The sequence below is a fragment of the Chenopodium quinoa genome, unplaced genomic scaffold, assembly GCF_001683475.1.
Source record: "Chenopodium quinoa cultivar QQ74 unplaced genomic scaffold, ASM168347v1, whole genome shotgun sequence".
Taxonomy (NCBI): Eukaryota; Viridiplantae; Streptophyta; class Magnoliopsida; order Caryophyllales; family Amaranthaceae; genus Chenopodium; species Chenopodium quinoa.
Window position 1 is genome coordinate 812,490 of NW_018745546.1, and position 72,089 is coordinate 884,578.

Consider the following 72,089-nt stretch of genomic DNA (forward strand, 5'->3'; position numbering starts at 1 on the left):
TATTTTTCTCTTCTTTGATGACTCTTTCCCTCACTTATGAATTTTGAATCTGCTATATCCATTTCTTTTTTCTTTCTCTCTCTTGTATGTACTTCTTTTGAGCAGCAAAAATAAAAATCAGAAACTATTCCATCTATTTTATTTCGCCTTACAGTATTTTTTCTTACACTGAATCCAATAGCTCTTGAATGAGCTTTATACATACGTAAGGAATCCTCACGATTATCACAAGTCTTTCCATCAAAGATAACTTGATATTTTCATCATTATCATATTTATAATAATCCAAATCTGCAATTGAAAACATTAATAATAATTATATCTTGTATGCGATTAATCATATCTACAATTCTATTAATGATCTTCTTAATTTCAGTCACCTTATTTTCAGTTTATGTGAATGATATCCTCTATTATAAGTAGCATATCCTCAATTTATGTGAATGATATCCTCTACTTTAGTAGCATTTCATAATTTATTGTCAACGATATCCTCTATTCAATATATAATCTCTTCTATTATGTATAGGAAATATTTTATTCTATAAATTATATCCTCTATTCAATGCAATATATTTTCTATTGTATCTTTTATATTATTCTATTACATAGTCATTAGGGATAGAGATATATGATATTATTATTATAATTTAAGATATTACATATTGAATTTTGTTTTTTTTTTTGTATGGAAGATATTTTCTAATTTATAAATTAGATGATATGGCTTATAATGTTCGTCTATAATTATCTATTTTTTACTCAGACATTTATCCCAAATTTTTTAACAAATTATATGATCAATAATGCTCTGCTTTTATTGACATTTATTTGTTTTTATATAAATTCAAATGTATAGGAATATTACAATATATTGATTAATAAAATTTTAAGTAATAAATTTAGATTAAACTACCAATTTTTTTTAGATGTTACAGTAGATTCATTAGGAAAACTTGTTGATGTTTTTTCCAGGATCATTCTGTGCTTGTTGATCATTTGATTGAATTTCTGGACCATTTCTTTCATTTTGCTCAATCGAGCTTGTACAATTTTTAGATCTTGATGTAGAAAAATTGTGTGAAATTGATTTATTCTGTTGATATTTGTTTGCATTTTGTGCATCATTTGCTGAATTTTCTACCATCGATGTTGCACTTTTTTGTTGATTTTTTTTTCGAAAATGAGTAATAGCGTGAAAACTAGGTTATTATATATATATATATTGCTTCTTTTGGTTTGGGCTTAAATCACGCGCTTTTTCTTTGTTATATATGTTCTATGTTTGTTAAAAATGATATATGTTTTTTTTATATTATATAAATGTTTAAGAATTGAGTTTTCTTAATTGGAAAAATTGCTCCCATTAATCTGAACTTTGCCTCGTCCGCCCAAATTAATCCATACTTTTGATTATTATCTATCACTCCCAACTTTAGGGGGTATTAATCTTTATTGCGCCCAACATGTCATCCAACCTGATTTAGCAGGTTACCTAGACACGTGTCAGCGTATGGTTGGCTTAAATTTTTAAATAAAAAAACAAAAACAAAAAAAACCCACAAACCACCCATGCCCAGCAGCTGCCACCATACCCCCACCCCCACCCCGTCGGAAAATCAGTCCCATCCCCGAAAACCCCTCCCCTGCTGCCGGGAACCGCCGCCTAGCCCTCCCCTTCCCTCGAAACTCACCCTTTCCCTTCCCCCAACCCCGAAAACCCCTCCCCTACCCCTGAAAACCTCCGTCGCTCCCCTCTGTCCCTTCCCCCACCCCTGAAATACCCTCCCCCACCCCTGTTTCTGACCCCAATCCCCTCCCCCTTCATTTCCGTCGTTTCCCCTTCGACAATCGACAATCGAAACCCTAACTGCGACCACAACCATAAACAGGGTCGTCGAAGCATGCGGGTTGCGATTGATGGTTATGGTGCTCGGTTCCCCCGCCGTTTCTGCCCCCTTTCTGTTCCCCGATTTCCCAGGTTTTGGTACGTGAGAGGAGAGACTGTGGTTGTGGTGGTAGAGAGTGAAGTAACATGGGAGGGTGGGTGGTGGCCATGGGTTTAGGCGGTGGTCGGTGCTCCGGGGAAGGTGTTGGCTGGCTGTGGGTGTGTGGGTGGGTGTTTTTTTTTTTTTAATCTTTAAATTTATTTATTTATTTTTAATCTTTAAATTTATTTATTTATTTATTTGTTTTTTAAAATTTTAACCAATCATGATGCGACACGTGTGCAACTAATCACAAGTCAGCAATGTTTACCTGATTAACCGGTTGCAAGTCATTTGGGTTCAATAGAAATTAATACCCCCTAAAGTTGGGAGTGATAGATAATAATCCAAAGTAGGAATTATTTTTGGCGGACGAGGCAAAGTTCAGATTAATGGGAGCAATTTTTCCTTCTTAATTTTGGAAATATAATATATGTTCAATATTTGTTATAAATGCATTTAAATTGAGTTTTATTTGTTCAAGTTATCAAAGGATTTGTTTAACCCTATTAAAGATATTGAATATTAATTTGAGGATGTTAAATATCCGTTTGAGGATATATACAATATATCATTTGAGGTATGATATATGCGTGTAATGATTTGTTTTTCTTGATTTAGAATATTTTGCACCTATACAAGGATATGATATACATCACTGATTATTTGTCTAACTTTATTGAGGATATATAATTTATTAATATGTGAATTTGTTTTCTCAATTGAGGATATGGTATGTTATTGTTTAACTAAATTTGAGGATTTGTTTTTCTCTATTGAGGATATATTTTATAAATAATAGGAAATGATTTGAATGTGTGATGTTGAGTTTTTCTTTATTTCTAATACATTTACTTTATATTATCTTCCAATGTGTGCTTAATATCCTTCATAAAAAATACATAATAAAATATTAATCTATTAAAGGATTTGTTTAACCTTACTGAGAATATTTGAAATCCGTTTGAGGATATAAGATATCCGTTTGAGGATATACAATATGTTAATTGAGGATATGATATATATGTGTAGTGATTTGTTTTTCCTGATTGAGAATATTTTTTCTCACCTATACAAGGATACGATATACATCTCTGATTATTTGTCTAACATTATTGAGGATATATAATTTATTAATATGTGAATTTGTTATCTGAATTTGAGGATATGTTATTTTATTATTTAACTAAATTCGAGGATTTGTTTTTCTGTATTGAGATATATTTTATGAATAATAGGAAATAATTTGTATGTGTGAGGTTGAGTTTTTGTTAATTAAGTACATGCTTAAAACACTATATTTCAAATTGTTCTACAAACACTAGATGATATCCTCCAATCTTTGCTTAATATCCAGTAAAGAGAGTACATAAAAAAAACAAAAAATAATTACGTTAATTTTTAATACATCTAAAATTACAATTTTCTTAAATCTTTGGAATATAAGAAATTGAAAGTTTTAATCATATTCTTATTCTTACTAGATTTCAAGAACACACTATGACATTGTAACTGCATTTCAAATACTTTTTCTACCCGAAACTACACATTTTTTATGTTTGAGCCTGAATGACAAACCCTACAAAAACCACTCTCTCATTTCCAAAATTCTCTAAAACATACCTACTTTCAAAGATGGGATGTGTTAGAGAATTTGGGAAATGAGAGGGTGGTTTTTGTAGGGTTTGTCCTACAGGCTAAAAAATAAAAGACGTTATGTTTTAGGTAAGAAAAATTAAAGAAATTCAGTCACCCTTTCCCAGTGTGCTCTCAAAACCAGATAAAAAGAAGATATACAATTATGGATCTACTTTGATGATTGTCCAATCACCCTCTTCTTTTTGTGCATGTCCTCTAAAATTTCTTCAAAATCCTCTACAACATCTTCAATATCATTATTCCATGCTTTCTTCTTTTTCTCTTTAAAAAGATTTTCAATCTTGTTCACTTCTTTTGTTAATTCAATACAAAGATTTTCCTCAACATTGCATCGATCTATTGCTCCCTGTAATTTACCCTTGAGAAAACCTAATTGAATTTCCATCGATTTTATATCAATTTCTTCGCCATCTATTGAATTGTATTTCTTGTTATTTCGTGATGATTTTTTGTTTTCCATGTGTCTACATTTTTTTTATTAAAATTAGATTTAGGGTTTTCTGAATAGAAGAAAAATGAAAGAAAATTGAAGGAGAGTTAGATTTGGATAGAAGAAAGAAAATTGTACTATATATAGGTGGGCTTCAAGTTTTAGGTTTATGTTTTTTTTATTTTATATTATTTTTTTTATTAAACAGTGTATCGGTTCGTTTTTTTTTTTTTGAAACCACGTGTCGGTTAGTTTAGGATAAGAATCTTTGAGTAATATTATTATTTTAATAAAGATATTATGAAAAATAATTATATTTTATTTAGATATTTTTAATAATCTGTACTTTGAATAAAAGATGAAAAACATACCCTCTGCTCACATAGTTATATCCTCAGTTCATACATTTGTATTTCTAATAAAACTTATGCTGTTAAATGTATAAATTATAATTTTTACTCTGCTTTTATATGTATATCTTCTAATTAATAAGAGTTTTCCTTTATTGTAAGAATAATATTCTCCAATGTATAGAAGATATCCTTTATAATTATAATACAAATTATATGTATGCTCTATTACGGAAAACATATCCTCTTATAAATAATTTATTTCCTCTCATGAATTTATTGTATTATTAATTGTTATAAAATATATCCTTTTAATAATAGTATATAACAATATACTTTATACTTTATTGTGATAAAATGTAAACATGTATCCTTAATTGACGTCCTCTTCTATTGGCCGGATGATATTCTCTACTGGCCGGATAATATCCTCTACTGGCTATATGATATCCTTTGTAGTTTGGATGATATCCTTTACTAACTGAATGATATCTTATGTTAGCTGAATGATATCCTCTATTGGCTTATAATCCATTAGCTAAATGATATGTTCTACTGGCTAGATTATATCATATACTTACTAGAGGATATATCCAGGAAATAAAGGATATCATAGACACAATCATAAATGATATCATTCAACAAATATATAATATTATCCAGTAAGAAGAGGATATCAACCAGCCAGTAAAAGTTATCATCCAACCAATCAAGGATACACAAATAATTGTATATCATTTAGTTCTTAATTGTGATATATCCTCTAATGAATTTATTATATTTTTAATTGTGATAAAATATATCCTTCAGTATTAGATTCTCTTTTTCTTATTGATTGGAAATCTATCCTTGTATGAATAATTTATATCCTGCAACATTTAAATTATATTCATATACTAATGATATCTTTTTATAAATAATATATACAGTATAAATGAAGAGGTTATTAATGGTGAAATGTATTTGAAAAAGACTTCTCTTATATTAGAGATATTTTGTATCAGGTAAGTACTTTTAATTTTTAACTGTTTTTCATTAATATTTTTTGAAAGAATCACTAAATTTTTTTAATTTTATCATCAAACATTACAACTTTTCCAGTATAATGCACATACTAGAGAGGAATTATCTAAATACTCTGCACTAAATTTTTGAATGTGTGCACATACTACATCATGTCTAGAATATCAATAAATTATCTATATACTCTAATGATATCATTAAGTCTTAAGAGAGTTTTAGAGGATACCATATAATCCTTGGAAGATATCATCCAATCTTTAGAGGATACCATTTAGTTCCACTATGATATCTTTTAATTTTTATAGGAAATAACAAAGGTTTTAAAGGTTATACCCAGTTGTTAGAAGATATCTATATACTCTAAGGATATAATAATTGTATTAAAGGATATCATTAAGTCTTGAAAGAGTTTTTATACTACACTATCTAATCTTTGAAGGATATCATGCAATAGTAATAGGTTATTATCCAATATTTGGAGGATATCATCCAATAGTTAGAGGATTTTGGTATATATCATCTATTGTTTTGAGGATATCATTGAGTTTGACTAGGTTGTCAACTACTTCTTACAGGTAATCAAACTATCTAATCTTTAAAGGATATCATCCCATATTTAAGGATATCACAAAGTCTTTGGAAGATATTACCAAAATTTTGGAAGATAAGCATAGAATTTATCTAAATACTCTCCACTAATTTTTGAATGTGTGCACAAACTACATCATGTACGTTACTAAATTATCTATAAATGATATCGTTCAGAGTAAAAATGATATATTCTAGTCTATAACTGATATCCTATAGATGATTAAGGATATCAATTTAGTAAAAATAATATCTTTGGGTTTTAGAGGATATCATTCATATCAGAGTTGATATATATTAAGTTTTAGAGGATATTGTCTATTTTAGAAAAGATATCATCTAACTTTTTATCAATAGAAATTCATGAAAAATTGAACAAATGTTTAGATAAGTAATGTTTGAAATTTATTAATTTAATACTAAGAAACATAAATAAATAAATAAATATAAATAAAAATAAAAACAACAGTAACAAAAGTTTTAAATTAAATACATATTAGAAAACATTGAAATGATGCAACTGATGTCTTCCTCTTAAAGTCTCATTGTTTTTGGCTCTCTGCCTGGTTGGGTTGCCTCATTTCTTTTTCTCTTCTTTTTTTTCTTATGGCTTCCTCTTCTGCAAAAAGCAATCGTAATCTGCCGAGAAATTCCACCCAGTCTGGCACTAAGGAGTAGTGGAAACCATAACCATTGTGCATCATAATATCATAGCCAGCCCACCATTAATATGAATTATGATTTTTATTCAATACTTCTGGAATCCAAAATTTAAAGTACCATAATTCATTCCAATATTTACATGTACAGTTAATCATTCTCTGAGCTTTGAAGGTGCACTTAGGAAATATGTGCACGCACAATATCTGTTCAATAATTAATACTGGATGGGCATCCCTTAAAGCATCCACTGGGTGTGCATTTTGGTTGGCCATCTAACCAAACAAAATCATCACCAAAAATACAAATTTAGTATTTATATAATTACAAAAAAAAACATATATATAAACACTGAAAAAAACACATAAAACATTACAAAATCAAGTAAAATAAACTAAGAAATGTATGATCATAAAATAATAAATTATACCTTTTGTAGTAGCAGTAGTTATATATATATATATATATATATATATATATATATATATATATATATATATATATATATATATATATATATATATGTGTGTGTGTGTGTGTGTGTGTGTGTATGACGTTCAAATATGTCTTTTCATTTATAATTAACCTCGATTCTGGTAAGTTCATTTCATTTAGTTCAATTAATTTTATGTCTGGTAAATGTTTTTACGTATTTTTTGAGTGTTTAAATTTTTTCATAATATAATATTTTTTTAATGTGTTAAATTTATTAAATAACATGGTTTGTTCATGTTAGAATATTATAGTTTTAAAAAAATATGATTATTTGTTTAATATTGATGATATCTTTTATTATATAAACGATATCCTATTTTTTGTGAGGGGATATCCTTTATTACATAAATGATTTTTGTGTTCTATCGATCCTTTATATAGTAGTTTATTATTTTTCCTTTTATTAATTCAAAATATTATAACTAATGTTAAGGATATGTTTTTTTGTTTTGAAGATATACAATTTGCGTATTTAGAATACAATATATTTAGAAATTTAATGATATGACTTTTTCATAATAGGATACGTTTATTCTTTTTCCTCTACCAATTTAAAATATTATTTATGTCTTTATGTTTTTAGGTTATAGAATGAACCTATTGAGGATACAATATATTTAGAAATTTGATAATATGGTTTTTACATAATAGGTTACGGTTATAGAATATTAAGATATTAATTACTAAAGGATATCATTCAGACAGTAAATGATACCATTAATCCTATAAATGACATATTTTATTGTATAAATTATATCATCAAGCCAATAAATGATATTATTATCTTATCAATATTATCATTTATCCTATAAATAATATCAGTCAGCTCAAAAATGATATTTTGTAGCGTATAAATTATATCATATAGGTAATTGAGTTTACATTTTAGTTAAAAAAAAAACAATATCATAGAATAAATAAAAGATATCAATAAGCTTAAATACTATTAATGAAACTCACATAAAAAAAGATACCGTTTGTACAATGTATTATATCTTTTAACTATTAGAGGATATCTTCTATTTTATAAATGATATCATACACCTTATTATGAATGATGTAATATAGAAAATATAATTTATTTTATTTTTTAAAATTAATGAAAATGTCAACAATGGAGGAATCACCATTGAAAGTCTTGTACTACCTCAACCAAAATAAATTCTCATTTCATATATTCAAAATTTTTTCATATGTTCCAATTTATTTCAGATATTCCCATAGTATACCTAATTAGAACTTTAAATCTAGAACTTATAACAAAAAAATTAAAAAAAAAACCCCTAAGAATCTTAATATTTTTCATTTTCATTTTTTTTTTGGTTTAATCTCGTTCTTCTTCTTCTTCTTCTTCTTCTTCTTCTTCTTCTTCTTCTTCTTTCTTCTTCAGATTTTCTTACATTTGTTCTTCTTCTTCATCTTCATTTTTTCTTCTAGATTTCTTCTTTCTTTTCTCTTTGATCTTTTCTTCTTCTTCTTCTTCTTCTTCTTCTTCTTCTTCTTCTTCTTCTTCTTCTTCTTCTTCTTCTTCTTCTTCTTCCTTTCTTTCTTTCTCTTATTTTTTTCTTCTTCTTCGAGTTCTCTCTTTCTCTTCTTCAGTTCTTCAATTATACTCTTTTCCACTTTCTCATAGAACTCCATCAGCTGGGCTTGCACTCTATCTCTTCTTTTGAATAGATCATTCAGTTTCTTTTCCCAGTTATCAATTGCATTTTCTTCTGGATCATTCGAAGAAGTAGACGTTTGAGAATTGATTTCCATCTTTAGGAGAGAGAATATTTAAAGAGGAAACATTCAAAATGTGTGAGGTATTATATTGTTTTATAGAGTTTTAATCATTTATTTTTTATTATATATATATATATTTAAAAACATGCAAAATTTGTGTGGAATTTATATGTAAAAATAATAATAATAATAATAATAATAATAATAATAAAGAAATTAATGTTGATTAAATTAGGATATTGATTTTTGAGAATATAGGGTATATTTCAGACGATATAAGATATGTTTCAGATGATAAAAGATATGTTTATGAGGATATATGTTATATAATGGAGTATATAACATATTTTTCTGAGGATATAAGATATGTTTGTGAGGATATAAGATATATTTATGAGAATATAAGATTTGTTTGCTGAGTGACAAAAAGCGAATTTTTGATATCCTCATCTCAATTGACGGGATGATATCCTTTATAGGCTGAATGATATCCTCTATTGGCCGGATAATATCCTCTACTGGCTATATGATATCCTTTATTTTTTAGATGATATCTTCTACTAACTGAATGATATCCTATGTTATCTGATGATATCCTTTGTTGGCTTATAATCCATTAGCTAAATGATATGTTCTACTGGCCGGATGATATCATATAGTCACTAGAGGATATCATCCAGGCAATAAATGATATCATAGACACAATCATAAATGATTTCAAAAATTATAGGATATCATTCAGAATGAAGAGATATCAACCAGCCAGTAAAAGTTATCATCCAACCAATAAATGATATTTTATATTAATTTGCTGATGTAATATGTATAATTGAGGATATATATTATCGAATATAGCAATTTATAACAAACAAAACACAACACAATTTATTTATTTTATTAATAATATTAAACATAAACATAATTATTTTGTTAAAACTAAAACAAAATAATAATACAGTAGGAAGCCTTTCATTACCGTTATTATCAAAAATTCTAACATAAAAAGTTTTATTTTTATAATACACATGATGATGTTCCCCAACAGCTAAATTATTTCGATCCACAAAGTCCTGCCACTGTTCATAAATGAAAAATCCTCCACAATTCCCTGTATCTTCTTCCACAGATAGCGCCTTAACATTCCAAACACGTCCATTGTTTCCTCGATATACTCTTGTAGTATCTTTAAATGAAAGTAGTAGTAACTTCAATTTAAAAGAAAGAGGCTGAAAACATACATTAATAAAACATTATATTTTTAATTAACACATAAACAGAATTATAAAACATATAATGGAATATAATCTTACAAGGGAAATTCTGGAAGAGATTCTGTATTTCACAATGCAGTGTTCCATATTTTCATAAAATTTTTTGTTCTCTGATATGTCCAATTTATATAGTGTTTTACCCCCGTCCCGTAGTCATTATTAGTAGTGTTTTTGGCTCTTTAGAGCCACTTTTATTACTAATTTGTGTTTTCTAGTGTTTTTGTAGTTTAAGTTAAGTTTTACAGGAAATTGCACTTTTGGAGTATTTTCCCGGGTTTTCATGGTACAACTACGGAAGTTAGAAGGACACGACCACTCTTGAAGCCCAGGATCGGTGAGAGCCGGTGATTAAGGGCTCGGTATGTGATACCGGGGCTATTGGATCGATTAATCAAGATCCGATGAGGAAATCCTGATTGAGCCGAGGAATCGAGCCCAATCGAAATCCAAGCCTCGAAGAAGAAGCCGGGCCTGATCGGGCGGCTGCGCGCAAAGGCACCCTCAAGAAAGAGGCGCGGCCGATCGTGTGAGCGTAGGCTCGATCGGGCGCGGCATAACAAGCAAGGGCATTGTAAAAAGGCGGGCCCGATCGGGCGGCCCCTCGCCCGATCGGGCGCGTGTTTTTCTTAGCAGATGATTAGTTTTGTTTTCATTTTTGTTTTGAGGAATGTTTAAGTACGAATTATGTACGTAAATTCTGATTTCCTTCTTCTTTAGATTTTCTCTCTCTACTTAAGATATTTTCTCTCTCTTAAATTCTCTCTCAACTTTTGTTCTTAATTACTTTCATTAATCTAGATTTCTTTTCGTAACAATTTCTTCTTTTTTAATTTCAGTTATTTTATTTACTTCTTTGATTATGGCTTGCTTTATTTATTTGATTAGTTTAGTTATGATGATGCTTGAGTAGTTTTATTTCTAGGGTTTATGGGGATCTAATAAATATTATGAAGGGGTAAATTTGTGATTGTTGATTATCAATGCTTGGTTAATTTCCTATTGATTGATTTAATGCTATGAAATTAGGTTTGGCCAGATTTAATTGTATGAGTTTAGGAATATTAATTCGAGATTCGACAGATGAGAATTGATGTTTAGGCTTAGTTTCAATAGGCGGACTAATTTATAAATGGTTAAGTCGAGATTCGACAGATGAGATTTAATATCGGTAAATTAACTCTGAGATTATAATACGTAGCGAAAGGCCTTTATAATCTGAATAATCAATGCTTGATGATTGCTTACTATGATTTGCCCTAGATTATTGTTTATTAGTGAACCTATGCCCTATGTCTTTTAATATTTAATTTCTCTCTATTTTATTTCCCCCGAACTTATTCTTCGTTGTATAGACTTTATTTACAATAATATTGGTTACCCCGATAATTTGGATTATAATAATTAATTAGGAGTAGAAAGACTTGTTTCCCTGAGGATTCGACCCTACTTCCCTATCTACTTTAGTTAGAGGACTTAGGTAATACTTTTGATTACGGGATACGACTTTACCCTGTCAAAATTTGGCGCCGTTGCCGGGGAAACAATTTTATTTTTATTTTCTGATTTTTTTTGTAGTCTAGATTATCCCCTTTTGTCTCTGAGAACGTTAGTTCTTTGAGGTAATTATCATATTTGTATTTTAGTTCCTTGTTTATGCCCAGGTGTCCCAGATCAGGTTTTATCCCATTCGATCCTGAGATCGAGCGCTCTTTTCATAGGCAAAGGAAAATCTATAGACAAATTTTGGCGGGTTCCGAGGAGGACAACAGTCGAAGAGATCCTCCCTTTAATTCTAGTGACACAGAAATTTCTTCAGATTCAGAATCAGAGATGACGGCCCAGAAGAAACTCTGTGATTACTCGCAGCCGAAGCTCACAGATTTCCCGCACCTTACTCCTACTCCGGCGCTAGATGGAGTTCAGTTTGAAATCAAGCCCCAATTTATCACTATGATAGAGAGGAAGCAATTTAGTGGAGCTAAGGGTGAAGATCCTAATCTTCACATCGCATATTTCTGCCAATATTGTAACACCATTAGACAAGCCGGGGTCACGCAGGACTAAATCAGGGAGATTCTTTTTCCCTTTTCATTATGTGGCAAAGCTAAATTATGGTTTAATGGTTTGAATAGAACTGCACTTGGTATTACTGACTGGGAAACTCTTGCCTTGAATTTCTATAATAAATATTATCCTATAGAGAGAACAGCGGTACTAAGGAGTGATATTCAAAACTTCGCTCAAGAGGCCGACGAAACGCTATATGAGGCTTGGGAGAGGTTCAAGGACCTATAGAGAGAATGCCCCCACCACAATCTAGCACAATGGCAATTGATCCAAGCATTCTACAATGGACTTGGGAATTCTTCTAGATCAGTTCTAGATTCTGCAGCCAGTGGGAGGTTCATGAGTTTAAATGTGGACGATGCAGGACAGGTTATCGAAGACATGGAAATACACAATTCCCAATACGGGAATCCGAGAGGGTTTGCAAATAAAGGAAAACATAATGTCGATTCTGTATCCTTTTTGCAAGCTCAATTTACGTCTATTTGTCAAAAATTAGATAATCTTATTGTTACTCCTAACTCTGTAGCTAATGTTTCTGCTGTTGCTAACAATGAAGATTTTTGTGAAAATTGTGGAATTGTAGGGCATTGGGAGCAAGATTGTAGGAGCTCTATGGAACAAGTTAATGCCTTCAAAACCTATAGGCGGAATAACCATAATCCAATTCTTACAATGCCGGTTATCGAAACCATCCATATCTTTCGTACCGGAGCACCAATGTACAAAACCCTCCACCTCCACAACAACCACAACACCAAACCCCACCACAGCAAAAATATTACCACCCTAACTCCGGCCAGAAAAGCCAACCATCACCCTCATCAACTTCCGACCCTGCCATGACAGAAATTAGAGCAATTCTTGCCAAAATAAAAAAGCATATGGAGAGTAGGGATGGGAAAATTGATTCCATTTTAGCCCATAATAAAATCATGGATAATCAAATTGCGCAACTTTCATCTACCCTACAATCCCGTCACCAAGGAGCTCTACCATCACAACCTATCCATCCTGCAGATCATGCCAATGCAATCACTCTAAGGAGTGGTTCACATTATGATGGACCTCCTATGCCAAAGGAAGATAGACCAGTTCCTGATCTAGATTCCTCTATACCAAACGCTAATCCTACTAACCCTGCAGGGCTACAAATAGATACTAACTCTACTAATGTTTCTGTGCAGGGTAAATCTCAGGATAAGGGAGGAGATGTGCAAAGCCCGGTTATCAAACTTCCATTCCCTAATAGACAACTGAAGAGTAAGTTTGATAAACAATTTGGTAAGTTCTTAGAGGTTGTGAAAAACCTGCAGGTAACAATTCCTTTCACTGATTTAATCACTCAAGTTCCTGCTTATGCTAAATTTATGAAAGACATTCTGACTAGGAAAAGGGCCTTTAATGAAGTAGAAACTGTAGCTTTCACATAGGAGTGTAGCGCTTTATTGCATCCCCTCCTAAATTAAAGGATCCCGGTAGTTTTTATATCCCTTGTCATATAGGGAATGTTTTTATTGATAAAGCTTTGTGTGATTTGGGTGCTAGTGTCAGTGTCATACCATTGTCTGTCTGTGCTAAACTTAATATGGGAGAATTAAAAGTTACTAATATAACTTTGCAAATGGCAGACCGTTCGGTAAAATACCCCTTAGGTATTTTAGAGGACGTCTTTGTCAGAGTTGGTAAATTTTTTATTCCTGTTGATTTTGTTATGTTAGACATGGCAGAGGATACGAAAATACCCATTATATTAGGTAGGTCTTTTCTCCATACTGCAGGAGCAATTATTGATGTTAAAAATGGCAAACTAACCCTTTCTGTAGGTGACGATAATGTTACTTTTAATTTAGGGAAGGTTTTGAAAGGGCCTATGCTAGAGGAAAATTGTTATTATATTGATGTAATTGATATAATGAATGATATTTGTGATGATAGCTTGCCACAGGTTCTTGCGAGGGATCCCCTAGAGGAAGTTCTCTGCGGGAATTTATCTAGAGACAATGCAAGCGTTTAGGGTAATGAGGTACAAGATATAGAAAAAGCTCTTTCCTTAAAAGAGTTAAGCCCCAAGGAAACAATGAAGGTAGTAAATTTTGTTCAGGAATCGAAACCTGCAGGGGTCAAGAAACCTGAACTAAAACCTCTCCCTTCTCATTTAAAATATATTTTTCTTGATGAACAGGAACTATACCCCGTGATCATCAGTACTGCACTTAATGACCTACAAAGTACAAAATTCTCAACTTCTAGGGGTTCTTCAAACCCATAAGAAAGCTATTGGGTACAATATTGATGATCTCAAGGGTATTATCCCCTGATTTTTGTATGCACAGGATACATCTAAAGGACAACTATAAGCCCTACATTCAACCCCAACGAAGATTAAATCCCAACATGCAGGAGGTAGTCAAGAAGGAGGTTATGAAACTACTTGATGCAGGTATTATCTATCCTATTTCTGACTCCAAATGGGTAAGTTCTATGAAGGTAGTGCCTAAAAAAGGTAGGATGACCGTAATTACTAATGAAAAAATGAATTAATTCCCACTAGAACTGTAACAGGGTGGCGTATGTGCATTGATTATCGTAGATTAAATATCGCCACTAAAAAGGACCACTTCCCTCTCCCCTTTATAGATCAAATGTTTGAGAGGTTAGCTAACCATAAATTCTTTTCTATTTGGATGGGTATTCAGGATTTTTCCAAATTCCGATTCACCTGAAGATAAGGAAAAGACAACTTTTACATGCCCTTATGGCACTTTTGCATATCGTAGAATGCCCTTTGGTTTATGTATGCACCCGCTACCTTTCAACGTTGTATGATGAGAATCTTTTCTGATTTTATAGAGTCTATTATAGAAGTCTTTATGGATGATTTTAGCGTGTATGGTTCTTCATTTGATTCATGTCTAATTAATCTCGCTAAAATTTTGAAACGATGTGAAGAGTGCAATTTAGTTCTAAATTGGGAAAAATGTCACTTTATGGTGACAGAGGGAGTAGTTCTAGGTCACATTGTATTTGATAAGGGCATACAAGTAGACAAATCTAAGATATCAGTGATTGAGCAATTACCTCCCCCAGTTAATGTTAAGGGAGTTAGAAGTTTCTTGGGTCATGCGGGGTTTTATCGCCGCTTTATTAAAGATTTTTCTAAAACTGCTAAACCACTGACTCGACTTTTGCTCAAGGATGCTCCTTTTATTTTTACTGACGAGTGTCTTGAGGCTTTCAACAGGATTAAGCAGGCTTTGATATCGGCACCCATCATATGTTCTCCCGATTGGACTCTTCCTTTTGAGATCATGTGTGATGCAAGTGACTTTTCCCTAGGAGCGTCGGACAAAGAAAGAACAAGGTTTTGCATGCTATTTATTATGAAAGCAAAACTTTGGATGAAGACCAAGTCAACTATGCCACCACGGAGAAAGAGTTTCTTGCTGTTATTTATGCTTTAGAAAAATTTAGATCATATATTGTTGGTTCTAAAGTCATTGTTTTTACTGACCATGCAACATTAAAGTACTTGATAGCTAAGGCGGAATCAAAGCCATGGCTACTCCGATGGGTTCTCTTGCTCCAAGATTTCAACATCAAAATAAAAGATAAAAAGGGAGCAGAGAACGTAGTGGCAGGCCACTTGTCATGTATCAGGTATGATGAGGGTAAGGATTCTCTTCCTATAGATGATTCTTTCCCTGATGACAACCTATATGCAGTTGTAGAGCAACACCCATGGTATGCAGATTTTGCTAATTATTTAGTGGGTGGTACTCTACCTCCTGACTTGTCCTTCCAACAAAAAAAGAAATTCCTTTCTGATGTTAAACATTATTTTTGGGATGATCCTTTTTTGTTTTGTGAGTGTGCAGATGGATTGTTTCGCAGGAGTGTTCCCGAATGGGAAGTCCACGGTGTGCTTACTAGTTGCCACACCTCACCATATGGAGGACATCATGGCCCCACTAAAATGGTGGCCAAGATCAATGAGTTTGGATTCTATTGGCCTACAATGTTTAAGGATGCTAACATTTTTGTGCAGACTTGTGACTCTTGCCAGAGGATTGGCAACATCTCTCGGAGGCATGAGATTCCCCAAACCGGAATTTTAGAAGTTGAAATTTTTGACGTTTGGGGTGTTGATTACATGGGACCGTTCCCTTCTTCAAAAGGGAACCGTTATATTCTTGTCGCCGTCGACTATGTATCCAAGAGGGTTGAGGCCATCGCCACTCCTACCAATGATGCCAAGGTGGTCCACAGACTTTTCAAGAACACTATCTTTCCAAGATTTGGCGTGCCTAGAGCAATAATAAGTGACGGAGGATCTCACTTTCATGAACGAAAGTTAGACACCCTCCTCAAAAGTATGGTGTCTACCATAGGACAGGTTTAGCCTACCACCCCCAAACTAGTGGCCAAGTTGAAGTTTCTAACCGTGAGATCACGGCCATTCTAGAGAAGGTGGTGTCAAAGTCAAGGAAAGATTGGAGCGACAAGTTGGATGACACCCTTTGGGCGTACAAAACTGCATTCAAGACCCCTATAGGTACTACTCCGTATAGACTCGTATACAGTAAAGCATGTCATCTCCCGGTCGAATTGATAAGGCATATTAGGCTATTAAGGAGCTCAATTTAGATGCCAAACTAGCGGGAGAAAAGAGGTTACTTCAACTTAACCAACTCGATGAATTTAGTTTGACGACCTATGATAGTGCTCGAGTCTACAAGGAGAAGACGAAGAGGTGGTACGACAAGATGATCCTTCCGAGAGAATTCAAGGAGGGTGATAAAGTGTTACTATTCAACTCTCGACTTAAACTTTTCCTAGAAAATTTAAGGTCAAGGTGGTCGGGTCCTTCCATTGTAAAAAGGGCCAATAAATTTGGTTCTGTGGAGGTTTTCGACGAACATGGTAACGGGTTAGATGATCCTTCCGAGAGAATTCAAGGAGGGTTATAAAGTGTTACTATTCAACTCTCGACTTAAACTTTTCCCAGGAAAGTTAAGGTCAAGGTGGTCGGGTCCTTTTATTGTAAAAAGGGCCAATAAATTCAGTTTTGTGGAGGTTTTCGATGAACATGGTAACGAGTTTAAGGTTAATGGCCAAAGACTCAAGCTATATCATGAAGGGGCTACGATTGGTGCAGTTGAATTACTTCACCTAAGCGGTTCCGATTCACTTTGAGTTTCACTGTGGTAAGAGGGTCGTGCGAGACCTAGATAAACCAGCGCTTTGCGGGAGGCAACCCGTATTTCTTGCTTTCTAGACTAATATTTTTCTTTATTTTTATTTTTACTTTTTCTTAGAGAGGTGAGGAGAGTGAAATTTTACCTTTCATGAGTGTTTTGTACAGGTTTTAGATCACAAAGTATGAAGGTTTCAAGAGAAAATGGCGAAGAAAGAGAAGCTCCAGGATTGGGTACGGGCCCGATCGGGCGCGCACCTAAGGTTCGGGATTGTAGTTTATTTCGCCCGATCGGGCGAGGAGTCCCGATAGGGCGCGCACCTGAGGGTCCAAATTGAAGAATATTTCGCCCGATCGGGCAAGGAGTCCCGATCGGGCGCAAAATATTGATTTTTTCGGAGCTTAATTTCGCCCGATCGGGCAAGGAGTCCTGATTGCCCGATCGGGCGCGCAAGTGAAGAAAGAATTCAAGAGAAACTTTGCCCGATCGGGCGAGGCCGTCCGATCAGGCGGAATTTCGGAGAAATAGAGTGCCAAAAAAGAAATATCGAGCGAAGCTCGCCCGATCGGGCGGGCGAAATGGCGATTTCCAAGTTCGTGTTTTAAACATCCTTCCCCCTTTCTCTTTTCTTTTTCTTTCTTACTTCTTCTTTCCCTTTCACACTTTCTCTCTCTAAAACTTCCATTTTCAAACCTTCAACTTCACTTTTAATTCAAGATCTCCACAAATTCACCCATCAAAACCTCAAAATTTTTACATATTCTTAATCCTCACACCTTCCTCTACATTTTCCACCCACTTTCTCCCACTTTCTTTCATAATTCCTTCTAACCCTTAGAGAGAGAAAGCTCCAAATACCCAATTTTCCACATACACATGGCTTCAAAGCGTTATATGCAACAAAGGGGCGAAAGTTTGAGGCAACAACAACCAATAGTCAACTCGGAGCTTCAAGTACCGGGATGGGAGGAGGTTGTTATCACCTCGGAGGAACAACGGGCTAGGATGCTAAATCTCATCGATAGACAGGTAATCTCAACCCGCTTTGTTCATCATCCCACATTATCTAGATTAGGTCTTGATAAATATGTGGAAAAATTGTTTAAGGGTATAGACATGAGTGGTTTCTTTCAAATGTGCCATGATACATATGATTATTTAACATTAGAATTTATCTCTAGTTTTACTGTTATTAAAATGAATGCTATAATCACTCATGTGAAATTTCGATTATTGAACAACGATGTGCGATTAACTCTTAAAGAATTTGGGAAGTTGTTTGAATTGAAATTGGATAAACCTATCGAACCCTCCCATGACCACATTGTCGTGGTCTACAAGAGGCTCACTGGGGAGGGTTTGGCTAACCTCCAACACGCCAAAGGGACGTAGATTCAACATCCCATCCCAAAGTTTTGGCAAAGATTTTCCGGCCTCATTATTTTTGGGAGGCATGAACCGGCAAATGTGAGGAGGGATGAGTTAGAATTGTTGGCGTCCTATGTAATCTCTAATGCTGAGAAATTAAACATACCCCATAGGATTGCCAATCACTTTCAAAGGGCGGCCAATGCGGCCGAAGCGGGTAGGTCTAGGGCACTATCTATTTTGGGGGGTTAGTGACCCATATTGCCATACAACACCTAGGTTGGAACCCGGATGGGCATAGGAAAGTAGCGGGCTCAAACCTCATGGACCTAGCCTATTTAGGGAGCCTAAACTGGATGCAACCCGTGGGAGGTGACACTTGGTAGATAGTCCACCGACAATCGGGTAGGAGAGACCAAGCCTTTACCTTGCCCAACCCCGCCTTGACCAAATTCGAGAAGGGGAAGCCTTCCTATACATTTGAGATCAACGGTCAAGGCGAGGTTCAAGCACCTCACCCTTCACCACAACCCCACCAATCTCCCCAAGACCATTCCCCGAAACACCATTTACCACACTACCCACCACCTCCACCCTTCACCTATGGCATACCCACTTCCTCGGTCGACTATAACGTCGACCCCAATGCCCCTTATGACTTTTCGGCTTTTAGGAGCCAATTGGACCGTATAGAGATGGGGCAAGGGAGAGTAGAGGGCATGGTGCAAAACCTAGATTCTAGGTTAAGCACCTTGGATAGTCGGGTAGGGCAAATAGAGAGGAACCTTGGGAGGGGTCTATACCCCATGTACGCCCTCGGAGCATTTGGTACTTATGTGGACTACTCTTCAGTCCATGGATATGGGGGTGACGCTCCTTTTGGGGGTATGGGGGGAAATGTGAACCATAACTACTTTGCAGGTGGTTCAGGTTATGGTGGTGCTGGAACATGCCAGGGTGGTGCCGGCTTGAGCTATGGAGGAGGGTACGAGAGGATGGATGATGATGAGGAGTAGCTTCTCCTAGCTACCTTCCCAAGTCAATGAGGGCATTGCTTGATTTGGCTTGGGGGGAGATTTCTTGTATATATGGTAAATCTCTTTCTCCCTTCTCTATTTATTACTTTCCTAGTGTAGTTTTTATTGCTTTCCTTTATTTAAAAAAATACAAAACAATTTGAAAAACAAAAAAATCTAAAAATACGTTCCAATGAATTGTAAATCATACTTCCATGTGTCTCATACTTAGAAAATATTGTTTTGATTCTTGGTATATGATAATGAGATTTGTGAATTTGTTGATCATGATTTGAAGTTTAATTGTTTGGATTCCTAAACATGCGTCAATTTTGCCAACTATTTGTGAATATAGTGCGTGACTAGTTGATTTGGTTAGGAATGTGTGTTAGTTCCTGGTATGTCAATGAATTTGAGTACTGGTTTGCAACTATTAGTAATGTTTATATAGCTCAATATTATGCACATTGAGGAGGATGGAGGCATTTGTTCTTTTAGGAAGCCTTCAGACGATATTAGATACATTTGTTCCCTTCTTGTAACCCATGTTGTTGCTTGTGCCCTTTTATTGTTTATTTAGCCACATTATAAGCCTATATGAGCCCCATTGGTTACTAGTCCCAAGCTTGGCTTGGGGGAGCTATTAGTTGGTGAGGTGAGGGAGTTGTGGTGTGCACATTATTTGCACAATGTGGGAATAAAAGAAGAGTGATTGTTCTTTGTTATTATGATTGGAAAATATTGATGTTTTGTGTTACAAAGTTGAAAATTTCCAATATGAGGTAAAAAGAAAAAAAAGAAGAGCAAAGAAAAAAAAAAAGTTGTTTCATATGTTCAAATGTTCTATTTGAAGGTTGTTCAAGAAGAAAAAAAAAGAAAAAAATTCAAAAGAAAAAAAAAGAGTTCATGTTTGAAAAAAAAAAAAAGAAAAAGAATAAGTGTTTCAAAGTTTGTTTTAATTCACTCTAATCCATATTATCATACTTTGTGAGTGAATATGTAAGTGTTGGGATTGTGATGTATATATGATTGTTTGGTGAACTTTTGTGGAGGTGAGTTGTTATTGGAGATGTTTTGGTCATCACTTGTTGTGACCTTGGGTTTTATTAGGATATGGCTCCCTTAAGCATGGCTTTACTCTCACATTTTCCCAGATTTATCCTACCCTTTACCCTAGCCTTACATTACAAGCTTTAAATACCTTCCGACCTTTGTGCATAGAGTTGTATGAATGTGAAAGTGTTGTTTATCAATGCAAGTTATGACTTGACATATTTCGAGTCGACTAGTAGGTTGAGCGTTCATTGTTTTAAACACACGAGAGTGTGAGATGGGAGGGCATTGTTCACAAATAAAGGGGTTGGTTGGAGAGCGATCGAGTACATCTTTTACTCGCCACATAAATGAGAGTTGAGTGTGTGAGAACTAGTCTTGAATTCTATATGCTCATGTGGTTTGCTTTACTTGACAATTGTTGGGGATAAAGGATAATTAGATGAATGAGATTGATTGACATTGAAGCATGTTCATTAGATATATCTTGAATCGTTTGTGCTTGATTTTGTTTATTGGGATAAGGCATATTTTATATGTTCATTGATGAGCTCTTCGCTTAGGGACAAGAAAAGGTTTGGCTTGGGGGAGTTTGATATGTCCAATTTATATAGTGTTTTACCCCCGTCCCGTGGTCATTATTAGTAGTGTTTTTGGCTCTTTAGAGCCACTTTTATTACTAATTTGTATTTTCTAGTGTTTTCGTAGTTTTAGTTGATTTTTACAGGAAATTGCACTTTTGGAGTATTTTCCCGGTTTTTCATGGTTCAACTACGGAAGTTAGAAGGACATGACCACTCTTGAAGCCCAGGATCGGTGAGAGCCGGTGATTAAGGGCTCGGTATGTGATACCGGGGCTATTGGATCGATTAATCAAGACCCGATGAGGAAATCCATATTGGGCCGAGGAATCGAGCCCAATCGAAATCCAAGCCTCGAAGAAGAAGTCGGGCACGATCGGGCGGCTGCGCGCAAAGGCACCCTCAAGAAAGAGGTGGCCCGATCAGGTGAGCGTAAGCTCGATCGGGCGCGGCATAACAAGCAAGGGCGATGTAAAAAGGCGGGTCCGATCGGGCGGCCCCTCGCCCGATCGGGCGCGTGTTTTTCTTAGCAGATGATTAGTTTTGTTTTCATTTTTGTTTTGAGGAATGTTTAAGTACGAATTATGTACGTAAATTTAGATTACCTTCTTCTTTAGATTTTCTCTCTCTACTTAGGATATTTTCTCTCTCTTAAATTCTCTCTCAACTTTTGTTCTTAATTACTTTCATTAATCTAGATTTCTTTTGGTAACAATTTCTTCTTTTTCAATTTCAGTTATTTTATTTACTTCTTTGATTATGGCTTGCTTTATTTATTTGATTAGTTTATTTATGATGATGCTTGAGTAGTTTTATTTCTAGGGTTTATGGGGATCTAATAAATATTATGAAGGGGTAAATTTGTGATTGTTGATTATCAATGCTTGGTTAATTTCCTATTGATTGATTTAATGCAATGCAATTAGGTTTGGCCAGATTGAATTGTATGAGTTTAGCAATATTTATTCGAGATTCGACAGATGAGAATTGATGTTTAGGCTTAGTTTCAATAGGCGGAATAATTTATAAATGGTTAAGTCGAGATTCGGCAGATGAGATATAATACCGGTAAATTAACTCTGTGATTATAATACGTAGCGAAAGCCCTTTATAATCTGATTAATCAATGCTTGATGATTGCTTATTATGATTTGCCCTGGATTATTGTTTATTAGTGAACCAATGCCCTAGGTCTTTTAATATTTAATTTCTCCCTATTTTATTTCCCCCGACCTTATTCTTCGTAGTATAGAATTTATTTACAATAATATTGGTTACCCCGATAATTTAGATTATAATAAATAATTAGGAGTAGAAAGACTTGTTTCCCTTAGGATTCGACCCTACTTCCCTATTTACTTTAGTTAGAGGACTTAGGTAATACTTTTGATTAGGGGATACGACTTTACCCTGTCATTCTCCATTTCCATTCTAATAGGAAAGAGTTTTTTTATCAGAAGAAGAAAAATATGAATAATAAGAAATAAAGTATGATATACAAAGGTTTACATAGAGTTAGGTTGTATATAGGCAAATAAATTTTGACTTTTTCATACAAATTAACATGATTTTTAGCCTTTACATTTGAAAATATAATACTTTAGTTGACTTAATATATATAGGAAATAGGATAAATTTATAATTTCCTAAAAGAGTTACCAAAAATTATGTTGTGAAAGAAAGACTATACACTGCAAAATGGTTGAAAAGGCTAGACATTGTTAAAATTTCAGTTCCGTTTCATAAAGTGATTTGAATAATTGTGGATAAAAATTTATAGTGTTTATACTAGAAAAGACTAAACACTGTAAAAGTTTCAGATGGTTTATATAAAATGGTGTGAATAATATATTATTCAAACATTAAATGATATCATTCGAACATTAAATGTTAAAGGTGGTTTGTATAAAGTGGTTTGTATTGTGTAATATAACGTGGATTATACTTGATCTTTGGAGGATATCATTCAATTGTAAGGGGATATCATCCAGTATTTATAAACTAGGTTTAAAGGTATAATATCTTTTAAGGACATAAACTAGTGCATGTTATTTAGCTGATATCATTCAGATTATAGAGGATATGTTGTAGTCATTTGAGGATATTGTGCAGTTATTGCAGGATACATTAAATTTTAATGGATATTATATAGATATTACAGGTTATCATCCGTTCTTTAAAGGATATATTCAAAGATAAAATGTAGTCTTAAAGGATATGAACAAGTAGTATTTCTACGATAGGTTACTTTGTTAATTATTTGGAGGATATCTTAAAAACATTGTAGGATATCGTTTAGTCATTCTACGATAGGTTGGAAAATAATATGTAGACTTTTTATAATATTATTAGTCATAGGAGTATATCATCCAGTATTTATAGACTATGTTTTAAGGTATAACATATTTTAAAGATATAAACTAGTGTATGTTATTTAGCTTATATCATTCAGATTATAGAGGATATGTTGTAATCATTTGAGGATATTTTGCATTTACTGCAAGATACATTAAATTTTTTTTAAAAAATATATAAGAATATTATTTAGATATTAAAGGATATCATTTGGTCTTTGTAGGATATATTCAAAGATAAAATACAGTCATTCAAGGATATGAACAAGTATTTCTACGATAGATTACATTGTTAATTATTTGGAGGATATCTTCAAAACATTGCAGGATATCTTCTAGTCTTTTTATGATAGGTTATAAATAATATGTAGACTTGTTATAATATTATTCAATATTTATAAGACATCTAAATGTAATTTTATAATATCATTGACAAAATATAAATTGTAATTAAGACTAAACACTGCAAAATGATTGAAAAGACTAGACATTGTTAAAATATCAATCACTTTTAATAAAGTGGTTTGAATAAAAAAAAATTTACAGTGTTTATAGTATTCAAAAAGTAAAAATTTCAGTCATTTTTAATAATGTTGTTTGAATAAAATATCATTCACTATTTACAAAATATTATCCATTTGTTTCAAGATAAGATCCTATTTTTAGATGATATCATTCAAATTTTGAAGGATATCATTGATTTTTTTTAGATGTAATTTTTTTTTAGCATATTATTTGATTAATGATTATAGTATTTTTATAAGGATATCATCAAAACAACGAATATGTAACTAAAATTAATGTACTTCAACAATTATTTAGTAAACTAAAATTAGAAATTTATTAATTTAAATACATTATTTACAAAAAAAAAATCCTCATCAATTAAAAAAAAATTACAAAGCATCGTAATATCATAACAATTTAATTGTAAATAAACATAAAAAAAAAAAAAAAAATTGAATTCCCCTGCAAAAGCTCAAGTACAACAGCTTCATTAGGTTGAACTTCATAATCTTCAATCAATTTATCAACACCATTCTTAATAAGACATTGAATGATTTTATTTTCAGAAGTTTTAATATTCAATTGCGCTTCAAATTCAGTATCATAAAGTCGCAACTTAACATCAGTTGATTTCCCAAGCGTGCTGAAATGTTTTTTAGCAAAATCCAAGGGAACATTCTGCATCAATAAAACAAAAGTTTTCAATATAATACATAGAAAAGTAAAATTCCAATGAATAATAAAACTCACAAAAAAATGAACCATAATTCCTTACTATAATTCCTTCTAAATCATATGACTTAGAAAAAATGAAATTAAAACAATTCCCTTCACAATCAGCTTGTATGCTCTCTGCCCAAGCTTTTGCCTCTATCATATTTGATGAAGATCCTTGTATTGAAGGCTTTCTTCCACGCTTTTTTCTGGAATTGCTACTTTTATTTGCCATTCTTATGATATATCTCCTTAAGAAGTTACTCAAAGTATTGATTTTTTTTTTTCCGATTAAAAAGCAATTAGAGTAACTCACAAAATTGTTGATTATATATATAACAGTTATTAAATCTAAGTCAAACATAAAATTAATAGTCATAAACCATTTACATAAATGCTTTGACTTGAATATTATTAAAACAATTTGATTGGTAAATGAAAACATGAAAAACGGAAGTTTGTTTAAGAATTTGTGGATTAACATGAAATTTAATGTAAAATTGTTTTTATGATATTTACTAGTTTTTGAAGATATTATCTACTCAATATTGAAATGTAAAATTGTTTTTATAATATTTAGTCTTTACGGGATATCATTCAGATGTTATAGGATATAGTCTAGTTTTTGGTTAAGTTAATTTAGAAGGGTAAAAAGAATTATTTAAAGTTTTAAGAATTGAAGATTAATAGTAATATGTTGAATGATAAAAAATTTCCTTTGAAGATATCATTCAGATGTTATAGGATATAGTCTAGTTTTTTTTGTTAAGCATATCATATAAAAATTATTATTTAGAGGATAATATCAAATCATTTGAAGATATCAGCTTACATTTAGTCTTTAGAGGATATTTCTTTGGATTATATAAACAACATGTTATATGACTAAATGTAGTATTTAGAATATTTTTTATCATCGAGTTTTTATTATATTAGTAACAGGTTAGTTGATAAAATATAGCCATTTAAGGAATTGATTTTTCGTTATGAGTATATCATCTAGTCGTTATAGGATATAGCCATTTAAGAAAATGATTTTTCGTTATGAGGATATTTTGTGGTATTTAATTTTTAGAGGATATCATCTAGTCGTTATAGGATATAGTCCAGTATTTAGAAAATTTCTTATATATTTATTAGAAATAACTAGTATTTTATGTTAATAGGATATTATGTAGTCTTTGGAGGATATCATTCTGTATTAGGAATAGCAAGTATTTTTATTATATTAGTAACATGAGGTTGATAAAATATACCAATTTAAGAAAATGATTTTTTTTTATGAGGATATCACGTAGTATTTAGTCTTTACAGGATATCAACCAATCGTTATAGGATATATAGTTCAGTGTTTGGTCAAGTTAATTTAGCAGTGTAAAAAGAAATATTTAAAGTTTTAAGGATATCATACAGTTAATGAAGGATAGGTTTCTGTGATTTAAAGTTATAACTAAATGTTTAATGATATAATATTTCGTTTTAAGGATATCATATGAAGAATATTGTTTTGAGGATACCATTATATCATTTGACGATATCAGTCTACAATGGGCCTTAAAAAACGTGCGTTTTTAAATCGAGCTGGGCTTTTTTAATCTCCGCTTTTTTTTAATCAACTGACGAAGCCCGATTTTAACGGGTTTTAACCCGAGCCTTTTTGATAAAGTGGGTTTATGCTTTGATGTACGAAGTGTTTCGTGCGTCAAGCCGCACGTAATACGCGCTCTTCAATATATGTACATGCATAGGCTAACTCATACCACTGTAGGAGTTTATAGGTACGAATTGCGAAAACATGAATCACATTCTTATATCAGAATATCACCTAATCCCAAGATCATGCATAACACATAAAGAATAAGAATTAATATCTTTGTAGCGTGATTCCACGTATGATCGAGCAAGAACAATAAAGAGAATAAGAACCCCACGTGTGATTCCTCTACTAAGTCCATGAGCATGGATCAAACCTCCACTAATGCTAGTTAGTTATGATCAAACACTTCAATCAACCTTTGACGGAGATGTGAATCACGAGCACACCACAAACCACCTAAACAACCTCCACACACGCCACCCAAGTGGGCCGACCGTACGGATAGGGAGGAGAGAGAGAGAGGGACGAGTGGAGAGAGAAAGAATTAGGGTTTTGGGAGTTTGTTGCTTGGTTCAGAATTAACTGTTAATTGTTATATCATACAACCCTAGGTATGGATTATATTTAAAGATCACATCTCTAAATAAATCCATGTCAAGCCCAAAACATTCTAAGCTCACCAAACTATCCTAGCCCAACAATCAATGTGGCATGTCATAAACTCATGAGGCCCAATAATGGGCCTCTAACTTATTTGACCCAATACTCTTGTGTGTGACCTCATATGATCCATTCTATAAGGCTTTGGACTATTTAACTAGCCCAAAGATCAATTGTCATTTCTAGCACCAAACACTAACGACCCTATAGAATGAACTAATTATCTCCATAATAGTGATCCTTAATATATCTAGTAATTGTACTTATCAAAGACATAACTCCTTCATTAAGGTGGTTAGGCTTCTTTTTCTCCTTCTCCCAATCGTGGATCGACCCCCCTACTGGTATTGTCAAACTTAACGGTTATGCTTTCCTTGTTGATGATGGCTGGGTTGGTAAGAGAGCAGTGGCGCGGGACTATAAGGGCGTGGTTATTTTTGCTGTTGTTAGACGTGTCAGAGCTTATTAGGATCCCCTTGTTGCAGAATGCAGAGCTGCACTTTTTGGCCTTAAAGAAAGCAAAAGAATTTGGCCTGGGAGAGGTACTTCTTGATTCAGATTGGCTCACAATGGTGACTAAGTTGCGTAAGAGCTCCCTGAGTCTTTCCCTTGTTAATGTTGTTATGCATGATATTCTGTGTCTTAGTAGTTGGTTTAATTTCATTAGTTGGTCTCATGTCAAGAGAGATGGTAATTTTGTCGCCCATCATCTCACAAAGTTAGTGTCGTTTGATGTTAAACAATGTTGGGAACGTCATGCTTCGGATGATGTTTCCCTATACACGTTTGGACAATATTTCTTCTTAGTTAATAAATGCACTAGCTTCCTTGAAAAAAAAAACATAATTACAGCAACAGTTAATATTAAGATCAAATAAAAACTAAGGTACTACTAAAGTCCTAATCAACTTACAAATTTGATAACATACCCATAACAATATCATCATCAAAATATTGCTCCCATGTGGCCTCTCCTCTCCTCTCCTCTTCTCTTCTAGGGTTTCTCCAATATCTTGGCCATTTAGGCTGGAAATAGTCTAATTTCTAAATTAGCCATTTTCCCTAAATTTTCTTTAGTTTTGCAATTTAGGTTTCAATAAATCTACACAAGTGTAGATACGTCTGTCTCCCTATGTTGGAGTCGTTATTTTTTGTTGGTGTAGTAGTTTGTTTATGTTTAAGGTTTTTTTGTGTGTTATGGTTTATCAAAAAGGTAATCATCTTTTGTCCTATTGTCAGTTCTTTGGTAAAGATTTATTCGAAATCGCAACGGTTGTCAAGTTTTCTAATGCGTTCAAGCTAATCAAATGAAAATCATCCTTACGGCTACAAAAAATCGTTAGATGCTCTCTCCAAAAAGGTTGTATATTCCAGCGATGTGTGCGACAGATGTAGCATAGTACAAGATTTTTTACACGATCGTAGCTTTGATGAAGAAAAACCTAATTTGATTCTATTTTATGTATTTGTTAAGGTAAATTTCATTTGTAGATGCCGGATGCCTTTTTATTAATGAATTGATTTGTTTAAAAAAAATTTACATATTTGATCAATCATGGCCCTTGAGTTTACTGGTGTCGTGGCAGTGATTGGTAGCACGACAAATAATATGCAAACAGGGGGAAAAGAAAATCCCCCTTTATACAGAAAATTCACCATGCATGGTCAGATTATGAATTCCATTCATTTACAAAGAAGATGCAAAGGTAAATTTACAATGGCAGATCAAATTTGTACAAATTCTCAAAATCATATAACTTAAATGCGTTCAATAGATAAAAAATTACTTATTATTTAAGAATAAGATGCTCTTAATTGCACCAAAAATAACAATTTTGAAACAAAAATATAGAAGAATTAGAAGAACGCTTTAATGCACATTACGATTCAGCAAACCTTCGAAAACTGTATACAGGTCTTTATTGTCAGGACCAAAAATATCATCAGCTTTCCGAAGTGTTTCCTACAATAACATAATACCCACGAGATAGGTTAAATATGCAAATTATAACATAGACCAAATCACACATATACATACAACCACAGTTGTTTTGATATTTTTCTTGTAATAAAAGCACATATGTGACAACAAAATCACATAACATTATACGGAATAATAAAAGCACAAGCAAAGTGTTACCTATGACAACATAATACCCACTAGATATTGTGAAAAGTATACAAATGAAATAAGCTGAGCAAAACTAAACAGAAAATAAATCCAAAAAAAGGGCTTTAAGTAAATTAATAAAGCAAATATTAAACCTAACAAGCATTCAGTTATTCCTGATATACTCAGTTTTCCATACCCAATCTTATTACGCCCTCACCTTCGCCCGACCCTCTTCCACCAACAAACCATCTGTTTGGGCCAAGCCCATTGTCCTAAGCCCATTGACCTGGAATTACGAAAATACCTCTCCATGATCCAACCCATCATTAGTCATTGCAAAGTACAGATTTACCCCTAATCTATCCAAATAAGTACAACTTTTGCTACCTGAAAGTACAACTATAAATAGCACTCAAATCATTAATGAGGGTAACTTTTTCCTAATTCTCTCTCCTACTCTCTCTACTTTCTCTCTCCTTTCTCTCACTAGAAAGTACATTCGCTGACTTAAGCGTCGGAGGGGCTTTCCCAGGCCACACCCCCGGGGCAGTTAACCTTCTCTCTTTTGCATGTCTAGCTCTCGGACAACAAGGCGGAGCCGGAGGACATTTGGACATTCATTGGACTTAGTCTATAGGACATCTTGATATTATTACCCTAACCCCGAGGAGTATTCTGTTTCCAGAAACACCATCATATTCACTTAATCAGTGTCTCTCTTATGAACTGCCTTTTTAGCCTGCGAAGCTAACCTCTTTTCAACTATCTTGCACATTTTCTTCTATGGCTCCTCTCCTTTTCCATCATTGAAGAAACTCAGCTGCTAGCTAGGGATGGTGAGAGTCAAAGAACAAACCTCTACAACCTCACTGGTTCCTGAATTTTCCCTCCCAGTTTGTGTTTCTCCCTCCTCTATACACATACAAAGACATACATATTGAAGGGAAAGAGGAGTAAAGGAGTAAAGGATTTTAGTACTCGTATTCTTCTGTTATTTATAAGGATAAAGCATTCAATAAAGCTGGAAAATAATTGATAAGTATACCAGTTTAAAACAAGCTTCTGCTATTTCTCTACCCAAACATGAAGGCATGAAGAAGCAAATGGGGTAAAGGAGGACTTAATGGTCAATGGAGAATGAGAAGGGAGAAATTGGAACAGCTTAAGCACAGTGAGAATATTGATATCAAACTTGTTAGAAACAATTACAGTATAAGTTATTTCTTACAAAATTTAAAAGAAATCCAGCAGAGAAAGAGTAGAGATAAATCACGTACTTCTTTTGTTTGCTTGTGTGAATTCAGCTCCTTCACATTTGCTAAAAGTGCACCAAATTGTTCATAAGAGAGACGACTCCTGAGAAAAACAAACCAAGGGTCAGATGACAAACTCCGCCTTTTATGTCAGAACTGAGTGGACCAGTTACCAGACCACTGAAACAAAGTTCTTAGAACTTCTAAAGAAATGCATCAGCATAAGATCAAGGTAAAACGATTCACAAATGAAATCTTCATAAAGGGAATGCTAAACAATTGATCCCTGCTTAGCAAGATGAAATTATGAAGTAGCTTATAAAAAGAATAATATAATGTGCTGCATTTGTCAAAACTCTAACTTATCCCTTAGTCACAAAGTCACAGTTTGATTAGGTAAATACAGTTATGAACTTAAGTGTGTTTCTGACAGGAACCCATCAACGCGGTTCAAAGTATTGTGCAACTATAAAAACATGTTCAAAATATCAGAAAAACTAAAACAACTCCAGGGTAAGCGGTTAGACAAACATTTTGAGAAAGATAATGATATATTTCTGTGATGCAGTCTGGCAAGGGAGAAGCTACAATAAATATAGTCAGTATATGAGTATATCAATCCCAAAGCCCCACCCTTTTTTCCTGTAATGTTCTTGTATCCTCACAGAACTGACAATTCAATTGAACTCCAACGCCAGAAAGATGAAAATGAAAATTTTCTAAACACGTCCTTTAAGGGAAAACAAGCTGTATTTTCGATCTTAAAACTAAGTTTCAAGCATTGCAATAAGAATTAATAGCAGCTTTCAAAGTCTCAAGGAATTTTTCATAAAAGGCACTGGAATTCTACATAGGCACTAGAACATAGACCAGGCTGTGATAACACTGATAACAGAATGATGAGAACAAATTAACAAGCTTTGAACGCAGATGCATATATACAACACTTCAAAGACAAAAAAAAAGAGAATTAAATTTATATGGAAAGCTTCACAGAGAGGATACCTGACTTGGCGGAAGAATTCTTTCCCATCAACTCGAGGTCTCCCTGAAACATGAAAGATAATTATAGCAACCAGAGTATAAAAGACGGTAGCTGGTGTACATATATAAAAAAAATAAATGCCGCCATTTAACATAGTGGCATAGTATTTTTGGATGTGTCAAATTAATGTGTCAATATTCTTATGAAATATGTTATACTCTTGACATTATCATTGTTCCTTAAAATGGTTTCCCAAATGTCTAAGACACTTTTAAGTAGATAATGGCTTCCTCAGATCAGTCCTAAACAAATTGTGGCCTCTACTTTATTCAGTTTCCATGAATTTTTTGCACTAATTACTACAAACAAGTAATGAATAAATAGTAGCTAATTCTTTGAACGTCTAAACTCACCGCTTGTCGATTCAGAACCTGAAAAAGAACTATGGGTGCTTGAAGGCAAAGAATCAAGCATGCCTCCGGTTGTTGAAAATGAAACAGAATGTCTCCTTGGTGATGCTGGCTTAGATGTTCTGGATGGTGACACAGATGCAGATATAGGAGGAGAGCCCGGAGGAGTGAGGCGAGGAGTGCTAGTTTGTGATGCTAACAAGAGACCTGGTGATATCCGAGGTCTTGAAACTGCGAATCAAACAATTATTACTATTGTCACAAGCTCCAGCATAGCAATCTTTCTTTAATTATTGCACCTGTTTAATGGAAAGATTACAACCACAATGTCGACAAAGCAGCACATGATGTGCACAAATGCACGTGTAAGCAAACACTAGCAGGAACTCACCTTCTGCAACACGATCCTCCCGATATGAGTATCCACGTTCTAAAGTTTCAGTGTCGGTAGAAGAATATGCTGATGGAGGTACAGGATCATCATCTGAATCAGAACAAAAGCATTTAAACCACATCAGAGACCCTGATTGACATGGATGAGATTATATCTCTCTTGATAGTTATTCTTATTTCAATATAAATCATTTTTATACAATCCATATCAAGATATCATTATAGATAACTTGGACAAGCCATTCCTCCACCATGATCAATAATGAACCAGTCCACAACAATTACACTAATAAGTTATTGTATTCAAAAGGTAGATCTTTGCAAAAAGTTTCAATTAACGAGTTCCAGATAGACTAAGTAACATTAAACCCAAATAAAAAAGCACTCTTCGGCAGAAAAATGCATCCGAGCTTATTTTCAATTTGAACATTCCTCATAGTATAAAAATAAGTTGAGTGAGTATTAAGTGAGAGTCCAACAGTTGGTCATCCTTGTTATTACTTGTTAATCCCAGATTTGGAAAAACTTAAAACTATCAAAAATTTATGATCCGCCATCCCAAATATGGTCCCAGGTCAACTTTGGGTTGCAACTTGCAAGTATGCTCACCATTTAGGTTCCAAGAAACAGCACCATAAGGGCTTACTATGATTTAATATAATGTTAGAAATTTAAATACTTTCTCCGTTCTTTTATTATTGCACCACTTGCCTTTTAAGGAAATTTCACAAATATTGCACCATTTCCATTTAAAGAAACAAAATATGTGTGTTCACACTGTAAATATCCAATATACCCTTACTTTTAACACTTGATTCTTTACTTTATGTTTACATCACATGACCTTATTTGTACTTTTACCCTTCTCTCTCCTCATTTTTCCCACTACCAAAAAATGTGAACCCAACATGTATGGTGCAATAATAAAAAAACGGAGGAAGTAGAAGATGTCAATAATCAGGACATTTCCTATTAATTTTTTTTTTTTTTGGAAGGAGAGCCAGAACATTATGACACCAATCTAAGGTATAGAGAAACGGCAGTGTATACAACCTCCACTTGGTGACTGAGCAGAAATAGTTGTAGACGTAGGAGCTTCCTTAGCGGCTTTCTCTTGCAATTTTGCCTGTCAAAAATGCAGGCGATGGTCATTGGTCGACAAATTTCAAATCATTACTAGTAAATTGCTTAAAGATAATGCACTTACAGTGCTTCCATCATCTTCTTGAAGTGACTGCATGAGTGTCTTCCTGAACACCTCCAACTGTTAACACAAGAAGACATACAAAATTAATGATGAACTAAAAGGTACTGTTAACACTAACTGTGGAAAATTTTCACAAATATTCATATTTTGATCTTACCATGCCTTAGGATACAAAACATTATGTTCCAACTTAAATCCATCTACTACAAATATAATCTTCAGTAAGGAAAGTTGGTGAATTAACATCTTTCCATAATTCATGTGTGAATCCTAAAACTGCATATATAGGTAAATGAACAAACTAGTACAAGCATATTTCCAAAAGGATAAAGCTCACAGAAGACAGGAAAGATTAACCATCACTACACAGCAGCAGAAAGGAATAAGTCAATTACTAACTAAAACAGCAAATATGAACACCCAAATCATTGAACACTATCAGAATTTTATTTGTACCCCATGTAATGTTTATGAAGATCCTTCCCACAACACAAGGACTACACATGCTAGGATGTTAATCCTTCAAAAAACAATGGAAGGATGCCCTGTCAAATAAAGCTAATAACTTTGAACAAATAAGTCCCTTTCCAAACAACGCAAAGCTTGATTTAGTTGGTTGAGGATTCACCTGGTAACCTTAAGGCATGATGACATCAAAATATCAAATCCCCCCAATTGTCCCCCTCACTTCCCAAGTGTCTGGCATACAAAAACTAGACTAAGAAATTGTGAAGGTGTCTTTAATTATTTTAATTTTTTTTTTTTTTTGGCAATTAAAATAATAAGAAATAAAGTCCAAAAACAGAAAAAAAAAAACACCAGTACAACAAAGGCACAGGAAGCAAAGAAAGGTCAGCTCAAACTTTCTAGGCAGGACTAAGCTAGCACCAAAACCAAACAAACCAAGCTAGATACAAATAAGCTGTTTCTGGACAGCATTAGCTCTACAAGCTACTGTATAGGCTATTCTACGAAATAAAGTAGCAGTGTCTTCACAATTGCTGAAAACTCTTCTTGTTTCTTTGCAATAACACTTGATATAACATGTGTTTATCTCCATACTTTTTTACTACTCCTCATAGCCCACTATAGCTCATCTGCAAACCCAGCAGGAACTCATTGTTATCACAACATTTATAAAACCTGGCTTCAAATAGCAGCAGCATAGGGACAAGGAAAGAATAAGTGCTCAGCAGACTTTGAGCCCATACCGCGGAGATCACAACTGTTTCCATAGTCTTAATCTATCTCGGGTTAGCAACCTTTTTTAGATAGCTAACCAGGTTACAAACTTGCTTCTTGGAGAAGCCAAGTTGGAGCATAGAATTCTGCACCAGGGAACTCTAGAAAGGAACCGAGAATACATTTAGAAGCCTTTTTTTTTTTTTTTTTTACAGAAAATTTCTCATTCTTAACCAGGAAAACCCAACCACCAACATCTCTAATTAGCTCCAGGCTCGTTCCAAGCAATCTAAAGGCCCAGGGCAAGATAACAAATTGGTGCCCCTTAGACGCCATTTATAGAGCATGTATTCATAATATTTTTTACACTGGCTAGTTTTAGATATCATTTTCTATAAATATATTAAAATCATAATTAATAAATAGATAGTAAACTAATATATGTAGGGATTGGAAGGGGTCATTACGACATTCGCAATGTCACACACAAGACAATCAACCAACAATTTAATCCAATCAACCAAAATTCTCACACAACCAAATCAGCAACAATGCAGTAGCAAAACAACATTAACACCGACAATACCAGGAACAAATGATATTAATCAACACACAAGAATTATACGTGGAAATTCCCTTCGATGTGAAGGTAAAATCCACAAGACCGTTTGAGGAGTCCACCCTAACTTCTCTTATTGATTAATTGAGGGAAACAGAATTTCAAATCAGTTTACAAAAGATTTACAACCCACCAACAACAAACAATAAGAGATAAAAACTAGAAAATGATAAGAGTAGAATTCACCCAAAAATAGTTTTGAGTGAATTCCGACCAAACCAGAGCTTAAATCAACGATCCAACCATCCAAGTGAAGCCCTTGATGTCGTGAAAAAGATGCCCAAATCTAAGCACAATTTAACAGTGAAATTTCCGACAACAACCAGTTTGTAAATGCTATGCCGAAAAGACTGAAAATGGAAGCTATTGAAACCCTCACTCTTTATCTCTATTTTTTTGCGTGCGCTTCCTCTACTGCCTTCACATTCTCAAACTACCCTTATTAGCTCAAGGGTTAAAGGCACAAGCTTACTCAAGAAGCTACAACTTCAGTCCCAAAATTGGACTTACTCCAAACTAGTGAAATGCCATAAAATGGACCAAATAAATGGACCTAAAAGAAAATACATTTTTCTACCAATTGGTAAGACCCATAACAAACCCCCCCCCCCCTCCCTCCAGCTGAACAAGGGGAAGACAAACATGTTTTAATCATCACTTGAAGCTAAATCCCGCAAGCTTACCACAAACTTCAAGTTTGCTTGTGGGAACCATCTTTGTCAACATATTTGCACCATTGTTATCAGTGTGAACTCTTCAGTTTATTTTGTTCCCATCAATGACATTTTGCAACCTATGATATCGAACATCAATATGCTTGGGCTACACATGATACATAGAATTTTTGCTCAAATTCATAGCACTTTGATTATAGCAAAATACTTCATAATCACTTAAACCCAATTCTTGAAGAAACACCAAAGCATCTCTTTACTTGCTTCGCAACATACTCTGCCTCGACAAGGCAACACACTTTGTAACTTGGATTGTAAGGAAGTGGCTCCCACTCCCCTTGAAAAAGTGAACACATAACCTGCGGTACACTTTCTGTTATCAAGATCATCAGCCATATCTGTATCTATATAGCCTTCTACAATAGGTCTAGCATCATCATAACACTAACAAAGTTTAGAGGTACCAATATCTGAAGATCCACTTCAATGGAACCAGTGAGCCTTACCAAGATTAGATAAGTATATACTTACCAAACCAAAAGAATGCGCAATATCTTGCTTAATACACACCATAGCATACATCTAGAACCAACAGAAGAATAATAAAGAATAAAAGACATACTTGCTTTCTCTTTCTATATTTGAGGACAAACTCTCTTACTTAGCTTAAAGTGAGCTCCTAAAGGTATACTAACCAGCTTGGCATGCTTAATATTGAACCTTTCTAGCACCTGTTTAATATACTTCTCATGTGACAGCCACAATTTTCCAGCTTTCCTATCACGAGCAATCTTCATGCCTAAGATTTGCTTTCCAGCTAAATTGGTAGTAAAATGTATTTCTTTTTGGTCCATTCATTTCGTCAATTTTATGGCATTTACTTATTTAGAGTAAGTCCAATTTTAGGACTTAAGTTGTAGCTTCTTGAGTAAGCTTGAACTTTTAACCCTTAAGGCAATAAGGGTAGTTAGAGTGTGAAGGCAACAAAGAATAGACACACACAAAAGTAGAGAGAAAAAGTGAGGTTTTCTGGCACATCTTTCACTAAACTAGTTGTTGTCAGAAACTCCACTGTTGGACCATACTCAAATTTGCACATCTTATTTCTGACATTAAGAGCTTCATTTGGGATGGTTAGATCATCGTTGAGCTCTGGTTTGGTCAAAATTGTCTCTAGACAAAGTTGTTAATTTTAGGTGAATTCTACTCCTTTCATTCTCTAATTTTGATCTATCGTTGTTTGTTAATGTTGATGGGTTGTGAATCCTTTGAAAACTGATTTGGGATTCATTTTCCCTCAATTAATCAATAATAGAAGTTAGAGTGGACTCCTTCAATGGTCTCTTAGTGTTGTTAATGTTGTTGTTTTGCTACTTCATTGTTGCTAATTTGATTGTGTGTTTTTGGTTGTGCGAGAATTAGGGTTTATTGGATTGAATTGTTGGATTATTGTCTTGTGTAAGACATTATAGGTATCAGAGTCGGAGTTATATTTGTCACATTATGGAGTCGAATATTAGTTCGATAGTTAAATTCACATTAACTAATTATTCAATTTGGAAACCTATGATGAAAGACTTATTATATTGTAAAGACTTACATGAACCAATAAAAACAACCACAAAGACAAATGGTAGCACTATTAAACCAACAAAACCTGAAAAAATGGATTGTAAAGATTGGGTGATGTTAAAAAGGAAGAATTTAGGGACTATTAGACAATGGTGGCATATTCGACCATGTGTCACCCATATGAATTGTGGAAGAAATTGGAAGGTCTTTATGAAAGAAAGACCGCCACATCTTAATGACTTCCATCTTATATTAACACGTTGATTGCATGCTTTGTTCTTGTTGAGTTCTTTGCCAGATAGTGGGGAAACTATGGTTGTGACTATTAGTAACTCTACTCAAAAGGATGTGATATATTTGGATGTGATCAAAGAAAGCATGTTTAATGAAGAAATCGGAAGAACGGATATGGGAGTTGATAATTTACATGAAGGAGCAAGAATAGGGGTCCCATAAGTCGTGATAACTCAAATAGCAGGTCCCAAAGGCTCTAATAACTCATGATAACTCAAGAAGACTAATTATATGAAGAACTATTGTTTCCATTTGAAAAAGGAATAAAGAAAGAAGAATGATTCACAAAAGGAAAGAGATGATAAAAACACTACAACAACAACTTTTAAAAGTGATGATGTCAATTTAGTTTGTGCAACAAGTGAATGTCATTTGACATGAAAGATTTGTTGGGCTCGAGTCACCCATGTTGGGATGAACAACCCTAAATAATTAATTGGGATGATCTTCACTTCCTTAATCTTTCTATGTGGAACTTGGGATGAACAACCCTAAATAATTAATTGGCTTAATAGAGTCAAAACCCTCTTAAGGGGCCAAGACATATTAGTAGGATAAGAGTAATTATACAAATCTTTGCCTCTACCACAATCTTTCCTTCTTGAAAAAAATGGCCCACATAAGCTTTGCAACAACTTTTTTACAAGAAATCAAAGTTTCTGAGATTAATGATGAATAAAAGTACAAAACGAGTGGTCATGTATTTGAATTCCAAATAATAATTTAGGTTGTCATAAGAAAACTACTCTGTAGTTAGGTGTGGTTGTAAAAAATAATGTGCTAGAACACTAAACAGGCAATATAATTAGGGTTTGTTCTGTTTGAATGAACTGAACTTAAATGAACTTATTGGAGTGAACTAAACTGAATATTTATGAGAGAAGGAAATTATGAACTTAATTGAAACTAAAAATGCACCGTGTACATCTGAGGTTTGTAAATAAATGCACCAAATACCCTAATTCTCTAACAAATGCACATATATTGACTTATTAAACTAAAATCATGCCACACTGACTTACTTTTTAGTAATTTATGTTTATACAGTAAAACCGCCTAAAAGCATAAATTATATCAAAATTTAAACTTCGTCGATTATTCTAAATCCTAAACTTTTGGGTGTTAGAATTTGCTTTATTAGTTAAGTTTACTTTATAATTAGTAGGTTTAGCATTATAGTAGCACTAAATTGTAATAATTTAATAGAATTTGAAGCTAAGCGGGTCTCAATTTAACAAAATTGACATTTATTGTAAGTCTAAGGGTATTTTGTGCACGTTTTTACATACCTCAAGGGTACACACTGATTTAATATATTTCAGGGATACACGATGCATTTTTTTAAAACCACAAGGGTTCATGGAACAATTTCCCTAAAAAAATGTCAATAATTCCCAATTATTAAACCATTAATAATCCGGAATGTTCCCAACATTATGCACTTAGCTTAAAATCCAAAGTCAAAAATATCATAAACTCATAATTCAATTGAAATGCTTCTCTAGTAATTCCAAAATACCCTGTTAAACTACTTAGTAACTATTTGGCCTAGTTTCTACAAGGGTTTCTTTATCTAAGAATTAGAAATTGGGCCAAACAAGGGTTTTTTAAAAAACAGAAACACTTTCTCAAGAAGCCCAAAACAGCTTCTAGAGTGGGCAAAATGAGAAGCACCAATTTTGAGCTTCTCTACATCAGTTTCTCGGGGAGCTATTTTCCCATTTAATGAAACTTTTTGTTGGACAAAAATATCCTTAACATTTCACAAAAAGACCTCTTATACCCCATTAAGAAAAAGAAACCCCTCTTCTCTCTTCTCCTCTCTCATAAACATCAACTCTTTCTCTCTCCTGAAACACAAACCCCTGAAGGCCAAAAATCATCACCGACGACATGCAATCTGGTCCTCCGGCGCCACCATTTCGTCCACCCAAGAGGACACAACCAAGCAATAATAAGGTATTAATTTTTTTTACTTATGGAAATTTCTTCTCTTTTGTGGATAGAACCCTAATTTCTTTGCATTGATTTTGAGATAGGAGAAAGATATAAATCTCAGTGGTTCTCCTCATCCAAATCATCCCAATATGTCACAAACAAGAAGTTCTGCCAATGAGGTTAGTGAATTGGTCCAGAATTTAGATCTTGAAATTTTCAATTTTGATTCAATTTAGGCGTTTCATTTCAAATTCTGTATTTTCAATTTTGATTCAATTGAGTTGGATGAACTAGGATTAATATGACAAGTGTTTGGGTAGTGTTGTAGTGAATTTCAAATGACATGGTTTTGTTGGATGATTGATTCAAATCAATTATGGCTAGTTGTTCTTGAAGGGTCCATTTTCTGTGAGGATAAATTAATTAGGAGTATGTTGTTAGTGGGAGGTTAGATAGGGTATGTTTATGCATTCTAATCATGGGATAGTTCCATATTTGTAGGTGTAGTTTGTTATTTTCATTTTCTATAAAGTATTCATTGGGTTGGTTTCGACTTGTATGTTATTCTTCTATGTTAATATATTAGATCAAATTTCTTATCAAGTTCCAGCTTGAATTTGTAGTTTACATTTTTAAGTTAATAAGAAATTAAAGTAAACTAAATAGCTTGTAAAGTAAATAAATTTTTAGATAGTTGAGTCTGTTGTTAAATTAAAAGCTTTGAGAAGGAATTATGTATTAGCAAGAATTTCTTTATGACAATACAGTCTTCCATGGCCCAGATTCTTTGCTAGAGATCAATATTAACCCCATTTTTACTCATTCTCCAACTTAATTTGTGTTGTTGTTGGGTTGTCGTGGATGAAAGAGTATGGGGTTTAAAGGGCAGCTAGGGAGTGTGTCGCGTGCGAGGTAGGTATTATGCAAGTTTTTGTAAATAACTCATCAATTTTACATAATTTAAGCCCTAAAATATGTTAAGTACTTAAGTTTTATTTCTTTAATTTTTATAAGTTTGATACTTCATTTCTCATGGTAGGCACTAGTGTTTTTATGGAGGTTTGAAGTGATCTTATTCCTCACTAATATCCTTAGTTAGCAATTTGTTATTCTGTTTACTTTTTTAGCTTCTTGGAATGGTAGATGTCTTATGTAATGTATCCGTTTATGCAAGTGTGTGGAATATGACCATTTTATTGCGGTTTCTCTAAAACTATTTTCTCTTCTTTATTTCTTTTATTAGCTTCAACAGGTTTGACTGATTATTTCAATTTCTTTGTTTTATGAAGTTTTCTTAATTGTTTTAGAATTTTAAATAAAACTCTTGTATCCAAACAGAGCATTATTCGAATTGGATTCTTTCATTTTCAAATTGCTTGTATTGGTGCCAAATTACTTTGGATGGTGATAGTGGAATGGTTGATATGATGTCTAAGTTAAATTATTGTTTTATGAGAAATGCTTGTATGTTGTAAGGTATGTCAATATAATGCTAGTAGAATTTATAAAGCGTGACATTGGGAGGCAGATTGCATTGTGTTGTTTCGAGGAGGATAAAATCCCTTACATAGGGCGCAAAGGTATCCCTACACAAAATGTGTTAGCAATTTATGACTTTGACATGTTATTTACATATTTTGTTGCTGGATGGCCGGGATCTGTTCATGATAATCGAATCTTAAAGGATGCAATGGAAGACCCCAAGAAATATTTCCCTCATCCACCCGAAGGTATATATTTATGAAACTATTATGTGTAATCGTTACCATTATTATATACTATGGTGTCATTATCTAATATTATACAATGTACAGGAAAATGTTGTTGACGCGGGTTATCCGAATATGAAAGGATTTTTAGCTCCTTTCAAAGGTGAACGATACCATGTTCCTGATTTTCGTCGTTCAACACAACCTCCAAATGGTTTCTATGAAGTCTTTAATTATTCACATTCGTCGTTGAGAAACGTTATAGAGAGAACATTTGGTGTCTGGAAAAAAAGATGGAGGATATTATCAATTATGCCCAGCTTTCCGTTGGAAACTCAAAAGAAACTTGTTGCAGCTACTATGGCTATGCATAACTATATAAGAAGACACGCGCTTGAAGATTTGGAATTTGATAAATGTGATGCAGATCCTTATTATATACCTGAAGTTGAAGGGGATGTGGATATTGGAGGCAACCCGGTAACTACTCTTGAAGAACATGATGGATCAATGGATGATTTTAGTATGGAGTCTATTCGCTACAATATTGCAACTTCTCTAATGAGTCGTTGATTGTAACATTATTGGATCTTTTATTAGGAATAATTATATTAGACATTATGTTTGTAATTATGAACGTATGAAACTTTTGGATATGAATTATTAATATGAAATTTAAAAATCTAAGTATTTAGACTTATGAATTGTTCAAAATTTTATATTAAAATTTTATCTTACAAGCAATTATAAACAATTTGCTAACCAAAATTTTTTTAAAATAAAAATAAAAAAAAAAAAAAAAAAAAAAAAAAAAAACTATTATTAACAACAATGTACAAGAAATTAATACTAGTTTATTCTCCCAAATAAATTTTTTTAAAAAAAAAAAACTGATATGGGCCAAACAAGGTAAAATAGTTTCTCAATCTAAGAATCACTTCTGATTTTTGATGGGCCAAACAAATTTGTTTCTTACAAGTGTTTCCCTAGAAATAGTTTCTGGAAAACTACTTCTGGGAAACAGAAGTTGTTTTTCAGAAGCTTGGCCAAACAAATAATTAATCGCCCAAAATCCACAAAATCAATATAATAAAGAAAAACCCATAAACCCTAATCCGAATCCCTAATCTACACCCTAATTATGTTAATTGCGTTCAATTAAAACTTGTATACAAATACAATAAACAATGAATTAAAAGGAAAGTGTGAAACATTATTTGAATAATTGAGAATTTGTGTTCAATTGATTGAGTATAATCTTTTGGATTATTGAGTAAGAATGGAGGGGAAGTTAATTCAGAAAGAGAGAGAAGGTAATTAGAGGAGTTAATTAAGTGGGAAAATTGAAAAAGTAGGCCCAATAACGTCTTAATTGGACGGAAAATATTAATGGGTAGTGCTCCCCAAACGTGGGTAGTTGTTCACAAATAAAAAAAATTGAATAGTTGTTCACAAATGACCCTATCTTTATAGCAGTTCTACACTAAATTTTCCTAAAATAAAACATTCTGAGTTATTAAAATATAATTTAAAAAATAATAATATTAGCAACGTACCTTGGATACATCTCTTCGAAGCTTAGCAACAGTATTGGACAACGAACTATTCTCCTTCAACAAATTCTCCTAAACAAACAAATATATCAATTACATAACAGACTTGAAAATTCAAAAACAGAATTCAATATCAGAGCGAATAATTGTCCCTTATAAAAAAACCCGAAAATTAATAAATACAAAAAAAACCGAAATACCATTTAGAAAAGGAGGGAGTAACACGAAAAAAAAAAAAAAAAAAAACCTTTTCTTTTTCGGCACGGGAAACACGGTCTATAGTTTCAGAGAGGGAGGCATCAAGAGACTCAATCTGAGATTGAAGATCAGAGATGATGTCGTCTTTTTCGGTGACCTGAGAACAGAGAACAGACGCTTCTGATTCGAGGGCAGAAACACGTGTCGAAAGGGCAATGGAGGTGATCTTACGGGCAACATCAAGCTGAGCAAAAGGATCAGAAGGTAATGCCTGTAAAACTTCATCGGGAAGATCGAAGTCGTTAGTTGTTGATGAAGTTCCCATTTTAGTGGAGGAATCACTTCTTTTTCTTTGTCTCCCCTCTTTTTCCGCGCTTACTCTATCTCATTTTTTATTTTATTTTTTTTGGATATTATTTTTGTTTTTCAATTAGTATTAAAATGTTTTGGGGTATGTCTATTGTCTGGATGAACGTGTGGTTGGTGTTAGAAATATTGGATTAGTCAAACAGATAAGAAAATCCTTTGAAATTTACTAGTTGAACCACCCATACATAACTTGGTTTGTAAATCCTTTTCAAGTGTAAAGATTAAAGTAAATATTGGCAAGATTTATCTCAATATATGTTGACCTCGATTAGTTTTGGTGATGACAAGCAAACTCGATTTGATAAAAGTGTATTAAAGGCATGTTCTCTTCCGTTGAAGTTCAGTTCAGTTCAGTTCAGTTCAGTTCAGTTCAGTTCAGTTCAGCTCTTAATTTATGTCTAATGATATTGCTAATGATATAAAGCCAAATTTCATTCTTTTAAACTCTTATTACAACAACAACAACAACAACAATAATGATAATAATAATAATATTAACAATAATAATAATAATAATAATAATAATCAATAAGTAATAAATAATAATAATAATAAAGAGAGTGGGTTAGGGTGTTGGGCCGTAGCAAATTTTAGCTTTTCTTTTTTTTTTAAATATTTTTTTTAAAATATTTTTTTTAAAAAAATTGTTTAAATGGGTTAGATACATGTAAGTGTTTTGTGTTCTGTTGTCATAATACTATTTTATTTTTAAATTAAATAGTATATGTGTTTAAAATGTTTAGAGGTTTCAAGTATTTAATATATTTTTCATAAATTTTATAATTATATAGTATATTTTTCGTAAATATTTTAATATGTACATTTGTATATACACATATGTATAGTAATAAATAATCAATAAATAATCAAAGATCACTAATCCGTAGTTAAAAATCACTAATTAATAAGTTCAGTTGAGCTTAGTTCAGTTCAGTTCAGCTGAGTTCAATCAATCGGAATAGGCCCTAAGTGTGCAGGTTATTTAGGCAGGTTCTTATTAAGAACAAAGTTCCGGGGTTGGAACTAAGAGAAGTCCTTAATCTACATATGGCATACACAACAATTTGAAGTGAAGAAGGCAAAGAAGGTTTTATGCTTTGATGTTCTATTTGGCAAGATATAGTTATCAAAGGTCCAATTGGAATATCATAAAAGCAACGAGTATTACATGAAGACTAAAAAGTATGAGTTAATATTTTTAGGCTTTATGTAAGTGTTTGATATTTTATGATTGGTTGGAACACAAGGAATACGAGAGTTAATTGGAATTAAAAATGAAACGATCGATCAATTTTATAAATTTGGTTTTTATCTTATTTTTGTTTTTTGTTAAATTTATAAAAAGATATTTCTTTGATATTTTTTTTAACAAAATAAATATCTTCTGTAAAAAGATTTTAAGTGATTCCTTAAATTACTCTCCAAGGAAAAGATTTATTCAAACCTCATCCCACGTTCTATATTGAACGACTTTCCTGACTTCTCTACATTGCTTGAGTTAGTTCCTAAAGTTTAGGAACACCACCTCAAGTAGTGGAGAATGTGGGGAAGGTGGTTGGGTTGATGAAACAGTATAAAAAAGGAGTTGAGTTTCAGTTTTAAGGCATCTTGACAATCGTACAACATTTGAGTAAAAAATATATTTGTTAGTGAGAGTATTCCTATGTTCCAACTATTGTAAGATATCTAAACACATAGAGTTCAAATTACTGAGTTGTAATTTGGGAAAGGGTTGAGTGATCCTTGTAAAGACTTAGATTTAAGTCTTGAGTGTAGGCTTCGGAGTAGAAGCTAGAGTGAGCATTTGGGGTTAGCTTAGGTTCTAATTGGAACTTAAGTTTTGTCGAGTTCCTTATAGGTTGTAATGGAGTAGTTGCCCTATTTAGTGAAGTCGTGTTCGAAAATCCAAGTGGTCGTGGTTTTCTCCTTGTTGGGTGATATGTTCATTTTATATAGTATTTTACCCCCGTCCCTTGGTCATAATTAGTAGTGTTTTTGGCTCTTTAGAGCAACTTTTACTACTAATTGGTGTTTCCTAGTGTTTTCGTAGATTTGGTTGACTTTTGTAGGGATTTGCACTTTTGGAGCATTTTCCCGAGATATTAGGGAGTATCTACGAGCATTGGAGATGCACGACCATCCTTCATAGCCCAGGGCCGGTTAGAGCCATCGAACCCGTGATTAAGGGTTTGGTATATGTGATATCGGGGCATTTGGACTGAGTATTCAAAATTCGAAGAGGAAATCCAGATTGGCCCAAAGAATTAGAGCCCAATCGAAGTCCAAAGAGAGGCCCAAGAGTGCCGCCCGACCATTAGAGGTCCCGCCCGAAGGCGCGCCCGGCCGGGCAGGGGAAGTGAAGTTGGCGCCCAAACTCGCGCCCAACTGGGCGTGGTGAGAGACATACCTGGGAGTAAAAAGGCGGGCCCGATCGGGCAGTGCCTCGCCCGATCGGACGCGTGTTATAATTAGATGGTTTAATCGTCGTTTAAGTTTATTTTAGTTTAGAATTCTTGCTTAATATAAATACTTTTCCGTTAAGCGAGTTGAGTATCTTCTTTTACTCTTTCTTAATTCGTTTCTTAGATTTTCTCTCTCTACTTAGCTTTTAGATTAGTTTCTCTCTCTCATATACTTTTGTTCTTTACTCTACTCTTAATTCCAGATTACTTTGGTAACGATTTGTTCTACTTTAATCTCAGTTATTTATTTTAATTCTTTCATCATGTCTTATTTTATTGCTTTGATTAGTTTAGATTTAATTATGTGTGAGTAGTTTTATTTCTAGGGTTTATGGGGATCCATAAATAATATGAAGGGGTAATTTATTGTTGTTGATTATCAATGCAAGATTAATTTCCTATTGATTGATTTAATGCTCTGTGGCTAGATTAGGCCTGATCTTTTATGCATGAGTTTGACAATATTTATTCGAAATTCGAGAGATGAGAATTGATGTTTAGGTCTAGTTTCAATAGGCAAGTTAATTTATAAATGGTTAAGTCGAGATTCGAGAGATGAGATTTAATACCGGTAAATTAATTGTGTGATTGTAATACGTATCGAAGCCCTTTATGATCTGATTAATTTATGCATTGATGATTGATTATTATGTTTTACCTTGGAATGTTATTTATTGGTGAACCTATGCCCTAGGTCTTTTATTCATTGATTTCCTCTATTGTTATTCTTCCCTACTTTTAATCTCAGTAGTTTAGTTTCCTTTGATTATAATATATTGGTTATTTTATAATTTAGATTACTTGAATTAATTAGGAATAGAAAGACCAGTTTCCCTGTGGATTCGACCCTACTTCTCTATCTATTATTAGTTAGTGGTTTTAGGAATTACTTTGTATTAGGTGATACGACTTTAGCTTGTCAAATTTTGGCACCGTTGCCGGGGAAACGGTTTTATTTTTATTTCTGATTATTTTTGTAGTCTAGGTTATTTCTTTGAGGCAAGTCTCATATTTGCTTTTAGTTCTTTGTTTATGCCCAGGTGTTCCAGATCAGGTTACATCCCATTCGATCCTGAGATCGAACGATCCTTCCATAGACAAAAGAATTTCTACAAGCAAATTATGGCGGGTTCTGGTGATAATAATAATCACCGAGACCCTCCAACTGATTCTAGCGATTCGGAGGTATCTTCAGATCCAGAATCAGAGATGGCGGTACCTAAGAAGCTCAGTGATTATTCACAGCCAAAGCTTACAGATTTTTCGCACCTTACTCCCATTCCAGCTAATAGCCCTGTAGGGCTAAAGAATAGTACTGATATATCTGATTTTACATTGTAGGGTACGACTCCAGGGAAAGTAGCAACTCCAGATAAGAGCGATATTGCTCCAAAGCCAGTTATCAAACTTCCATTCCCCAATCGTCACTTGAAAACAAATTTGGATAAGCAGTTTGGTAAGTTTCTGGAGATGGTAAAAGATTTGCAGGTAACAGTTCCCTTCACTGAATTAATTACACAAATTCCAGCATATGTAAAATTTATGAAGGAAATATTGACAAGAAAAAAGTCTATTAGTGAGGTAGAGACTGTAGCTTTCACTACAGAATGTAGTGTCGTACTTCAAAAAAATCTCCACCTAAACTGAAAGATTCGAGTAGTTTTTCTATCCCTTGTCATATTGGCAATATGATGATTGATAATGCATTATGTGATTTGGGCGCTAGCGTTAGTGTTATGCCATTATCTCTGTGTTCCAAGCTAAATATGGGTAAATTAAAAGCTACTAACATTACTCTACAAACGGCCGGCCGTTCTTTTAAATACCCCTTAAGTGTTTTAGAGGATGTTCCTGTTAGAGTAGGTAAATTTTGTATACCTGTTGATTTTGTTGTTCTTGATATGGCTGAGGATATGCAAACCCCAATTATTTTAGGTAGACCATTCCTTAACACTGCAGAAGAAATTATAGATGTGAGATGTGGCAAATTGACACTATCAGTAGGGGACGATAAAATTATTTTTAATCTTAATAATACCCCAAAAAGCCCCATGACAGAGGAGAAGTATTTTAGTGTTGATGTGGTTAAAAACTATTCTAACAAGCCCCAAGCTCTTGTAAAAGATCCCTTGGAGGCGGTATCTTGTGTTGCATCTTCCACAGATGAAGTAAACAAATGGCATAAGGAAGTTGATGCAATAGAAAGAGCCCTCTACATTGTCGGTCTTGGCTTTGAGGATGAGAAGCTGGAATTAAACAAGAAAGCTATGGAAATTGAGCCTACAATAAGTGTTCCACCAGATCGAGTTGCAAGTGCTAAAAGTAGTGACAATTTGAAGCAACCATCAATCGAAAAGGGATCTTTAGTGCGTAGCATTAAAGAACCCCCAATCCAAGTCAAGGAGGATCCACCAGATAAGTTGAATTAGCGTCCCACAGGGTATGTCAGGAAGCCGCGTCGTGGCCTAAACACCGCTCGACCGGGTGAGAAACCACCCAACCAAGCATTAGGCCAAGGGTCCTAGTTCTTGTACTTGGTAAGAAGGTAATGCGGGACCTAGATAAACCAGCGCTTTGCGGGAGGCAACCCATATTTTAATGCTTTTTAGACTAGTTTTTCTTTTCATTTTCTTGTGAGAGGAGAGAGGAGGAATCTAATGAGTTTTATGAGTTTTTGTACAGGTTTGAAAGAAAAGAGTTAGCAAAAAATTGAAGAAAAGAAGAAAGGAAAAAATAAATTGTCCAATTAGCCTCGGGCCCCACCAGGCGAAGCTCGCCCGATCGGGCGCGAGACTAAGGTTTTGAATTAACAATTTTTTGCCCGATCGGGCAAAAGGCGACCGACTAGGCACAAGATTTGACGAAATACGGAGATTAAGAGCCCGACTGGGCGCAAGAGAAGAGGAATTTTTGGGCAATGGATCGCCCGATCGGGCGCGAGAGCAACAAAGGAGTAACATATCAGATTGCCTGACCGGGCGAAGGTCCACCCGACCGAGCGCGACACCAGTCGTGCCTCTTTTCTTCTTCTTTCTTCTTTCTTTTCTAATTTCTATCTCTTTCCTCCATAACTTTCTCTATCTAAAACCTTAAAACCTCTACCTTCTCTCTAAGATATTCTCTTTATTTCTCACCCAAATCCAATAATTTTTTCATATTCTTAATCCTCTCTTCACCCTCTACAATCCTACTTAAAAATTTTCAAGTTTCAATCAAATAATTTCACACCCATTTTTCTACTATGGCTTCAAAGAGGGCTCGATCAATTTTTGGGAGGAGTTCTAGTTCGAGAGAGGAGTACGATCCAGATTTGCAACTCTCCTATTGGCCAACAATCCGAATTTCTAGCCAGGAGCAAAAGGAACAGCTAGAACACCTTGTCGGGCGGGAGGTAATTCCTTTACGGTGGTTACACAGCCCTACTCTTGAATCTTATGGTTTGTATGATTTTGTTAAACGATTTTTGAATGATATAGGAATGAGAAAATTCGTTGACATGCACTATCCTACATACCGTGAATTAACATGTAAATTTTTGTCATCTTTGAAAGTTGTAAATAGTAGAAATGGACCGAACTTATTTTTTAGGTTGAACAATAGGAATATAAGTTTGACATATGTTGAATTTTGTAAATTATTTGAATTGAATTCTAAACGGAAATTTCATCAAATGCCCCTGAGTTATTTTTTTATTCACCATATACCCATGAAAATTTTCAAATTCACCATATGTCCCTAAGTTTTAAAAAAATGTCACCAATTGCCCAAATGTCTAACGGACGTTAACTCCGTTAATCATTAAGGCTAAATTTGCCACGTGACAACCTATGATTGGTTGTTATTTATATAATTTAAATTTTAAAATAATTATTTATTTAATTATCAAAAAAATTTTAAAAAAATAACTCACCCACCATAACCACAACCACCGCCCAGCCCCAGCCACCACCTGCTAGTTTCCGTAAAAACCCCAGCGTCGGCGCCACCCCAAACCCGACACAAACCAGCCCACGCTGCCACCCCACCCCACCGCCACCCCAAACCCGACGCAAACCACCTACTCCCCAAACTGCCCCTTCATCTCTTCCTTGAAATCCCCTCCCCACCGCGTCGGTGTCCGAATTCCTATCCCCACGCCAGCGAACCCAAGCCGCACCTCCTCCCAGTCGTGTCCATTCCGTGAACCACCATGCCGGACCCAAAAATAAAAAAAACCCAAAATCGAAACCCTAAATTTGATTTTTAAGGTTTCGATTTTGGGGTTTTGGTGTTTAAGGGTGGTGGTTTTTGGCTAAGAGTGTCGGCGAGCCCAAACCCCCCTCCCCCTGCCATCTCCAACCCCATGAAACACCGCGTCGATTAACAAAATCAAAAACCCCAAAAACTGAAACCTAGGGTTTTAGTTTTGGGGGTTTAATGTTTTTAGGTGGTGGTTTTCGGCTTTGGTGAGCAGCAGCAGTGTGGGGGAGGGGATTGAGTTGCCGGCGAGCGAGATTGGTGGAACCGGCGGCGCTAGTGTGTAGTGGGGAGGCTGGTGGGTGGCGGTTGTGGGGAGGTGGCTGGGTTTAGGGTTCGCCGGCAGAAGCAGGTTGGGGTTAAAGGTCTTGTTTTTTTTTTGAAATATATATACATATAATATTTAGTTAAATAATATTTAAAAAATAACCAATTAAATCTAGCCACGTGGCGTACTTAACCCTAATGACTAACGGAGTTTAACATCCGTTAGTCATTTGGGCAATTGGTGACATTTTTTTAAAACTCAGGGACATATGGTGAATTTGAAAATTTTCATGGGTATATGGTGAATAAAAAAATAATTCAGGGGCATTTGATGAAATTTCCGAATTCTAAATTACCTTTTCAATGGCATGCTGATTATAAAATGGGTGATATTTATCATGCTTTAACTGGTTTGCCGACCCCCGACCCCCAACATGCTAGTGCGAAACCTATCCATCACCCTATCCCAAAAATCTGGCAAAGATTGCAGGATTGTGTTTTCTTGGAAGGAACGAGCCTCACAACGCCCAAACCAACGAACTAGCTGTTATAGGACACTATGTGTATGGGTTTGGTAAACTAAACATAGGTAGATACATCATCCACCACCTGAGTAGACATACCACTGCCAGTACCTAGTCTCATACCCCTATTCGTATAAGAGGCTTGATCACTAGGATAGCAATTAAAAAGGCCGGTTTTGTTGAGAGTAGACCTCACCAGATGACTAACTATGGACCTGATACCTATACGACTTCTAGGTATTTTGAGGAGTTGGGTTGGGTACGATTGGATAGTGAGCAGACCCCCCACTAGTGTATTAGGACTAGGATTGAGCAACCATTGCCTATTTTTCCCTTACCTAGTCCTGACTTGACCGCCTTTCCCCCCGGGCAAGCGTCCTACACGTACGGCCTATTAGTTGCCCATGCTAGGGGGCAAGCACCACCAGTACCACCACCAGTTCCACCACCCCAGCCTGAGCCCGATGTAGCGCTTTCACCACCTCGCATGTCTTACTTTGTCCCCCATGTTGACTATGACCCAGTTTGGGACCTTCAGAGTATAGGTCAGGCTTTAGGCCGTATTGAGCATTCCCACACTGACCTTAGGAGGATGGTAGGCTCCATTGACCATAGGTTAGGGTACCTTGCGAGGAACTAGGGTAGAGCTCTCTACCCTATGTATGATGATTATGCTCGTCGGGGCAACATTCCCGACGATGCTATTTACCCTGACTGGTTTCAGCCTCCACCTCAGGGATACGATAGGGATCCCACTGCCCATGGTATTTATACTGACTATTCTTCTTTCCATGGGTACGACTAGGATATTCCTTTCGGGGGACCGGCGGGGGGGGGGGGGGGGAGTTTTCATGCTGATTATTTTGGTGGTAGCTCTTCTGGTGAAGGTGGTGCAGGTGGTAGAGGAGGTGGAGGATTCGACTCCATGGATGAGGATGATGTGGACTAGCCATGCTGGGCTAGTTCCCGAGCCAATGAGGACATTGTCTGATTTTGGCTTGGGGGAGATTTTGGATTTGGTATCTTTCTTTTTCTCTTTTCTTTTTTTTTTGGTGTGTTTTCTTAGATTAGATTTATTGCTTTCTAGGTTAGTTTTATTGCTTTCTTCTATGAAAAATACAAAAAAATTGAAAAATAAAAAAAAATCCAAAAATACGTTCCAATGAATTGTAAATCATGCTTTCCTGTGCCCCATACTTGGAAAATATTGTTTTAATTCTTGGTATATGATGATAAACATTGTGGATTTGTTGATCATGATTTGAGGTTTGATTGCTTAGATGTCCTATCATGCGTCAATTTTGTCCAGCTGCTTGTGAATATAGTGCTTGACTAGTTTATTTGGTTAGGAATGTGTGATAGTTCTTGGTATGTCAATGAATTTGAGTATTGATTTGAAACTATAAGTAATGTTTATATGACTCATTATTATGCACATTGTAGAGGACGAAGGCATTTGTTCTTTTAGGTAGCCTCCAGATGATTGTAGATGCATTTGTTCCTTTCTTGCTACCCGTGTTGTTGCCTTGACTTTTTGTTGTTTATTAGCCACATTACAAGCCTATTTTTCCCCATTGGTTACTAGTCCCAAGCTTGGCTTGGGGGAGCTATTAGTGAGTGAGGTGAGGGAGTTTGTAGTGTGCTTATTATTTGCACAATTTGGGTGGGTTTTGAGAAGTTATTTTATTCTTGATCGTAGTTTATTTTTGTTGAGCTTGAATGTTTAACCCTCTTGAGAAAAAAAAATTATGATGTTATGAAAAAAAAAGAGAAGTTCAAAGAAAAAATAAGTGAAAAAATAAGTGAGTTTCAAAAGAAAAATAAGAGCAAAAGAAAATAATTGTTTGATGTTCAAATGTTCTAGTTGGAGGTTAATCAAAAGAAAGAAAAAATTCTTTGATTTTCAATGAAAATTTTAAGTTTGGAAAATAAAGTTTGTTTATTCACTCAAGTTTTTTATTGTTACATTTTTGTGAGTGAAATTAAAACAAGAAAATACAAGTTAATCTGCCAGATAAACAAATTTTTGTTAATCTGGTGATATTTTTGTAAATATATTGAAAAAGCAAGGTCATTTATTCAGTACTTTTGGTGAGTTGTCGCCTTTTTCTTTTACTGTTTGGTGAGGAAATTACACATGTACCCCTCAACTAGTATATGAAAAGATGCATATACCCCCGCCACTGGTACTTAAAAAGACAATTATATCCCCATATAAACAAAATTTGTTTATCTGGGGAATGGACTGGGTATCCCTCATTTAAAACGGTGTGGTTAGGTTCGGTTTAAATAGTAATATGGTGCGGTGTAGTTTGAAAAATCCCAAAACCAAGTTACAGTCGTTTGGTTTCGGTTTGTGCTATAAACCATTGCACACCGCAAACCGAACTATCACCCCAAAATAAAACATATATGAAAGAAACTCTTAACCGCATGCTTTACTAGTGTATTTTTTTTGTTCGAAACGGATTCGATTAAATCATTACCGTTATCCAATGTTTGGTTAAGAGATTTGGTAACGATTACCTTGACCTAAGGGTAAAGGATTCCACCTATTTGTCACCACTCTAAAACCTAAGGTAACAAATATCCTTACCATTTTTTTTTCTACAAATAACCTTACCCTCCTTAAACACAAATGGATTCATTTCCATAGTTAAACCAAATAAATTAAAAGGTAATAGTTACATGATTTCTATATTCCCTCTTATTTGTTTCCTTTCAACTTCATTTCCGTTGTTTTAACAAAATTCCCCCCATATATATATATATATATATATATATATATATATATATATATATATATATATATATATATATATATATATATATATATATATATATATATATATATACATACATACATATATAATCATTTTACAATGTTTTAAAAAGGATATGATAAGAAAAACAAGGTGTAGGGATGATCGATCACTAGTACAAAACTAACCTCTAATAACACCCAAAAAGTGTTACATAAGGTGGTAAAAGTGTTACTATAGACAATAGGGTAACAATTTATTGGGTGATACATCCACCCATGTTACCTAAGGTCTTATGTAACACTTTGCGTAATGTATGGTAACACTTTCAAAAATGTTATTATAAACCCTTTTGTGTATCACTTTTTACGTAATTAGTATCATTTTTAAAGTGTTACTTTTTATTTCTTATGTATCACTAATTATCTTTAGTAACATTTTTCAATCATATAATATCACTTTATCCGATATTATGTATCACTTTTACGCAATTATGTAACACTTTATTGATTATTAGGTAACATTTTTCAATCATGTTTTGACATATAGTAGCACTTCATTTGAAATTATGTATCACTTTTTGCAAAGTAATGTAACACTTTATAGATTAATACGTAACATTTATTATTATTGTTGTTGTTGTTGTTGTTGTGTTGCTGTTGTTGCTGTTGCTGTTGCTGTTGTTGTTGTTGTTGTTGTTGTTGTTGTTGTTGTTGTTGTTGTTGTTGTTGTTGCTGCTGCTGCTATTGCTGTTGCTGTTGCTGCTGTTGATGCTGTTGTTGCTACTGATGTTGCTGTTGTTCTTACTATTGTTGTTGTTGCTGTTGCTACTGCTGTTCCTGCTACTGTTCCCGTTGTTGTTGCTGCTGTTGTTGTTGGTGATGTTGCTGTTGTTGTTGTTGTTACTGCTGTTGTAGTAGTTGTTGCTGCTGCTATTGTTGTTGTTGTTGCTGTTGTTGTTGTTCTTATCGTTGTTGTTGCTGTTACTACTGTTGTGGTTGCTGTTGTTGGCCGTTGTTGCTATTGTTGGCTGTTGTTGATGTAGTTGTTGCTGTTGTTGTTTCTATTGTTGCTGTTGCTAATGCTGCTGCTATTGTTGTTGCTGTTGCTGATGTTGTTGCTGTTGCTGTTGTTGTTGTTGCTGTTGTTGTTGTTGTTGCTGCTGCTGCTGTTGCTGCTGGTGCGGCTGCTGTTGTTGGTGCTGTTGCTTTTGTTGTTGCTGCTGCTAGTGTTGCTGTTGCTCCTGCTGCCGTTGTTGCTGGTGTTGTTGCGGCTGTTGTTGCTGTTGTTGTTATTATTATTATTAATTTTATTATTATTTTTTAGAATCAATATTATTATTATTATTATTATTATTATTATTATTATTATTATTATTATTATTATTTTTATTATTATTATTATTATTATTATAACTTTTACTATATATTTTTTTATTATACGAAAAAAAATTATATGTACAACAACTATATGAATAAGAAATCAACACATATGATAGAAACCAATTTTGATTGAAATACTTTTATAGTTCTCACAAAAAAATTCCATAAGCACCAATTTTAATGTTTGGCCAAACAATATAATAATCCAAAAGCAAAGAATATTAAATTCGATCTCTAGCTTTGAAGAAGGAAAATAAAAATAAAGTTCCAAATTTCAAAAAAGATAGCGATCTTTAGCAGCAACCAACAGTAGCAGATAGTAGCGGAAGCTTCCAAAAGTAAGCAGACATTAGTTGGCAGCAGCTTCAAGCAGTAGCAAACATCAGTGGAAGTAACCAGCAGTAGCAGACATTAGTAGCAGCAAATCGAAGTAGCAAGAGTCAGCAACAAACAACAATAGCAGCAAAAAAACATCAATGACAACAAAATACAGCAGCAAAACAGCTAAAACCAGCAGTGACTGCAAAATAGCTAAAAACAGCAGCAAAACATCAGTAAAAGTAAGTTCTTGTAGCATCATAAATTGCTATCCCAATTCTTCATCTTGATGAGTGTCATTTATGGCACTCATAGGGCAGTCTTTTAGGATGTTTTCACCCTATTTTCATAGCTTTCTTTTATTATTTTGGACTTTTCTCCTTTAGATTCTCTATTTCCTTCTTTCTTCGTGTTTTGCTTTCCTTTATGTGGTTTTCTTCGTGTTTCCCTTTTATTTGGCTCTCTTTCTCTTCTATTTTCTCTCTTTGTTAACTTTTGAAGGTGCTTAAGGAGTTGGCTTTGCACAGGGATTAAGAAGAACCAAAAGGACTAAGCAAAGAAGAAGCAAGCTCCTTGGAAAGGGCTTGGAGAGGGCACAAAGCTTTTGCCAAAAGCTGCGGGCGCAGGTAAAAGTGCACAAAATGGAGATTTTTGGTAGTAGCTCTCCGCGTCTTGGCCGTGGCCTAACCGGGGGCGCGATTATTTGGAGAGACCGCTTTTGATTGGAGAGACCACGGGCCCCTCATTACACTTGGGAGCAGGGCATTTGCCGCGCCCTTAGCCGCGGGCGTGGGGGTTTTCTTCGCGGGCGCTGGTTACACTTCCCGTGGGCACGGGGGTTTCCCAGATTGCCCGCGGAGTTTATTATGGGATCTGTACCCATTTTTCCGCGACCGCGGGACTTGTTGAAGAGGGCGTGGCCGATTAGTTTTTCTTCTTTGCCTATATATACTCTTGAATTTCCTTTTGAAAAGACAACTTTTAGATAATTTCATTTGCTTAGTTTTTAGAGAGAGAAACTAGAGAGAAGTTAGAGAGAAAGTAGAGATAGAAGTTCTTGGATTTTGATTTGTATTACAACATTGCTTCAATCAAGTTTAGATTTCTTCTTCATATCAATGAAAGTTTGTGAGATTTCTTTCCTTTGAATTTAATTTTATTGCAATTTCCTTTAATACTTGAATGTTTTGAATTTTGGTTTAGGTTTGAGAAATTGTTGAATGATTGAATTCCTTCTTGATTGAACTTGAAATGAATATGTTTGTGACTGAATTTGTTTTGTCTTTCAATTTCACCATGATTGGTGAGTAGATTAGTTGCTAGGGAGAAGGGGGAGCATGCTTGATTGATGATTTTTGCTAGTTGATGATCATTGATTGATTGAGTTGTTGCAATTAAATTGGTTGACATAGTTGTGCATGTGATTAATTAGACTAGGAGTGATCAACCTATAAGATTAATCTAGATTGCATTGCAAATTTCAATGACATGAACCCTTGATTTGAGAACTGTATTAATTAATTGAATTTGATTGTGATTTTCCTTGTTAGCCATTCATAGTGAACCTTAGCTTGGCTTATAAGAGATAGCTTTTGGATTCCTTTGATTGCAACTATTGTTTGTCTTTTGTAATGTTTGAATCTATTGAGTGATCTATTAATTAGCATAATCATTTAGCTTGCATGTGGAACTTTTATCCCTAGTGTTTTTCATATTGAATTTCTCGATTTATCTAGTTTCTTGATAACTTAGTTACCAACCATAACCATCTACATTCTTCGAAGTAGCTTGACATAAACTATAGCTTTCACCGACTCATTCCTTTGGGTTCAACCCTTGACTTACCATATACTCGTATTAGGTTGCATTGGTCTAGTGTTTACAAATTTAGTGTGGCTCTAGGAAAGGGTAGAAAACGACCTACATTTTCCTCTTATCAAAATGGAGCTGTTGCCGGGAATGTTTGGATATTTCCTAAAGATAATGGGCGAGTAGCGGTTGATGATGATGATGATGATGTTTGAGGCGATGGTTATGATGGTGATAATGGAGAACAACAACAACAACAACAAAGGAGAGGAAGAAGACAACAACAACAACAACAACAACAACAACAACAACAACAACAACAACAAAAACAAAAACAACAACAACAACAACAAAAACAACAACAACAACAACAACAAGACTACCAACAAGATTCCTATCTTCGTGAGATGGCAACTATGCGTGAGTAAATGGAGCACATGCAATTAAGCATGCAAGGTATGTATGTCGACCACCAACTTTTTTCTTATCAAACTAGCGCCTTATATGATGTTAGTGTGCGTAGGGGGGAGGTCACTCCTCTTGTTAATTACCCGTATGTGCCAGCCTAACAAGGGCTCGTGCCTTCTTAGGGTGGTGACAACCTCCCTACGTACCCATATTTGCCGGGTGTCACGAACCCCGATGAGCCTAGGCGCGATTTCCCCGATAAGTCCGGTCATTATGACTACCGGGTTTTGAGAGGGAGTGATTATAGGGGGGATCCCAACCACCCCTATGTTCACCCTACTCACCCCGAACTTTGTATGCAACCCGAGCCATTTGATTAATTATCCGCATCCCAACTTGACCTCTTCAAGGGTCATTATGGGTGGCCACCTAGTTACACCGGTGGTTGGGATTCCTATGGCCCCTCTTCGGGATTTTCTTATGATGGGAGGATGTGGGTGATAGTGGTGCCGGCCCTAGTGGCCATTAGTACCCCCCTTGGTTGTTTATTTCCTCTTCTTGGTACCCCCCTTTTAGTTTTATTTGCTTGTGTGCATCGTGGTCGATGCCCTAATTTTTTTAGGGCGGAGTCAAAACGGGTGTATTTTTGGTAAGATTAGGGGGAGGCACCATGGACTCATGGGGATATGTTTGGATTTGTTTGAGTGAGTTTTTCATGCTTAGCGTTTGGTAGTCTATTTTGGTTTGTTGGTGTTATATTGTCTTGATGATGATGATGATGATGATTTTGGGATCTTGGTTTTGATGATGATGATGTTTTTTTTTTTTTTTTTTTTTTTTTTTTTTTTTTTTTTTCCTAGTTTTTGTTCATAATTTTTAAGTAGTTTTCTTTTGTTTGCTTTTGTATTGAAGTTACTAACAATTTTCTTTGTAATTATTTTTTTTTCTCACCTTGCTTTGACACTTATGCTTTGGATTTCGAAGATTCATAAAGGTTCTCTTTCACCTTGTTTGATGTACCATAGCTTTGACGCCCGGTGAGATCCTTCTATTTTTCTTCTTTTTATTTTACTTTTCTTGGACTCTTAGATAAGAATTAGTTTTAGGAGGAGTTGAACGGTTCGAGGATGTTTGCTTTTTAACACCTTAGTGTTTTTGGGAACATTGGCGTTGTGGCCGAATGTTCACCTATTTGTCGATTGGGACTTATGTGTGTTAGCATTACTTCCTTGTTGCATTTGTACTTCTCTTATGTTTTTCTATTTTTTCATTTCAGATCTTTTTCCTCATTTTCTATTTTCTTATGGTTTGCCTTTTCCTTTTTGTTTCCTTTTTCTCTTTTCTTCTTCATTCCTTTTTGTATTTTGCTTTCATATATTTTGATCTTAAACATTTCTTTCATTTGAAAAGAAAACATAGTTTTTGTAAATAAGAATAAATGGTTTTGAGGCATTGCTTTTCTTTCTTTATAATTTTGCTTTTACTTTGGACTTAGTACCCCTTGAGCTTGCACATTGGCTATTATTCTTCCTAAAAATAATGGTTCGCACGGTTTTAGAGTATCTTTGGTTGACTCTAGCATAGAACATGCTAAGGTAGTTGTCTAGAACTATTGGAACCTTGAAACCGGATTCTCTTATTTTTGAAAACTCGCAATTGTTCCCTTTTGGTGAATTTGATGCTTTTAGTGAGATTTGTCCACAACCTTGTGAGGTTTCTTCGTTTTCAAGCCTTCTTCAATTACTTGTATGAGCGGCATGGATCCTTGACTATTGCGGACCTAATATTGAAACTTGACTCATAATTCTCAAACACGAGACCGGACCATCTAGGGAGGACAAAGACATCTTTTGGGGGTGGTAATTTTTCTTTTCTAGGTTAATCTTCTTTATTTTTAGTTCTTGGGTTCACATTTGCCTTCTTGCTAACCATTTGAACCTTTCCCCTTCTTTTCTAGCCACATCTTTAGATCTTTAAGCCTTTTGTTTCTTTTTGTTCCATTTTTGGTTCTGTGAAGCAAATGGTCATGTTCTTGGAGATTGTAGTATTTGCGTTTGGATATTAGTTCTTATTTGTAAGCAAGCTTGTGTTTTGAATATCTTGTGAATAATGGCAAGTGATTAAATGAATCAGCTGTTAAAAGTTAAAAAAAGGCAAGGACATTGAAATGCATAGTTGTAAAAGTCGTCTAAAGTTAAAAAAGGCAAGTATGTTTAATAAAGTGAAAACTTGAAAAGTTGAGAAAAAGCAAAGCAAATCTCTTAAATCTTTTGCAAAACATAAAAATGGTGAAAATGAAAAAGTTCAAAAAACATTGTGATGTGAATGTTTCTCCCTATTTTAAGCATTGAGGACTGACAAGGGTTAAATCGGTCGCTACAATCTAACTCTCAATCAAACAATACTTATACGAACACCCTATAACCAAGTACAATGGCAAATAAAGGTTCGGTCCACGAGGAACGAGAGTAATTGCAAATCAATCTTAAACCTAAGCTAGTTCGAAATCAATGGAAAATGGTGTTCTAAAATACTACTAATAAGATGGAATAAATCAATAAACTAAGACACTAGGGAGAACGGGAATCCGCCTAACCATTAGTAACTAAGCAACAAGGAATCACAGAGACAAACGGGATATGCAAAGACTATAAGTCTGATCAATATCATGTGATAGGAAGACAACGGGCAATACTAAGCTTGGATTTCTCATGCACTTAGCATTACTCGATACATAATCAAACCACATTCAATAATGAAATACTCAATTCACAATCTCTTGTTCAAATCAAGAATATCATGCAATCAAATTCAAGATTCTAGGTTAGCTACTCCTATTATAATGAATTAACATGCAATCGCATATAATCAATTTAATCACAATCCGTTTATCAAAATCAATCCTCAATTACATAGATTACCTAGGTCGGGTTTCATCCCGAAACCCTAGCTAGGAGACTACTCACACATATTCATAATCAAAGAAATAATGAATTCCAAAAGCATAATAGATATAAACATGAATTCTGATTAAGGAATAATAAAGCTTGATTAATAAACAAGAATGAATAATACCAATTGTATTGATGCGAATCAATGGAAAAGTTCAGAACTTTGATATCCGTCGTCAATGAATAATACAAAGAATCTTCGCAAATCTTGCTTCAAATCAATCCAAGAAAACAAAAATCTCTAGAAATATCTCTAAGAAAACTAATGAATCTCTAATACTAAGAACGTTCTCCAATAACTCTCTACAAAGGCTCTCAAAACTATCTCTAAAACTGTCTGAGGAATCCTCTTAAAGTTGGGCCTTATATACGTCTTCTAATGCGGAGAAGTCAAGCGCGCAGTTAACCCTGGATCAGCACGGCCATGCTGTATTTGGCACGGCCGTGCTAGCTTGTCAGTAAGTAAACCGGATTTCTTCTTCAAATTGGCACGGCCGTGCTATATATGGCACGGCCGTGCAGCTTCCTGGCACGGTCGTGCTAAAAATGGCACGGCCGTGCTGAATATGCTCTAGCACGGGGCTCATACTGAAGCTGACACGGGCACGTGCAACATCTGGCACAGCCGTGCTAATGGCCTGCACGGCCGTGCGGGTGCATGGATACTAACACGGCCGTGCTATTGGCTTGCACGGCCGTGCTGCCTTGCCTGGGGTTGCTTGCTTATAGGCCAGCACGGGTGTGCCTATGGTAACACGGTCGTGCTGCCTGTGCTATGTAATCAATGCACGACACTTGAACTTCCTTAACTCCTCGGACTCCGGTCAAGGCTAGCTCGGTTACGCATCAAGGGCTCGGGATCCGATTAAACTCGGTTGATATTACCTAAAAACACATCAAAAACAAACCGAAAACCCGTGAAGCACGTAATATGGGGAACGTAAGCATAACAAGGTAATAATCGGCCAAAGCGGCCCCAAATACATCCAAAATCATCCTAAAATATGCTCTAAAGCGCGCCCTAAAGTGCGCTTGTCAAAACCCCCCAAGCTACACTTTTGCTAGTCCTCGAGCAAAAACCAAGGGAAACACACACAAGATCAAATAAACTATGCCATTGCGAACAAATCAAATTAAGCACGGAATGAAATCAATGGATCCTTCTTAGAACAACCATGCACGGAAGGAAAACTCACTCAAACAAGCAACGAGACACACAATCCAAGATTTCGTTGATCAAATGCGAACAAGACCTAAACCAAGCATAGAGAACAAAGAAATCATGCTTCCCTCTAAACCCGACCAAACCGGCCACGTCCTCCCCTTTTGCTTCAAATCACCACCCTAATTGGCCCCTCGTGATTCCTCGAAGGAACCGGAAGAAGTGATGTTTTGAGGAAATAACAAAGGTATCCCGACATCTCGATTACGCATAATCTTTCCATAGGGTTGAAAGGTATCTCCCTCCACCGTTTGAGAACCGAACACCTCTAAAGTCTAAGGGTCTTAAAAGGGTTGTAATGTATTGGCAATGGGTAAGGTAGGTGAAAACAATTTAAAAAAATGGGGTTAATTCCTAAATGAAGCGCAAGAATCACAATTCTCAAAAACAATAGTTCAAAAGATGTAATTCACTTTCCACAATCTCATTGATTCACATTCTTACACATCCCAAATTATCCATATAATACACACTCAAATGACCTCTTTCAAACTTCAAAACTTTATTTATGTGTCCTTGCCTTTTTCACAATTCGGACGGCTTTTCTCTTCTTCTTTTTTTTTTTCTTTTTTTTATTGATGGCAAAATGACTTTCACATTACATATTTACAATTAGGCTCACTTTCACACCTGCTCAAACCAACTATCAAACTTTATTTCTTGATTAGTAAACAATAAGCTCAACAAACCTATCTAGGTAAACACTTCACAACTAAGGGTTGGTAAAACATTGGCCATCGGGTTTGTAACACGGTTAACCAAGAATGGAATTAAAGCTCAACATGGTTAGCAAGTAAGATGATGTAAAAAGAAAATCAATTTGTAACAAAACAAAAGGAACAAAATAAGAAAAATGAAAAAGGTGCCCTCTTCCTCCCTTAAAAGTGTCAAGTCGGTCTCGGGAGCTACTAGTCAACACAAAGGTCTAAAAATGCGTAATCAAGGATCCAAATATGCCACTCAACAAGAATGATGAAGGCTAGAACAAATAAACCTCACGCGATCTAACAAATAAAGCAACTACCAATCAACGGGGTCAAATCCACAACCGGGAAGCGACTCCATCTTACCACAGCCCAAAGGCATAGAGTTTCACATGACAAAAGTGTTCTATTTCTACCCTTCGCCTAGACTCGTCCACATTGATCAACAATAGACTCGAACTGTGTATTCATCACTTGCTTAAGTGGAAATAGACATTCCATACACATTCATTCACATTTCGAATCCAACATGAACAATATTCCAAAATTTTGCAATTAGACAAGTTTATTATGATCCAAAAACATAGGAAAAGACTACGAGGCATATCATATAAGCTAAACCACACATCCTCATAGCAGAAGCTTTTCCTATCTAACACAAACATATGTACAACTAAGCCAACTGAATAAGTTGAAAGGCACATAACGAGGCATAAAAATCACATAAAATCCCAATCGACAAACAAGTGATCGAATGATATCAACATCAACGATCCCAGGTTCCTTAGAACCGATCAAACATCCTCGAACCATTCAACTTCTTCCTAAACTAAACTATCCTAAGCACACAAAAAAAGAAAAGATCTCACCAAATTTGCTTCCCGGGAGCTCCAATTAACGGCTATAGCATCGTTCTTCAAACTCATGCCGCGTCTCGAATGTTCCCAATCTGCAAAAAGGAAAGACATACTAGCAAACAAGTTAAAATTAGTCTAGGAAAGCAGTAAATCTTTTTTTTTTTTTTTTTTTTTTTTTTTTTTTGTTTTAGAATGAATACAAGTAAGACCCCCCCAAGCTAGAATCAAACATTGTCCTCAATGTTTATACATCAAGGACTTACAATAGTAAGGAGAGGGAGGTAACTAAAGGGAAAGGGAAAGGGATCACGAGCTAGGCCCGCCCGGGCCATAAGGGAAACGGGAGGCCATATCATCAACACTCCTCTTCAGGTCTCTGAAGGCGGAGGTCATATCCTCGTTCGACCGGCGCAAATCCGCTACCTCGAGCTTCAAATCTTCCATTCCTTGGCGGAGCCAGGCGAAGTCTTGCGCCGGGATCTGCTGGGCCGCATCCGGGCCACCCTCCTTGTCATCATCAGCATCGTCACCTCCTTGGCCCCCGTGGGCCTGCTCATCCCCCTGGTGAGGCTGGGGATTGCGGTCTACATACTCCGTGCCTCCGTCCTCGTGCCAGGCGAAGTCGGGGTCGAAGATCCAGTTGTCTTTGTTGTAAACCACCGTCCTCTCCGGATCGGGCAAGTAGGCGTATGGCTTGCCTGCTACGAGCCACAAATAGAAATCCGGCTGGGATGTCCCTTCAAGCTACTGCACGGCTCTCAAGGTGCGCATACTAGCCTCGTAGTGCCTGGGATAGCCTGCAATTTAGAAAAATCAATCCCATTATATTGCGCAAGAATGGTGATCATGCCACCGATAGTAATATCACCCCTACCCCGGGCTACACCGTCGAGGTGGTCTAGTAACCACGCTCCCATGTCTAGACGCCCGTCCCCACGGGTGAGGTGCCAAATAAACTGTAACTCCCTAATGGAGACTATACCCGAACTATCTCCTCTAGCAAAGATAGTAGAGGAGAAGGTCCTGTGGGACAACTGAAAGGCGGGATTGACGATGGAAGTCGCCTTATCCCTACGGGGATCTCTATCCATTTTTCCCGTGATTTGCCGCCAAAACAACCCGGAGTTGTAGTGTTTTGAGTGGCCATCCTTAGGACCATATTTCAGGTCGGATGTCCACCCAAAGGCGGCATTAACTTGGGCCACCGACATTTGAATGGTGCCCGAGTTCATTAGTTGAAACGACAAGTACCGGGGTGAGTTATTCTCATCCCGATGCACGTACAAAGAAGACAAAAATTCGAGGGTAAGCCTCTTGTAAGTGAGAGCATGCATGGTAAGGAAAGAATCAAAGTTGGTAAATGAAAATAGTTGAACCATGTCGCTTTCGTTCCCTAGAGCCCTAGCGGCTAAAGGGTCGTAGAACTTGGTAGGCCGGATTGGTCGGCGGGGTAATCCTACAAATTTGTCCAAAAAGGACGGGTTATTAAAAACAATACCCATGGTGTCCACTGTGGGTGGAACCATGGATGAGGATGCATCGTCCCGACCCGGTCTCCTAGTCGATGTCTTTGTTCTAGGCATGTTTGATTCAAGAAATTAAGCACAATATACCAATTAACAAGCAAGAAACTATCCTAGCATGCAATGTACTACCCTAACACTACTAGTTCACCCAAACTTGCAACAATAAAGCACAATTCAACAACAAATATTCAATAAAACGAATGAAATTGGATAAAAATTGCGAAAATCAATGAGTTTAAGAACGAATTCACCAAGGACTCCACGAAGTGGAGTTGTGGCGAGCTCATAGAGGGCCGAATTTTGCGTCCAATCACTTGAAAAATGCTCCAATGCAAGGAGGGTGCCGAGATCTTGAAAGAAGAATATGGGGAATTAGGGTTTGATTTGAGGAATTGAGGGAGGAGGTTGGGGGTTTGGGTTAGTTTAGAGAGAAAAAGGGTAGGAAAGAGTGTTAGAGAGTTGGGGAATAATGAGAGAGTTTGAGTGAAATCGTGTTTAAAAAAAAACACGAAAAACTATCCGGAACCCGCGCTGCACGGCCGTGCTATAACTGGCACGGCCGTGCTGAGGTTTGGCACAGCCGTGCCAAATTTGGCACGGCCGTGTTGGCTTGGCAGGCTTTTTGCAAAATTGAATTTCAGATGGCACGGCCGTGCTAGAATTAGCACGGCTGTGCTATTACTTGACACGGCCGTGCTAGAATGGCAGTGGGCTTTTGAGGTTTGGCACGACCGTGCTAGATTCTGGCACGGCCGTGCTGTCTCATGGCACGGTCGTGCTGTCTGCTGCAGTCTGCAGGTTTTCTTTTCCTTCAAGGCACGCATCACTCTCTTCATTCCGACTTCTAACCAATATTCTACCTGCACAAAAACACACAAGAGAACACAAAACTCACACAAATTAGGAGCTAAACCAACTACAAAACAAAAGAAACTACTCTAGTAAAAGCAAGAAAATCGGGTTGCCTCCCGGAAGCGCTAAGTTTAACGTCGATAGCTTGACGCAACACATGGATTACAGGTTATCCATAATCAATACTTGCCATTGCGGTGGAGATAAGCTCACCATTCTTATTCTTGACAATAGTCACCGCCCCTTTCTTAGGTACTACAAACACAGGGGAAACCCTTCCTTGATGTGTTGGAAGGGGTTTAAGCTTTACCTTTGGTGCTTCATTAGCCTCCTTTGCAGTGGCCACATCTAATGCATCTAGAAATTGCTCCTCCATGTTCCTGTTTTCCTTGTTCTCATTCAACTCAAAATCATGATTAGTATAGAATAATTCGTTACGCATATCAGAGACTGTAGGGTTTATAGGTATTTGGAAAAACCCCGAATAACCGTCAAGAAAGCAATAATACTTGTGCCTAGTTAGTCTTTCGAGCATTTGATCAATAAAAGGGAGGGGAAAATGGTCCTTTTTGGTAGATGCGTTTAGACGTCTATAGTCTATGCACATCCGCCAGCCGGTCACCGTTCTAGTTGAGATGAGCTCACCATTCTCATTCTCAACTACAGTCATTCCCCCCTTCTTAGGGACAACATGCACAGGGGAAACCCATCTAGAGCTTGAAATGGGGAAGATGATACCTGCATCAAGAAGTTTGGTGATCTCTTTCTTCACCACCTCCCCCATTTGAGGATTGAGTTTCCTCTGCCTCTCAATAGAAGGCCTCGCACCATCCTCGAGAGTTATGTGATGCATACATATAGCGGGGCTAATACCCTTGAGGTTATCAATGGTATAGCCTATGGCACTTTGATGCTCTCTCAATACATCACACAACTTCCGAGTTTGATCCGCATCTAAAGAAGAATTCACAATGACAAGATAAGTTGAATCAGGGCCAAGAAATTCGTACCTTAAATGTGATGGTAGAGGTTTCAATTCTACCTTAGAGGCCTCGTTTAACTCTTTTGTGGTGGCTTAGCAAGTGCATACATGGGTGTAATTTCCTTGAAACCGTTATCACCATCATCTTCCTCTAGCATTTGCTCCTCTATGTACCTGCTCTCATCGGTATCACTTGGCTCAAGATCATGGTTAGTAGAAAGCAATAGTGTATGCATACTAGAGACAATCGAATCAATAGTGTCAATCATCATGCAGTTTTCGGAAGTAGACAAAGGATATTGCATGCTTTTGTTCAGATCAAATTCAAGGACCTTCTCTCCTACCTTTAAAGAAATCTTGGCACTCTTCACATCAATGAGAGCACCAGAGGTAGCTAGGAAAGGTCGCCCAAGAATAATAGGTATATGATTATCTTCATCCATTTCCAAAACTACAAAATCCACAGGTATCACAAATTTCCCAACTCGTAGGGGAACATCTTCTACCTTACCCTTAGGAAATTTTATCGAACGATCAGCTAACTGTAGGGTAATGTTGGTAGGAAGAAGTTCTCCTACCCCTAATCTTTGATATACAGAATATGGCATAAGACTAACACTAGCCCCAAGATCACATAATGCATTATCAATTTTCATTTTATTAATAGCACAAGGGATTGAGAAATTACCTGGGTCTCCCAATTTGGGAGGCATCTTGTTCATGATGATTGCACTACAATTCGCAGTGAGGTTAACAGTTTCCACCCCATCACAATTCCTCCTGCCACTCAAAATATCTTTCAAAAACCTAGCATAGTTAGGCATTTGTTTTATAGCGTCGGTGAATGGTATGGAAAGGTGAATTTGCTTCAAAGTATCAAAAAACTTACCGAATTGAACATCCAACTTATGTCTTACAAACTTATGGGGGTAAGGAAGTTTTTGCAATAGATTGGGTTCTTTGACTTGTGTTACTTCCTTTTCATTTAAGACCTCTACAGTTTTATCATTCTCTCCGGTCCTCTCCTCCTCACTCTCTATAACAATATCAGTGGTAGGTGTAGTCACAGATTGACTCCTAGGGGTACTACTTCATCGCTCCCCCTCAATGTCTTTCCACTCCTAGTGGTGATAGCATTTACAGAGTTTTTAGGGTCAATACCTTGAGGTGGGAGTTTTGACACTCCAACCCCATCCTTTATAGCACTAGCCAACTGAGAAATCTGGGTTTCAAGCATTTTATTATGTGTCATCACTTCATTAAACTTTTTGTCACTGGTGGCCATGAAAGTGTTGAACATTTTGGTCTGTGCTTCCATCATCTCCTCCAAACTAGTCCTTTGCGATGGTCCTTGAGCATTGTAGTTGTTATTAGAGGCTTGGGAGCCACGCGCATTAGACTGTTAGGGATTTTGATTTTGGAAGTTGTTCCTGTTACCATTGTTATTCCAATTTCCCCTGTTATTGGCATTCATTTTCTGATTGTATTGCCCTTGATTACCTGCATTTTGTTGGTAATTATTCTGATTACCAAAATTACCATGTTGATTATAAGACCCTTGGGGATTTTGGTCCCTTTGGTTCCTGTTTCCCCACTGGTTTTGCTGTTGGTAGTCAGAATTATTACCCTGTTGATTATAATTGTTCCCTCTTTGATTAGGTGGTAAATATCTGTTATTGTCATTCCTAGGTCTATTATCATAAGACAAGGCATTGACTTGTTCATTATCACACTCATTACCATCATTATAGTTGGATTGAAATTGGGAATCTACGTTACAGGCAGAGGTATCATGGTCATAAGACCCACAGTTTTCACAGAATATACATCCAGCAGGCATATTATTAGAGTTAGAGTGCATACCTGCTCCCTTAGAATAGGATGGAAGATTTTGATGCGGTGGAGTGTTGAGCTTCTCCTTGATAATTGACATTTCCTTACCTAGATTTACAATTTGTGATGTCAAATTCCCGATTGCATTAAGATGGTCTACCGAATAGACCGCTCCTCCACTCTTGCTCGTGGCCTCTCGCTCTCCATCTTTCCAATCCATGTGGTGTCGTACCACATCTTCTATGATATCAATGACTTCTTCTTCGATTTTGTTCATAATGGGGCCACCTGCTCCCGCATCCAAACTGGTCTTCCCTTGAGGACTCAATCCTCCATAGAAAATCTGTAAAAATTGATATGTTGGGATTCCGTGGTGTGGGCACTCTCTTTGATACTCCTTGTACCTTTCCCATGCTTCTTATATTGACTCCCCACTCCTTTGCCGAAATCCCTGGATCAAAGCTCTAGCATCAGCCGTCTTCTTTTGGGAATAAAATCTTCCCAAGAATGTTGTCGTGACATCATCCCAAGTGTGTAGAGAGTTCGGCTTCACCTCCTTCTCTAACCATTCGAGAGCTCTCCCAATAAGTGAAAAGGGGAAAAGCTTCAATCTCACGAACTCTTGATTCACCCCATTAACCTTGATGGTATTGCAGTACTTCTCAAATTCGTTCAAATGAGCCAAAGGGCTCTCATGCTTGGCACCACTAAACTGCCTTCTCTCGATGAGGGTGATCATAGCCGGCCGGATCTCGAAATCATTGGCCTCAGTAGTGGGTGGAGCAATCCCACTTGAAGCTCTATACGCCCCAGGAGTTCCCAACTCCTTAAGGGGTCGTGGTGCTGGCCGATTGGGTTGGCGCGGTATGTCTGCCATTGGAACCTGTTGTGTGTTGTGTTCCTTTCCTTGAGAGTTTGATGACGTCAATCGAGATTTACGATTGCTCTTCAAAGTTCTTTCGATTTCTGGATCGAAGGGTATTAATTCTCTATGTTTAGACCTGCGCATACACACTAACCAAACCAATTAAATAGCAGGGCTACAAGTGTAGCCAAAAGGGAAAAATCTTTTTGTGCTTTTTTATGATGAACTAGACTCAAGAAATCAAGAAGCAATTAACAAACACCGCTCCCCGGCAACGGTGCCATTTTGACAAGGGTTAAATCGGTCTCTACAATCTAACTCTCAATCAAACAATACTTATACGAACATCCTATAACCAAGTACAATGGCAAATAAAGGTTCGGTCCACGAGGAACGAGAGTAATTGCAAATCAATCTTAAACCTAAGCTAGTTCGAAATCAATGGAAAATGGTGTTCTAAAATACTACTAATAAGATGGAATAAATCAATAAACTAAGACACTAGGGAGAACAAGAATCCACCTAACCATTGGTAACTAAGCAACAAGGAATCACAGAGACAAACGGGATATGCAAAGACTATAAGTCTGATCAATATCATGTGATAGGAAGACAACGGGAAATACTAAGCTTGGATTTCTCATGCACTTAGCATTACTCGATACATAATCAAACCACATTCAATAATGAAATACTCAATTCACAATCTCTTGTTCAAATCAAGAATATCATGCAATCAAATTCAAGATTCTAGGTTAGCTACTCCTATTATAATGAATTAACATGCAATCGCATATAATCAATTTAATCACAATCCGTTTATCAAAATCAATCCTCAATTACATAGATTACCTAGGCCGGGTTTCATCCCGAAACCCTAGCTAGGAGACTACTCACACATATTCATAATCAAAGCAATAATGAATTCCAAAAGCATAATAGATATAAACATGAATTCTGATTAAGGAATAATAAAGCTTGATTAATAAACAAGAATGAATAATACCAATTGTATTGATGCGAATCAATGGAACAGTTCAGAACTTTGATATCCGTCGTCAATGAATAATACAAATAATCTTCGCAAATCTTGCTTCAAATCAATCCAAGAAAACTAAAATCTCTAGAAATATCTCTAAGAAAACTAATAAATCTCTAATACTAAGAACGTTCTCCAATAACTCTCTACAAAGGCTCTCAAAACTATCTCTAAAACTGTCTGAGGAATCCTCTTAAAGTTGGGCCTTATATACGTCTTCTAATGCAGAGAAGTCAAGCGCGCAGTTAACCCTGGATCAGCACGGCCGTGCTGTATTTGGCACGACCGTGCTAGCTTGTCAGTAAGTAAACCGGATTTCTTCTTCAAATTGGCACGACCGTGCTATATATGGTACGGCCGTGCAGCTTCCTGGCACGGTCGTGCTAAAAATGGCACGGCCGTGCTGAATATGCTCTAGCACGGGGCTCATACTGAAGCTGACACGGGCACGTGCAACATCTGGCACGACCGTGCTAATGGCCTGCACGGCCGTGCGGGTGCGTGGATACTGACACGGCCGTGCTATTGGTTTGCACGGCCGTGCTGCCTTGCCTGGGGTTGCTTGCTTATAGGCCAGCACGGGTGTGCCTAGGGTAACACGGTCGTGCTGCCTGTGCTATGTAATCAATGCACGACACTTGAACTTCCTTAACTCCTCGGACTCCGGTCAAGGCTAGCTCGGTTACGCATCAAGGGCTCGGGATCCGATTAAACTCGGTTGATATTACCTGAAAACACATCAAAAACTAACCGAAAACCCGTGAAGCACGTAATATGGGGAACGTAAGCATAACAAGGTAATAATCGGCCAAAGCGGCCCCAAATACATCCAAAATCATCCTAAAATATGCTCTAAAGCGCGCCCTAAAGTGCGCTTGTCAAGGACAATGCTATTTTCTAGTTTGGGGGGAAGCGCCTTACGCTTTTTGTATATATAATTGTGGTTATAGCTTTGAATAAGCTTGGGGGTGTTAGTTTGTTTTTGTTTAGCGACCACTTTGTTTTGGTGTTGAGATTTGGCCGATCTTTCTTTACAACTTAGGTTTACCACCAAATTCTAAATTTTAAGCCTACCCTCAACCTTTCTCCCTTACGTTACAACCTTTGGGAAAATTTTTTGACCTAGTGGTTGAGACATATACCGAGGGAGGGAATTATGAGTTAAAGCGTACCGAGAGGGGATGCAAAGTCAAGATGTCGAGAAAACCTTAAATCTATTTTTTTTTGCGGTTCCTTCGAAGAATTATATAAATGCTTACTGAAAGAAGATTTGAAGCCAATGGGGGAAATGTGCTAAAATTGTTTTAAGATGAA

At 35.6% G+C, this 72,089-nt stretch overlaps 2 protein-coding genes across 2 annotated transcripts; one reads left to right on the forward strand and one right to left on the reverse strand.

The window, feature by feature from the left end:
- Positions 1-28,977: 28,977 nt before the first annotated feature.
- LOC110716196 (uncharacterized protein At4g15545-like) lies at positions 28,978-43,967 on the reverse strand. The gene is made up of 9 exons (XM_021894818.1): positions 43,457-43,967; positions 43,213-43,281; positions 33,669-33,725; positions 33,515-33,587; positions 32,460-32,552; positions 32,072-32,299; positions 31,679-31,721; positions 30,698-30,776; positions 28,978-29,270 (listed from the first exon to the last, which is right to left on the reverse strand). The coding sequence occupies exons 1-9, from the start codon at positions 43,730-43,732 to the stop codon at positions 29,178-29,180; spliced, it is 1,011 nt and encodes a 336-aa protein (XP_021750510.1). The 5' UTR covers positions 43,733-43,967; the 3' UTR covers positions 28,978-29,177.
- Positions 38,339-42,356, forward strand: LOC110716197. The gene is made up of 4 exons (XM_021894819.1): positions 38,339-39,968; positions 40,049-40,126; positions 41,632-41,677; positions 41,762-42,356. The coding sequence occupies exons 2-4, from the start codon at positions 40,122-40,124 to the stop codon at positions 42,227-42,229; spliced, it is 519 nt and encodes a 172-aa protein (XP_021750511.1). The 5' UTR covers positions 38,339-39,968; positions 40,049-40,121; the 3' UTR covers positions 42,230-42,356.
- Positions 43,968-72,089: the final 28,122 nt, after the last annotated feature.

Bases quoted from the DNA above. Each gene is read 5' to 3' on its own strand.
- LOC110716197 (XM_021894819.1), top strand. The intron at 41,678-41,761 runs GTATATATTTAT...TACAATGTACAG, and splicing joins TTTCCCTCATCCACCCGAAG to GAAAATGTTGTTGACGCGGG.
- LOC110716196 (XM_021894818.1), bottom strand. From the start codon at position 43,732: ATGGGAACTTCATCAACAACTAACGACTTCGATCTTCCCGATGAAGTT. The intron at 32,553-33,514 runs GTTGTATACACT...GTTCTGATTCAG, and splicing joins TGCTCAGTCACCAAGTGGAG to ATGATGATCCTGTACCTCCA. The intron at 30,777-31,678 runs GTATCCTCTCTG...TGTTTTTCTCAG, and splicing joins GAATTCTTCCGCCAAGTCAG to GAGTCGTCTCTCTTATGAAC.